The following is a 72089-nucleotide window of genomic DNA, read 5'->3' as shown; positions in this document are numbered from 1 at the left end:
GTATTAAATGTGTGTCATACCCATTGCTCCTAGTTATTTGCATGATTGCAATCATGTTTTTTTCGTAGTTTCTCTTGTTGAGTCGAATCCTGTTTATTATATATATATGTCTCAGTGCCGCAGGATGATTAGATGTGCAATGTATTATTGAGTCTGTAGCCGTTGGTTTTCTGAAAATGTTAAAAGGATGTTTGCCAATTTCTCTTATAACTGTTAGTCAAGAAAATTTATTTGATCTTCCTTTTTGTTTTTCATGTGTTAATTTTATGTTGTGATGTTGTTTGGTGATTTTAGAGAGAAGTTCATCTATATCTTTCACTTGGTTCATGTACCAGACAAATATGTCATCCACGGCACCAAGCGAAACATAACATCAAAACAAGTGTTGAGTTTCCATTGCTGTGAAGTCTGGAAAACAATATTTTGAAGTTCATTTATTATAAGAAGGAGAACAGCTCCAAAAATGGAACAAAAACACAACATGTAGAAGAACATCCACGAAACCGGTAAGAAGAGCTTTAAATTACACTCATGGAAATTGAAATAAGAACACCGTGAATTAATTGTCCCAGGAAGGGGAAACTTTATTGACACATTCCTGGGGTCAGATACATCACATGATCACACTGACAGAACCACAGGCACATAGACACAGGCAACAGAGCATGCACAATGTCGGCACTAGTACAGTGTATATCCACCTTTCGCAGCAATGCAGGCTGCTATTCTCCCATGGAGACGATCGTAGAGATGCTGGATGTAGTCCTGTGGAACGGCTTGCCATGCCATTTCCACCTGGCGCCTCAGTTGGACCAGCGTTCGTGCTGGACGTGCAGACCGCGTCAGACGACGCTTCATCCAGTCCCAAACATGCTCAATGGGGGACAGATCCGGAGATCTTGCTGGCCAGGGTAGTTGACTTACACCTTCTAGAGCACGTTGGGTGGCACGGGATACATGCGGACGTGCATTGTCCTGTTGGAACAGCAAGTTCCCTTGCCGGTCTAGAAATGGTAGAACGATGGGTTCGATGACGGTTTGGATGTACCGTGCACTATTCAGTGTCCCCTCGACGATCACCAGTGGTGTACGGCCAGTGTAGGAGATCGCTCCCCACACCATGATGCCGGGTGTTGGCCCTGTGTGCCTCGGTCGTATGCAGTCCTGATTGTGGCGCTCACCTGCACGGCGCCAAACACGCATACGACCATCATTGGCACCAAGGCAGAAGCGACTCTCATCGCTGAAGACGACACGTCTCCATTCGTCCCTCCATTCACGCCTGTCGCGACACCACTGGAGGCGGGCTGCGCGATGTTGGGGCGTGAGCGGAAGACGGCCTAACGGTGTGCGGGACCGTAGCCCAGCTTCATGGAGACGGTTGCGAATGGTTCTCACCGATACCCCAGGAGCAACAGTGTCCCTAATTTGCTGGGAAGTGGCGGTGCGGTCCCCTACGGCACTGCGTAGGATCCTACGGTCTTGGCGTGCATCCGTGCGTCGCTGCGGTCCGGTCCCAGGACGACGGGCACGTGCACCTTCCGCCGACCACTGGCGACAACATCGATGTACTGTGGAGACCTCACGCCCCACGTGTTGAGCAATTTGGCGGTACGTCCACCCGGCCTCCCGCATGCCCACTATACGCCCTCGCTCAAAGTCCGTCAGCTGCACATACGGTTCACGTCCACGCTGTCGCGGCATGCTACCAGTGTTAAAGACTGCGATGGAGCTCCGTATGCCACGGCAAACTGGCTGACACTGACGGCGGCGGTGCACAAATGCTGCGCAGCTAGCGCCATTCGACGGCCAACACCGCGGTTCCTGGTGTGTCCGCTGTGCCGTGCGTGTGATCATTGCTTGTACAGCCCTCTCGCAGTGTCCGGAGCAAGTATGGTGGGTCTGACACACCGGTGTCAATGTGTTCTTTTTTCCATTTCCAGGAGTGTATTACTAAATCACAGAAAAGTAAACTGCCAGAACTGTTTATAGTCTATATATACATTGTCCCAAAATTTAAACTAAACCATATGAACAAAAATACGTACATATTCGAAGCCATTGAAGATGCCTTGGAGAGAATAAAGGCGAAACGTGTATGGCACCAAAATAATGTTTCATTCAGTTGTAATTAGACTGTCCAAGAGTAAAAGTTTTCAGTATGACGTAACATTATACGCAGCTGAGTACGACATGACTACAAAAATTGAAGAATTTTTTGAAAGAGCCAGCACATTGACGCGTTGAATTCCTTGAATACGATTTAAGTTCCTAGAGCTCTTTGATATTAAGGCGCCTGTTTCTGCACCTCTGATTTGGAACTATCCTCAAACAGTTCGTTCATGTCCTTCGACAGTTTAACTTCCATTTCGTCGCTTTCTGTGAAGGGAAGTGGAGTAAGCTGTGAAGTATGGTTCAACTCTAGAAGTCGGGTATTGTTGCTTGTTATTGCTGCTTCCTGATAAGAATCCATTATTTATAATACCTTCCCAGTGTCTTGATGCTGCATGGTTACAGTTGTTAAATCGTTGGCATAAGCGTTAACGGCGAACCTTTGTACACCAACATGTAGTCCAGAGGTTTCGTTGGCGACTGACGGATCACTGGTTCCAAGGAAACTATAAATAATATCATGAATTACGGGCCGCACTGAGGGCTGGACTGAGAATTCTCCCGTTAAGTTATCGTTTATTTGTCTTTTGGAGCCATTGTATTCTGATCTAGTGGTAGTAGATGTATTGTTGCCTGTGGGACGTTATAGTGTTCCAGTACACTGATATTGGCGACTGACTTTGTTAAAGCCATTTTCTAGGACAATGTTCAACAAACAGTCAGTCCCGTTTTGATACATGCATGAGAAGAAGGTAGTGTCTTTCAGAGAGCACAGTCAGTCAACGATCAACCTGTTGCGAACACTTCACGTCTGACCAGGCTCGATTATTTCTGGAAGAGTCTCTTTTAGTCTAGGGCTATTACGTGCGCCATTACTTTTGAGTTGGTACGTAATAAATTTGTCGGTTTACAATCAGTTATTCTTCTAGGTTTCGAAGGTTTGGACACAAGGACTATAATTCTTGGTTCATTTGCTGCATATATTTGACCCATTCTATGTTTCTCATTCATGAGCTCCGTGAATTCCGCTTTGGTAACAGACCAGACAGGTTTTAAATTGTAAGGCATTTCCAGGGGCAGATGTGGACTCTGACCACAATCTATTGGTTATGACCTGTAGATTAAAACTGAAGAAACTGCAAAAAGGTGGGAATTTAAGGAGATGGGACCTGGATAACCTGAAAGAACCAGAGGTTGTACAGAGTTTCAGGGAGAACATAAGGGAACAATTGACAGGAATGGGGGAAAGAAATACAGTAGAAGATGAATGGTTAGCTTTGAGGGATGAAGTAGTAAAGGCAGCAGAGGATCAAGTAGGTAAAAAGACGAGGGCTACTAGAAATCCTTGGGTAACAGGAGAAATATTGAATTTAATTGATGAAAGGAGAAAATATAAAAATGCAGTAAATGAAGCAGGCAAAAAGGAATACAAACATCTCAAAAATGAGATCGACAGGAAGTGCAAAATGGCTAAGCAGGGATGGCTAGAGGACAAATGTAAGGATGTAGAGGCTTATCTCACTCGGGGTAAGATAGATACTGCCTACAGGAAAATTAAAGAGACCTTTGGAGATAAGAGAACCACTTGTATGAACATCAAGAGCTCAGATGGAAACCCAATTCTAAGCAATGAAGGGAAAGCAGAAAGGTGGAAGGAGTGTATAGAGGGTCTATACAAGGGCGATGTACTTGAAGACAATATTATGGAAATGGATGTAGATGAAGAAGAAATGGGAGATACGATACTGCGTGAAGAGTTTAACAGAGCACTGAAAGACTTGAGTCGAAACAAGGCCCCCGGAGCAGACAACATTCCATTGGAACTACTGACGGCCTTGGGAGAGCCAGTCCTGACAAGACTCTACCATCTGGTGAGCAAGATGTATGAAACAGGCGAAATACCCTCAGACTTCAAGAAGAATATAATAATTCCAATCCCAAAGAAAGCAGGTGTTGACAGATGTGAAAATTACCGAACTATCAGTTTAATAAGTCACAGCTGCTAAATACTAACACGAATTCTTTACAGACGAATGGAAAAGCTAGTAGAAGCCGACCTCGGGGAAGATCAGTTTGGATTCCGTAGAAATGCTGGAACACGTGAGGCAATACTGACCCTACGATTTATCATAGAAGCTAGATTAAGGAAGGGCAAACCTATGTTTCTAGCATTTGTAGACTTAGAGAAAGCCTTTGACAATGTTGACTGGAATACTCTCTTTCAAATTCTGAAGGTGGCAGGGGTAAAATACAGGGAGCGAAAGGCTATTTACAATTTGTACAGAAACCAGATGGCAGTTATAAGAGTCGAGGGACATGAAAGGGAAGCAGTGGTTGGCAAGGGAGTGAGACAGGGTTGTAGTCTCTCCCCGATGTTATTGAATCTGTATATGGAGCAAGCAGTGAAGGAAACAAAAGAAAAATTCGGAGTAGGTATCAAAATCCATGGAGAAGAAATAAAAACTTTGAGGTTCGCCGATGACATTGTAATTGTGTCAGAGACAGCAAAGGACTTGGAAGAGCAGTTGAACGGAATGGATAGTGTTTTGAAAGGAGGATATAAGATGAACATCAACAAAAGCAAAATAAGGATAATGGAATGTAGTCGAGTTAAGTCGGGTGATGCTGAGGGAATTAGATTAGGAAATGAGACACTTAAAGCAGTAAAGGAGTTTTGCTATTTGGGGAGCAAAATAACTGATGATGGTCGAAGTAGAGAGGACACAAAATGTAGACTGGCAATGGCAAGGGAAGCATTTCTGAAGAAGAGAAATTTGTTATCATCGAGTATAGAGTTCAGTGTCAGGAAGTCATTTCTGAAAGTATTTGTATGGAGTGTAGCCATGTATGGAAGTGAAACATGGACGATAAATAGTTTGGACAAGAAGAGAATAGAAGCTTTCAAAATGTGGTGCTACAGAAGAATGCTGAAGATTAGATGGGTAGATCACATAACTAATGAGGAAGTATTGAATAGGATTGGGGAGAAGAGAAGTTTGTGGCACAACTTGACCAGAAGAAGGGATCGGTTGGTAGGACATGTTCTGGGGCATCAAGGGATCACCAATTTAGCATTGGAGGGCAGCGTGGTGGGTAAAAATCGTAGAGGGGGACCAAGGGATGAATACACTAAGCAGATTCAGAAGGATGTAAGTTGCAGTAGGTAGTGGGAGATGAAGAAGCTTGCACAGGATAGAGTAGCATGGAGAGCTGCATCAAACCAGTCTCAGGACTGAAGACCACAACAACAGTGTGCTCCCTGCCGCCGTTCGATAAGCAGCTACAGCAGCAAGTCGTATACTCCTAGCTCACTCATTTGTTACATAGTTTAATTCTTAATTTCTTTGCGTGTTTTTGGTACTTGCATTGTTTAATTCATAAATTTCGGGCGTATTATAGTATTTGAGAGTTGTAGCATCGCGTTTTAGTACCTGAATAGTGTAAATTCGCGTAGTCGTCTGTCTTCTGTTTTTGTTTTTAACGGCCAGTGTCGGTTGGTCACAGTCAGTGTGCTCCCTGCCACCGTTGGATAAGCAGCTACAGCAGCAAGTCGTATACTCCTAGCTCACTCATTTGTTACATAGTTTAATTCTTAATTTCTTTGCGTGTTTTTGGTACTTGCATTGTTTAATTCATAAATTTCGGGCGTATTATAGTATTTTAGAGTTGTAGCATCGCGTTTTAGTACCTGAATAGTGTAAATTCGCGTAGTCTCCTTCCGCCGCCGAGCAGTGTGTCAGCAGTGCACAAGTGGCAGCATTACTGCATTTACTAGGCAATATCGTATTTTAATAACCGTTTAAATTTTGTGTCGATTTGTTTGCGCTCTCTGTAGATTAGTTCAGACGTTCTTTGCACAACAGTTTTTAGCATGGATAGGGACTGCAACTGCTGTGTTCGGATGCAGGCTGAGTTGGCATCCCTTCGCTCCCAGCTTCAGGCAGTGTTGGCTTCGGTCACACAGCTTGAGGCTGTTGCCAATGGGCATCACTGTGGTGGTCCGGATGGGGGTTTGTCGGGGACGGCCAGCTAGCCCCACGCATCCCCCGATCGGGCTACAGCTGTGGTTGCCCGGGATACTGCCCGCATTGAGGCTGATCCCTCACCTGTGGTAGAGTGGGAGGTCGTCTCAAGGTGTGGCAGGGGACGGAAGACATTCCGGAGGGCTGAACGGAAGGCCTCTCCAGTTTGTCTGACGAACCGGTTTCAGGCTTTGTCTCAGGCTGATACTGATCTTCGGCCTGACATGGCTGCTTGTCCTGTTCCAGAGGTTGCCCCTCAGTCTGCAAGATCCGGGTGGTCGCAGAGGGTGGGTTTACTGGTAGTTGGGAGCTCCAACGTCAGGCGCGTAATGGGGCCCCTTAGGGATATGGCAGCAAGGGAGGGGAAGAAAACCAAAGTGCACTCAGTGTGCATACCGGGGGGAGTCATTCCAGATGTGGAAAGGGTCCTTCCGGATGCCATGAAGGGTACAGGGTGCACCCATCTGCAGGTGGTCGCTCATGTCGGCACCAATGATGTGTGTCGCTATGGATTGGAGGAAATCCTCTCTGGCTTCCGGCGGCTATCTGATTTGGTGAAGACTGCCAGTCTCGCTAGCGGGATGAAAGCAGAGCTCACCAACTGCAGCATCGTCGACAGGACTGACTGCGGACCTTTGGTACAGAGCCGAGTGGAGGGTCTGAATCAGAGGCTGAGACGGTTCTGCGACCGTGTGGGATGCAGATTCCTCGACTTGCGCCATAGGGTGGTGGGGTTTCGGGTTCCGCTGGATAGGTCAGGAGTCCACTACACGCAACAAGCGGCTACACAGATAGCAGAGGTTGTGTGGCGTGGGCTGGGCGGTTTTTTAGGTTAGATGGCCTCGGGCAAGTGCAGAAAGGGCAACAGCCTCAACGGGTGCGGGGCAAAGTCAGGACATGCGGGGACCAAGCAGCAATCGGTATTGTAATTGTAAACTGTCGAAGCTGCGTTGGTAAAGTACCGGAACTTCAAGCGCTGATAGAAAGCACCGAAGCTGAAATCGTCATAGGTACAGAAAGCTGGCTGAAGCCAGAGATAAATTCTGCCGAAATTTTTACAAAGATACAGACGGTGTTTAGAAAGGATAGATTGCATGCAACCGGTGGTGGAGTGTTCGTCGCTGTTAGTAGTAGTTTATCCTGTAGTGAAGTAGAAGTGGATAGTTCCTGTGAATTATTATGGGTGGAGGTTACACTCAACAACCGAGCTAGGTTAATAATTGGCTCCTTTTACCGACCCCCCGACTCAGCAGCATTAGTGGCAGAACAACTGAGAGAAAATTTGGAATACATTTCACATAAATTTTCTCTGCATGTTATAGTCTTAGGTGGAGATTTCAATTTACCAGATATAGACTGGGACACTCAGATGTTTAGGACGAATGGTAGGGACAAAGCATCGAGTGACATTATACTGAGTGCACTATCCGAAAATTACCTCGAGCAATTAAACAGAGAACCGACTCGTGGAGATAACATCTTGGACCTACTGATAACAAACAGACCTGAACTTTTCGACTCTGTAAGTGCAGAACAGGGAATCAGTGATCATAAGGCCGTTGCAGCATCCCTGGATATGGAAGTTAATAGGAATATAAAAAAAGGGAGGAAGGTTTATCTGTTTAGCAAGAGTAATAGAAGGCGGATTTTAGACTACCTAACAGATCAAAACGAAAATTTCTGTTCCGACACTGACAATGTTGAGTGTTTATGGAAAAAGTTCAAGGCAATCGTAAAATGCGTTTTAGACAAGTACGTGCCGAGTAAAACTGTGAGGGACGGGAAAAACCTACCGTGGTACAACAACGAAGTTAGGAAACTACTGCGAAAGCAAAGAGAGCTTCACTCCAAGTTTAAACGCAGCCAAAACCTCTCAGACAAACAGAAGCTAAACGATGTCAAAGTTAGCGTAAGGAGGGCTATGCGTGAAGCGTTCAGTGAATTCGAAAGTAAAATACTAGGTACCGACTTGACAGAAAATCCTAGGAAGTTCTGGTCTTACGTTAAATGTGTAAGTGGCTCGAAACAGCATGTCCAGACACTCCGGGATGATGATGGCATTGAAACAGAGGATGACAAGCGTAAAGCTGAAATACTAAACACCTTTTTCCAAAGCTGTTTCACAGAGGAAGACCGCACTGCAGTTCCTTCTCTAAATCCTCGCACAAAAGAAAAAATGGCTGACATCGAAATAAGTGTCCAAGGAATAGAAAAGCAACTGGAATCACTCAACAGAGGAAAGTCCACTGGACCTGACGGGGTACCAATTCGATTCTACACAGAGTACGCGAAAGAACTTGCCCCCCTTCTAACAGCCGTGTACCGCAAGTCTCTAGAGGAACGGAAGGTTCCAAATGATTGGAAAAGAGCACAGGTAGTCCCAGTCTTCAAGAAGGGTCGTCGAGCAGATGCGCAAAACTATAGACCTATATCTCTGACGTCGATCTGTTGTAGAATTTTAGAACATGTTTTTTGCTCGAATATCATGTCGTTTTTGGAAACTCAGAATCTACTATGTAGGAATCAACATGGATTCCGGAAACAGCGATCGTGTGAGGGCCAACTCGTTTTATTTGTTCATGAGACCCAGAAAATATTAGATACAGGCTCCCAGGTAGATTCTATTTTTCTTGACTTCCGGAAGGCGTTCGATACAGTTCCGCACTGTCGCCTGATAAACAAAGTAAGAGCCTACGGAATATCAGACCAGCTGTGTGGCTGGATTGAAGAGTTTTTAGCAAACAGAACACAGCATGTTGTTATCAACGGAGAGACGTCTACAGACGTTAAAGTAACCTCTGGCGTGCCACAGGGGAGTGTTATGGGACCATTGCTTTTCACAATATATATAAATGACCTAGTAGATAGTGTCGGAAGTTCCATGCGGCTTTTCGCGGATGATGCTGTAGTATACAGAGAAGTTGCAGCATTAGAAAATTGTAGCGAAATGCAGGAAGATCTGCAGCGGATAGGCACTTGGTGCAGGGAGTGGCAACTGACCCTTAACATAGACAAATGTAATGTATTGAGAATACATAGAAAGAAGGATCCTTTATTGTATGATTATATCATAGCAGAACAAACACTGGTAGCAGTTACTTCTGTAAAATATCTGGGAGTATGCGTGCGGAACGATTTGAAGTGGAATGATCATATAAAATTAATTGTTGGTAAGGCGGGTACCAGGTTGAGATTCATTGGGAGAGTCCTTAGAAAATGTAGTCCATCAACAAAGGAGGTCGCTTACAAAACACTCGTTCGACCTATACTTGAGTATTGCTCATCAGTGTGGGATCCGTACCAGGTCGGGTTGACAGAGGAGATAGAGAAGATCCAAAGAAGAGCGGCGTGTTTCGTCACAGGGTTATTTGGTAAGCGTGATAGCGTTACGGAGATGTTTAGCAAACTCAAGTAGCAGACTCTGCAAGAGAGGCGCTCTGCATCGCGGTGTAGCTTGCTCGCCAGATTTCGAGAGGGTGCGTTTCTGGATGAGTTATCGAATATATTGCTTCCCCCTACTTATACCTCCCGAGGAGATCACGAATGTAAAATTAGAGAGATTAGAGCGCGCACAGAGGCTTTCAGACAGTCGTTCTTCCCGCGAACCATACGCGACTGGAACAGGAAAGGGAGGTAATGACAGTGGCACGTAAAGTGCCCTCCGCCACACACCGTTGGGTGGCTTGCGGAGTATAAATGTAGATGTAGATGTAGATGAACAACAGACCAGAAAACTTTGTAAAATTCATACGGCACCGGTATGCCGCCAATGCCGAACTCCTATTTGGTGGTAAGTGATCTGTAATGTCTTCAATTTCTTCTGAGTATATATAGGCGCCGTCAACATTGTGGCATTTTCGTTGGTGAGGGAAGTCGTGCAGTTTTCTGGTGGGCTGGGCTAAACCTTTTATTTTAACAACAGATGCATGGTGGACCGAGAAGCTAGCGGGTATTACTTCATAGCCCTGTACATCCATTCCTGTTGTGGTACAAAATCTATATGGTCTCTAAACTGGTAGTGGATTTGTGTACGTGTAGTCGAGCTCCATAGCCCAAATGACTTATTACATTTCGTCGCCCATCAGAGGACGTCACCGTTACACCAACAGATGACACAAGTACAGTTATCCATCATGGCGGCAAACAGTGTGTTCTCCACGAGGTCTAGTACTCAGTACCACCAGCACTGTTGTCCCTTTCCTGACGTAAACCAAGATGGTTAGGGAAAACGACTCAGCCTGCTATGGGCTGCTGGGGAGAGTAAGGAATGACTCCACTCTATTTATTTTGGAACATTTTATTTAGGCATGGATTATATTTATCACACTATCACAAAACACCCACCCAGATGGGGTCATGTTGCACAGCCCACAGATGCGCAAACAACTCATAATTTCAGTACACAACAGCAAACTGCTCCTAAATAATGCAGTACACGTATCTGAAAACACGCTCAGTACTCGTAAACTGTGCAAATAACGAATGGCACAGCCTACAGGGCAGCTCGCAAAATAAAGAAAAAGATGCGTGCAAGAACCGACCACCACACCCTGCCCAGCACATGATAACCGGTCTCCACTGATGAATACGATTTTTGAAAATGTGAACGATCTGCACGTTTGCCCCTTAGTGGATACCCTCCCTAGCTCCAGAAATATACAGTTAACTATTGCAATACCGACAAGAAAAAATTGCAACACAAAAAAAAATTACCGCAGGTTAGTGACATTTTGGAAATACCTTTGTCCAGGTAGCACTGATTGACATTGCAACATCACAGGCTAATGTAAGCCCGAGATAAGCCATAGCAAATTTGTAATGTCGGTACATTAATAACCAGTGTAACCGCCAGGATGTTGGATGCAAGCTTGCAAACATGCATGCTTTGTGTCATACAGGCGCATTATGTCAGTTTCTGGGATGGAGTTCCATGTCTGTTGCACTTGGTCGATCAATACTACAACAGTTTAGGGTGGTTGCGTATGATGCTGGAGTTGTCTTTCTATGATGTCCCATATGTGCTCGACTAGAGATAGATCCGGTGATTGAGCAGGCTAAGGCCACATGTCAACTCTCTGTAGAGCAAGCTGGGTTACAGCAGCGCTATGCGGGTGAACTTTATCCTGTTGGAAAACACCCCTGGAATGCTGTTCGTGATGGCAACACAACAGGTCGAATCAACACATTGACGTACACATTTGCAGTCATGGTGAGTGGTATACCCACGAGAGTGCTCCTGCTGCCACACGAAATTGCATTTCCGACTATAACTCCAGGTGTAGGTCCAGTGTGTCTAGGACACAGAAAGGTTGTTTTCAGACCCTCAAATGACTTCCTTCTAATACCCAGCCATCAATGGCACCGAGACAGAAACGGCTTTAATCAGAAAACGCAATAGACTTCTACCTCGCCCTCCAGTGACTCTCTCTTGACACCACAGAAGTCGCAAATGGCGGTGGTTTGGGATCAGTGGTATGCACGATACAAGGCGTCCGGCTCAGAGCTGTCGTTGAAGTAACCGATTTGTAACAGTTCGTTGCGTCGCTGTGGTGCCAACGGCTGCTCAAATGGCTGCTATAGATGCAGTTCGATGCGCCGGAGCCATATGCCTGACGCAACAGTCCTCCCTCATGGTACTGCCACGTGGCCATCTGGAGTTCGATCTTCTTGTGACCGTACATTCTCGTTTCCACCGCTGCCAGTAGTACTGTACAATGGCTACACTCCTGTCAAGCCTTTCTGCAGTATCACAGAAGAAAAATCGAACGCCTCATGGCCCTATTACACGACCTCGTACAAACTCAGTGAGGTACCTTTGTCGCCTTGTCCAATCTCAAAGATAACTAGCGCTCTTGACTATAATGGCGTGTATTTAAAGCAATTAACGCCACTCTTATGCGACTAGCATAATTTGAATAGACAATCTTTCAGATTAAGAACACACATATCAAGCTTCATTTATGTCACACAACTCCTTCTCGGTGTTGTAAATTTTTTGTGTCATTGCAGATTGGAACCAAATGCTTTCCCATAATCACACAGATACCATATCTGCCTTTGTAGCCGAGTGGTCAGAGTGGCAGACTCTCATGTGGGGACCAATGTTCGGTTCCCAGTAGTGTCAGGGATTTTTCCTTTGCGACAGGACTGAACCGGGGTACACTCAAATAGAGCGATAATGGGGCTCTGACACCAATTTTGATATCAAATTGTACTGAAAATGATGTAAATCGATCAGTCAATTTTCCCCATCCCTAATCCTCCACACCCAAACCACCCCCCACACCCAATCCCAGATGATGCCATGTTTTTCCCCAGTCAGCACATAGGTCCCTGCACCCTCCACGTACCTACCTACCTCCCCCTCTCCCATTCCCCCTCCCCCACCTATGCTGTTGGTGGGAATTTCAAAAATGGCGGGAATTTGTTTGTCCCCGGGACTGTGCTGATGTCCCACCCTAACCCTCAACTGCGAACTGGCAGTAAATGAAAAATGGGAGGTGCCCTTTCCAGTACTCGCAACATGGTCCTTTTTGACAGAAAGCCGAAGTACCCCCCTCCCCCAAAACATGGAAGCTATCCAGATGCAGAACACGAAGATTAAATTGGTGTACCTCATTTACTTTGGTTGGGATCAGTCCCAATTACATAATTAATCATAAAGGTCTGTCCTAATTACACAACTATATGCACAGCGCTACACAAGGAGTGCCTAAAATCACAGTTCAGCTCAAAAATTGACGATTCCATACAACTGATGTTACCCTGTTGCCAAGAAAAATTTCACAATACCACTCGAAACTAATGGCAGACGTACCTAAACTATACCCTTCACCAAAAAGCTGGAAGGAAAAAGGCTGGAGTGGAAGGTACCATCTTCATTTTTGGCGGGAAATATATTCAAATGACGAGATGCTGGTGGTGGACATAGAGGAGCTTAATAGGTTTATTACCCATAAGCATACAGTTGAGGACTGTATCTACCATTGTTTGACGTCAGAGTTCGCTATATATGCCTCCCGCTGCCTTGCTCGACAAACACCCTACAGCACAGGTAATCGAAACTCAGGAAAGCCATTGCACGTTATCACAACTGATGGAAAACGTTTCATTGTTCTAAATACACACAGAAATTGTTGTGAAAAAAAAAACCAGCGCTCATAATCAGTGGATCATAACGCAACACATGTACTCGAGATTGTGGAAAATCGTCGTGCCAAAGATTGCACCAGGAGACAGGGGTGGGAACTGCACATATGTTCCCATCGATGTATGGTCACGAACTACCCAACTTAGAGCCACTCTTGCCACCCCTCATCCCTTTATCTCCCTCCCTCTCTGCATGGTAGATGGGGTTACAGGCTTTTTGAAATGGCTAGCTGCTACTGCTTCCATGCATTGCCTATGCTCACCACAGACTCCCGCCGTACCTGGTGGCAGAGTCTTCAGTCCACTGTGTCAGCAGCGAGCACATGTCTTCATGGTGCAGGTGGTCGGTCTCAGCTAAAGATGTCGAAACACACAATGGACTGAACAAAATGAGATAAATGATGGCCACCCCAAGTGGACGTCTAAAATGTAACTATGCCATCCCCCCCTACCCCCACCCACGCCGCTTCAGGTCGAACTTTACTGCCGCCTGGGGCTAAAACCCACACTGGACCCCTCTCCCACCCACAACCTCATACCGTTCTGCAATGGAGATTTCCCTCCTATAATCGAGTCTTTAGTACAAAAAAGAAAACAGAATCATGGTGATAATAATTGTCTTGGTTCCACGAAAATAGGAGCAGTCCATTTTCTTTTAGTTTTAGGAACAAAATCGGTATAGCTTTAACGTTCGACTGCAGAATACAATTCGCATTTGTCTATTTCCCCTTTACGACATCCAATGAATGAAAAAAAAACTACAACACTGGCGCCAGTTACAGATGAGCAAACTGCAGAGGTCGGCTGCACATCTCACAGATGTATTAACTTATCTCACTTCTCCTATACATTTCCACCCAATATAAAATCGAAAGAAACTTCCACTATTTTGCTACAAAAAGTACCGATCACTGCAGAATTCCCTCGTTATTTAGAAGCCATAATCAGAGTAAATATTGCATAGGATAAGTTAGTTTAAGTTACTTTAAGTGGTGTGTAAGTTTAGGGACCGATGACCTCAGCAGTTTGGTCCTTTAGGAATTCACACACATTTGCAAACTTCAGAGTAAAGATAAAGTAATAATTTAAACTCTGAAGGAAAAAAGTATTTGTTAAGCAATTTGTTTCGGCTTGATGGACAAAATTACATGGATTGACAGAGTGCCTCAGATTCAAATCAGTGTCTGTAAATGAATAATTATGGCTATGTGTATTACAGATATTTCAGACACGTGAAATTACATTACAGACGCCGGCCGATGTGACCTAGCAGGCCTAGGCGATTCAGTCTGGAACCGCGCTGCTGCACCGGTCGCAGTTTCGAATCCTGCCTCGGACATGGTTGTGTGTGATGTCCTTAGTTCTAAGTCTAGGGGACTGATGGTCTCAGATATTAAGTCCCATAGAGCTTAGAGCCATTTGAACACTACAGAGTACAGCCTGACACGCCATGTTGGAAAAAAAACACAACTATTTAGCGTTCGACAACAACAAGCTGTAATTCAAGAGGATGTTGTTGTTTTGTACACTATGACAAGTCCCATTTTAGGAGTGCACTGCTATATAGCACTGGTGTTAACGAAACAAATAGTGAGAGCATGTCTTGCAAAGAACCTCCTAACGCCACCTAGTAGTGAACTCTGTAAGATTCCTCAGATACATTTACCTGTGCGTAAGGTTTCTGTCATCCAGCAGACAATCATTCGCAATAGCTGCAGGTTCTTGCATTCTAGTCTGCTAAGCTTTTTTATCATCACAGAACAGCTGGCTTCAAGCAATCTACTCACAAGCGGGGAAAAACACGATCATTTTGAAACACCCCCATTTAATTCCTTCATTGGGTTTTATGTAATTTATCGAAGCCGCCAAACAGTTAATTATTATGATTATATGACTGTGTGCTTAATGGATGAAGGCTATCGGTTTTCCTGCTGTGGTTTCGGGGGTATTTCAACCGAATGCGGCTGTTCTGAGACTGAATAGTGGAATGATTGAAAGTTTGTCTATTATTAAGGACCACAAAGGTTACGATGTACAAACTGTATATTTTCTACTAACACACAAATTCTGACTCAGTGCTACCTTCGCCTTACACATCTAATTACGGTTATATCTTTTTATTGGTTGCTGATTTTTCAGTACTTCGTCACATGCAATGATGATGATTAACACTCACAACAATCCTCACTGCAATCCATGGTTGTAGCTGGCCGACGCGGCTGATGCGAAACACGTAATTCGGCACTTGTCACTTTAGGTTTCATATCACTCGCGAATCGGTATCGATGAGGGTCCACCCCACGACGATCAGGGGGACACGCTCATGTATCATACTCCGGTGAATTTACTCGACCACCATTCTTGCATGTCTCTCGAGCACCACTTCTCGCTCGACACATTCCATTACCACTACTCACTCAACACTAGGTTCACTGCCTCCTGCAGCGCTTGACAACCGACTCCTGTCTGCTATCGACCCGGGCATCAGATACTAGCATCTATGTTCGTGGGATCACGGATCCCTTACATCCCCGCCCTAAAAACCTTCTTTGTAGCCGCAGGCGAAAAAGAATAATAGGAAAAAATTATCACATAGCATATAAGTGAAAATGCGGAACATAAGTTCTGGTTCACATAGTGCAAAGTTACATAGTATCACAAATAATACCCTATTGGCTCCAGTAGCAAACTGCCCCTACAGAAGCATAATACAAAATCAAGAAAATCAATCTATCTTAATTAACATAGCATGGTAAATATTTTTGCAAACATTGTCTTACATTCAATTACCAAAAATCTTCACTTTCAAGGTTTGTATGGGCTGTTAACTACATATCTGTTACTGGTTAATCTTCTACAACTACCTTCAGCAAAGACAAGAAAACAAACTAGTTGAATGCCATCTACCCCTCTGGTATGCCGTCCTTTCAGCGGGGTTCCTGCCGTCATTACTACTATCACTCTAACTATAAGTCACTTGGCCAACACACATCAAACTTAAGGAAGGAATTCACAACTTATTCATTTGAGTCCTTAACACAAGCAAAATTGAAAATGAGAACAATATAAACCATTTATATCTTGACTTGTGCAATTATTTTACAATCCCTTATACCTCTACAGATTCAATAATATTAAATGCTCCATTATACCACTAAATATGTCTTACATAACTATTTGCATTGCCATAACTAATGTGGTCACCCAATAAAAATTTTAAATTACTGATCATTTCATTTTGCCAAACATTTACTGCCATCACTAATGCTCAGATGAAAAATATAATATTTCCTATTATACTGACATTAATCCAAATCTGCTGTATGGATATTTATTATTCATTACACAGTGCCAGAATTCTGCTTCTAAAGCTTGATGTTAAGTACAGCCATACTTGACTTTTATAGCTAATTGGGTACATGAATTACTCATTATTCATGAGTTACACTTTCTGTTTTATTCAGCATACTTCAGATAAACATGTATACCTACAAATAACTTGCAAACAGATGTTGCCCATGTGCTAAATGACATAGTTCAATACTTCAAACATCTCATACTCCTTACATTTCATTACATATAACTCCCGCAACTTAACAGCAATTTCAACTGCAAATAAATATATATCTTCAACCTGCATCAATCCTCCATATACTTCAAACATCTCATACTCAATACACTTAATTACACATAACTACCTCAACTTAACAGCAACTTCAACAGCAAATAAATATACTTCAGCCTATATCAACCGTCCATATACACTGTAATAACCTCATAAAAATACTACTCCAGGCTCCTTGGCCTCTCCGTTCATCATATTTCACATCATTTATTCGAATAACTATCTCCTCATGTATCTGTTTCTTTATATGTTCATCTACTTACAAGCTGATACATTACTTCAATTCTTTTACAATTGCTTGATCTTTTTATGCCTCATAAAACAACTCTGTAAGATTACACAAACTCTTGTTTGACCAATTAGTTTCCAACCACATTTTATAAGCATTAAATTTCTGATCTGGTTCTCCTTTTATTACTTCTGGCACTATTAATTTTGTAATGTACTGACACTAAACTATTCTTTAACTTTTGATTATCTGACATTTCACACTCTACATCAACAGTAATTACTTACCACAGGGTTTCCGGCTGTATTATTTGGACGACCACTACCTATTATAACTACTACACATCAACTTCTTAACCTAAGGATAGGGAAAGATGGTAGAGGAGTGAAACTTGAAATGAGAAATTAAGTCTCACCCAGCTGGGAGTGTACCAGTCGCCACTTGGTATACCAGCAAAAGAGTTGCCGGCTCCTTACACCTCTCTTATTTCATCAAGTTGTACCTCATGATCCCTTCGTCTATCTTCTCCCCTCTCATAATTCCCGACATTATCATCATCATCTCTCCCATAATTGTGGTGAAACAGTCGACCATTGCCATGGTTTCTATGTCCATTACCCCCACCTCTACCTCTGTAATTTGGTGGGCCATTAAAATGACTTTGATGGTAATTATTTCCATCTTGGTTCTGATCACGCATCTGATTGTTTTCCTGTGCACGAATAGTTTCTAATTGCTCCAATACTTCCATTAAAGTATCTTTATCTTTAATCAGGTTTCCAGGTAAGTTTTCTTGCATTCTACGACTTAACCTCCTTTTAACTGCTGATATCATGATGTCGTCATTCAATGGCTGCTCCAATCTTTCATTCAACTCCCATAGATGCTCAGCAAATTCTCTCAAGGTACCTCTCCAGGTATTAAGGGACTTGAGATGCAGTAAATCTTCAAGTGTTGCACACTGGTGACTTTTGGACCAGTATTTCTTTTAAAACTCTTCCTCAAATTGACTGTAGCTGGTAACTTCTTCTTTCTTCCTAACTCCCCAGGTGAAAGCTTCACCTTCCATTCTGTCTATTGCAAACTGAATTTTATCTGCATCTCGTAAGTGTGCTGGGGAAACTCCTCGTAACCACTTAGTAAATATCATTGGATGCAATGCCCCCTTGGGTTTATATTTTTGCCCCATGTGTGTCTGGGTATACCTATTATCAGCATTTACTAATGTAATGAAGTTGCCCTCCCCTACTGTTAAGGTGGCACTATTCATCTGCCTATCAATCTCTTCAGTTTTAGTTTCTAGCTATTGGACTCCCTCCTGCAGCTGTTTGATCTCATTTGTGACTATATGTTCCACAGCCTCCTCGAATTTTACTTGCCTATTCCCCTATTTACCAGTATTAACATGGCACTGCTGCTGTATTTGTATCACGTCTTTAATCTGTTGGTTCTGGTGTGCTTTCATTTCTTGCATTCTCCCTTCTAGTTCAGTTTTGACACCCTCAACATCTCCCTCAGCTTTTCCAATTATCTCTGCCTTCATATCGTGCATCTCTTCTCAGAGTTGATCTACCTTTACCTGAGGCTTATCATCTCTCTCCTCAAGAGCTATTCTCATCTATTCGTGGAATTCCTGCAGTCCTTTCCTTAAGCTTTCTTGGTTTTCTTGGGACATCTCTGCTATACGTTTTTTGATTTCTTTGTTTTTTTTTCTTGATTTCTTCATTTCCTTGGGAGATCTAACTGATTGTTGATTCCTTGGAGCATCTTAATTATTACTGACTACAATTCTCCATCCTCTAGACTCAGTTCCTTTCTAATTGGTTTTATCGGTGTCTCAGGGTAAACGGTTGAGTAATCCAATGAGCTGTCCATTGACATTCCGCTACTACCAATTCCTGACTCATCCTTGTCTTCCTGCCCTATCTCCATTTTTCTAACTACCTCCTCCACAACCTTTTCTTTCAATTCAGGATTCATTCTCAATTATTCACTATGCACTGACAAGAAAAATAATCTCCTAGTAAGCCAAACACTCACTAATTAGCTAAGAACGAAATAATCCTTCACTGTATTCAGTTAACCCAGACTGGCAAAATAGACCTCTCCGTTGACCACCATAAATTACAGAAGCCTATCCACACCAAACATCAATGACTGCATTTATACACAAAATCTCGAAGTAACATACACACAACTTAGAAAACATATAAACATGTAGTTTACAATAAATATGCAAATGAGACACTATTCTGTGCTGTACAGCATGAAAACACATGCATACGAGCATACCATGCTTCAGAGCAAATTTGCAAAGTAATGTTAAAAAATATTGTTTTTATAATTTCTGCAACTGTCAAATTTAATTTGAAGTTCCTTCCACGCTTTGAAGATAGTGCAATATTAATTAGTCTCGTGCCAGCAAATCGCCCTCACTCACCACTCGACGCTCGTCGAAGTCACGATGTTTTGACGTTTGAAGTCACACTACTATAAATAGTCGTGCTGGCGCTGGCTCCTCCTGCGTGGCAGCTGTCAGGCGAAGTGTCGTTGTAGCTGGTGTGGACGAATTGCGCTGACGCAGTCTCGTAGTCCGTAGTTGGCGACGGGATGGAACTGCTGTCACGTATTTCGTTGATCGGCGGGTAGGTGGCGCAGACGTCGTATACTTCGGGGGTTCGCCACTAGATGTCGAACTCCGCATCGTCGTTGTTTCTACTTCAACCACTTGGCTCCGCTGTAGTCACCGGTCGGTGTGGTACATCTCCACTGTTCAAATCCTTGCTGTCGCGGCGTGTGGAACTACTTCACTGCTTCAGATGCTTTGGTTAGCCGCTCACGGAGTCTGGGTGACGTCATCCAACAATTACGCCAGTCAACTCAACACTCGCAAATGCGTTAACAGTTTATGGGGTCCACATCAAATTGAGCGATTTACACCGTTCAGAAGACAATTTCGGATACAAAGTCACTTGAAAACATGTTCCTGATACTTTCGTAACTGAATTTTGGCTGGTTCACTCGCGATTTTGCACAAACGCGCCTTTTCTTATAATATGAATTCTGCAGCAATACACGCAGGTTCTCGTGTCCATACTTTAGTATATTGTTTATTAACACTGCTTTTGTTACTTGAACTCATAGAAACAAATTATTTACTGTTTCTCAGTCACTTTTGCACTTAATTGTCAAAATAATGTGCTTCTTTCCCGCGACTTCTAATTTCACCATACATGTTATATTACACTGTTTCTAGTTGGAATATTGTAATTTTAGTCACGGTAACGACAATGCCGGATTATTCTTGCACTAAAATTGTCCGATAATTGCAAAAGTCATTCCACTAAAACCAAAAATGGTGGTTGATAAATCATTGTTCGGACCCGAAGATTGCAACTATCCTTTTCACAGGAGCCAAGATGAAACACCCCCGTTTAATTCCTTCATTGGGTTTTATGTAATTTATCGAAGCCGCCAAACAGTTAATTATTATGATTATATGACCGTGTGCTTAATGGATGAAGGCTATCGGTTTTCCTGCTGTGGTTTCGGGGGTATTTCAACCGAATGCGGCTGTTCTGAGACTGAATAGTGGAATGATTGAAAGTTTGTCTATTATTAAGGACCACAAAGGTTACGATGTACAAACTGTATATTTTCTACTAACACACAAATTCTGACTCAGTGCTACCTTCGCCTTACACATCTAATTACGGTTATATCTTTTTATTGGTTGCTGATTTTTCAGTACTTCGTCACATGCAATGATGATGATTAACACTCACAACAATCCTCACTGCAATCCATGGTTGTAGCTGGCCGACGCGGCTGATGCGAAACACGTAATTCGGCACTTGTCACTTTAGGTTTCATATCACTCGCGAATCGGTATCGATGAGGGTCCACCCCACGACGATCAGGGGGACACGCTCATGTATCATACTCCGGTGAATTTACTCGACCACCATTCTTGCATGTCTCTCGAGCACCACTTCTCGCTCGACACATTCCATTACCACTACTCACTCAACACTAGGTTCACTGCCTCCTGCAGCGCTTGACAACCGACTCCTGTCTGCTATCGACCCGGGCATCAGATACTAGCATCTATGTTCGTGGGATCACGGATCCCTTACAATTTCTAAAATCCACAACAAACTACAATTCAAGTCGTGTGACTTTATAACTGGAGGTTACGAAGTATGAAATAACACAGAATTTGCGGTAACACCTATTTATAACCACGTAATCGTGACGATAAAAATAAAGACAGTCATGATTCCATGAGAATACATACAGCCGATTTCTATTAGTTTTATGAGCAACATCGGTGAAGTCTGAGAGCATTCTGCATGTTCCAATTACAATCACAAGACCATTTTATTCATTTCAGACATATGAAATACCAATACTGATAAACATCTATTCGGTTATTTCGTATGTTCCAGAGCACTCCTCGTCGTTATTTTGTAACATCCAGAGATGGTATAGAACTATGAACTATCTGCATCCAGTCTTTAACCAGTCATACCAACCCTTGTAATAGAACCTCTTATAAAATTTTACAGCATCTCTCTACTCTGATACATCAAAAAACAAATACTGTCTGCATGTTGACAATGAGAATATTAAATGTAAACGTATTGCTCCATTGGAGCAGGTGGCCAGTGGTTGAAGTCACTTGCACTGACCTGTGTAAAGTTTTGTCGCCTGTACTGGAAGAAGACGATATCCAACAGACTATCAATCACAAGAGTGGGTTCTGTGTAGTTCTTTCATAAGCAGTTTAACTTATTTCTTTCAGCTATAACACATCCAAGCAGTGTATGACTGTCTCACACCTTTCATTGGACGTCTAGCAAACAAAGTAGTGGATGTACAATGATCATGTGCTGCCATCGCGGATGTTTAAGGGTATAAAAGGAGGTGTGATAGATGCAGCTAGATGCCTTGGTTTGTTGTTATTAGTGGAGAATCTACACAATCGGTAATATAACATGCATCGAAAGTGTTATGCTCTTTAGTAGGATGAATTTAAATGTCCTTAAATCCCGCACAGAATCGTTTTTCGAAGAGTTTTTCGCTATTTGCAGGGCTGTAGCACTGTCGAAAATAACATACAAGTGGTTGAAATCGAGGCTTTGCGATTGGTAATGTGCATGCATGGTATATATATATATATATATATATATATATATATATATATATATATATATATATATATATAATGTGTGTGTGTGTGTGTGTGTGTGTGTGTAGGGCTGTCAATGGCACACGGTTGTGGTTCGAATTTGTAACTTGCTAACTGTTCATCTATGAATTATGCTGCTGGGGATTTGCACTCTGTAGATACGGAGAAGCGAAACTCTCACATTCCTTGATGGGAAGTGCAGTCGACAGACTGTCAATTAACGAATAACTTATTTCTAGAATGAAAAGGAATATGCGAAATCTACAGCTTTGAGATGTTCAGGCAGGGTTGGAAGGAGTAAACAAAAGTGGGAAAGCTCATTTGGTAAGCAATAAGAGCATATACTTACGGGAAAAGTAACAGAGCGGCAGCAGAAATCAACTCTGTACACATGTCAACTCCCTGCTGCAGATCCCTACACGGTAGAGTGGACGTCTAACAAACATGTAGAATTGTGCCAGACTTTCAATTTCCATCAAGTGTATCGCTACACGAGTCCACAGACAAGGTCTCTCATGTGGTATAGCAGTACATGCAATTGTTTCCAGAATACGAGTTTCCAGTCCACACCATTCGTTGAGCTTCATCTAGGAATGAGGTGGGTGTTACTATACTTTTCATGATCTTTCTATCCAAAATGCTTGCATAGAGATCTTCGTGAAGAGGGGAATACTTAGGACTTTTTTAGTAGGCTGATGTATAGGACATACAAATATCCTTGTATAAAATCAAACAACGCAACGGTATGGAAAAGTATCGAAAAAATATAGAAAAATGACATAAAATCGGTAAAAACCGAGGAAAACCTGGTGTAATATCTACAAATTGGTGGGGAATACGTAAAATTGAGGAAAAAAGGATAAAATATGTAAAATTGGAAAAACTTGCAATATTACCTTAATTGACTGAGAATATATGTATTAGAGACAAAGTACCATGAAATGTGGGCAATTGAGGTGGGTTGGGGGGTACCTGGTCATTCAAGACTGAGAAAAGCTTAAAAATTGTGTTCTGTCTGCAATCAATTTTAATACAACCATCTAGCTGGAAACTATATGGGTTTTCGTCACACATACTTCAACAGAGGCGATATAAGTATTACACAGAAGCGTTATATTAAAGCAGGCAAACAGTTTATTCTCCGAAGCAATGTTCTTAGTTAAATATTAAGGAGAGGAACCAATGCATTTATCAGACTTAAGGCAGTTCCCAGCGTGTTCTGTAGGAGAGTAGACTGATGCCATATATGTCAGCTTTAACAGTATGTGGAGGGTGTACTCTAGAGACATGGTGCAAGGACAAATTTGAAATATTATCTTACTTATGAGCATACCAGGAGTTCTGTGCGCAAGAGGAATGCTACGAGAGCTGTGCTGATACCACTGTAAACAGCAATAAGACTGTTACATCTTCTTCTGCTACTGATCGTGATGCTTACTTCTTCATATGAACTTGCTGCTTTTTCGTGCCGGCCGCGGTGGCCGAGCGGTTCTAGGCGCTTCAGTCCGGAACCGCGCGACAGCTACGGTCACAGGTTCGAATCCTGTCTTGGACATGGATGTGCGCGATGTCCTTAGGTTAGTTACGTTTAAGTAGTTCTAAGTTCTAGGGGACTGATGACCTCAAATGTTAAGTACCACAGTGCTCAGAGCCATTTGAACCATACTCGTGCAGCAGTGTGTGAATGATAATTCAATGTATCACCAATCGAAAATATTCATGTCGTTTTTTCCTCGCTCTATTTCGTAGTGAGGTATAGCCACATCTGCAAACCCGCTACTACCAATAATAATAATAATAAACACGACTGATGTTTGAAGTGAGATGGAGGATATATACGTTTCCGACAGAAAAGGCTTATAAATTCCATCAAGTTCCTAAGAGACAGAACAACAGTCTCCTGACGTTGTTCTAGTGGTTTACAAGCAGCTCGAGTGGCAGTTATGCACCAAGGACGTCTTCGCAGGAAGGAACAGCTCAGTCACTTCTTAGGACACCAGGGAAGTGTAGAAGGAAGTAGTTTCATCATTTGGAAGTTTTTCAGCATAGTGATTGTGGTAGGAAACTTGCAAGGGGGCTGTATGTCTAATGCTGGACAAATATATGCTACATTAGAGTATTAAGATCGTTGCATTCTGCATGACTAATACTTCGTGAACCTTATGACTTTAGCAATATATAATTTTTAGGTGCAGAACCGTGTAGCCATAGGAGTGTGTATTATGCTCTACAATCATTTCTCTCGTGCTGGAACCTTCTTTGCACTTACTGCAGACAGTAGAATAATACTCCAGAATTTATAGAACAATTGATTTATGTGAAACGTTTCAAACTCCATCCATTTAGAGCTCGATCATGTATTAGGTACATGTTTCTTCTTAACCATCTGTTATAGTACAGCAACGCTCTCATGTCTACTGTATACCTGATAAGGGGTGCTAACCTCCTTGACATGCTCGCATCTGGAGAGATCTTGTGCACTTGCGTGGGTGCTGTGGGTAAGATTGGTGTGGAACAGTCTTCGCTGAACAGCAGTTACGGACATAGCTCGCTCAGTTCCTTCAAGAGAAGTGGAATGTAGTGGGTATAATACCCTGATACTTATGGTCAGTTGCAGATTAAATTGGCGGCTATATTGCGGGGAGGATTGGTGAAGGACAATGCAGGAGGATCTGTCAATCTCCGACTTTATCCTACAAATGCGAGACTACTCTGTGACTCCCATCCATACAGGGAAGATATACTATGATTGATGTGCTAGAAATACGTAGATAAGGTAAGTGCATCGGTACAGGGCGCTGTCTGGCATTCTTTGGTGTATATGATGGAATGGACATGTTATACAGTCATCTATCTGCTTTCACAATTTAGTATATCGTACTTGCAAAGTAGTGGAGGGGCGGATTAGCATTAGCAACTGGGAAGCATTCTGCTGTGTCACTGGCTGGTATTCAAATTACAGAACAACCAATAAAATTGCTAGAATCGATCGTACTATCAATTGCAAGTGCTCCAGAATGAGATTTTCACTCTGCAGCGGAGTGTGCGCTGATATGAAACTTCCTGGCAGATTAAAACTGTGTGCCCGACCGAGACTCGAACTCGGGACCTTTGCCTTTCGCGGGCAAGTGCTCTACCATCTGAGCTACCCAAGCACGACTCACGGCCGGTACCTACAGCTTTACTTCTGCCAGTGAGTCGTGCTTGGGTAGCTCAGATGGTAGAGCACTTGCCAGCGAAAGGCAAAGGTCCCGAATTCGAGTCTCGGTCGGGCACACAGATTTAATCTGCCAGGAAGTTTCAATTGCAAGTGCTTATTACAGTACATCATTACATATCGATGGTGTCTTTCCCATCCCATCCATCCACTGGTACACTGTTGATCGCCACATGATTGACTAACACCACTTGTTTGAAATGGAGAGCGCATTTGCAGAACACTCTGCTACTTGCCACTGTGGAGCGTGGGATTAAACATAGAAGTCATCACCTTCAGAGAACTGTTCAGAAGCATTCCTCAATGCTGCAGTCTCGTCCTATTTCCATATGCTGCGATGCCCCCACATTTTTTTTTTCACCAGAAAGGCAACAGTACTTTTTTCCCTAACATGCCGCACATGTTGTGAACAGCATCTTCTGGCCATGGTCAACACAGGAACAGTAATCATGTACATGATTGCAAAATAAGGAAACAATGCTCCTCGAAAAGAAACACAGTGATATCTGCTACCCCATTACTGTGGAAGATGAGATTGACTGTGAAGCCGTTTCGAAATGCTCTGCGATAACGCAAACTCTTCACTTCCATATTTTTGTCAGTGAGAAAGATAGCCTCTGTGGTTTACTTCTACCATCCAGTGCGTTGTCAGAGCAGCAGAGTTTACACCATGCAATGTTCAGATTTCTGTGAGATCCAATGGATCAAAATACGTTATGTCGATTTAGCACCTGACATGGACCTCGAAGTCATGGCAGAAAGACAAAGTGTAAGCCGGCGTACAAAGCTGTAGTCATACACTGCTTGGATGTGTTACAGCTGAAAGAAATGTTAAACTGCTTTGAAAGAACAACACAGGAACCTTGTCTTGTGATTTTGTGATTGATAGTCTGTTGTATATGATTATCCTATCGTACTGGGGACAAAACTTTACACAGGTCTGTGCAAGCGACTTTGACCAATGACCATCTGCTCCAATGGAGCAGTAAATGTAGATGTAATATGTTCAACGACAACAGGCCAGATAATATTTGTTTTTCGGTATATCGGAGGAGGGAGATGACGTAAAATCTTACAAGAAATTATATTACAAGGGTTTTTATGACTGGTTAAAGTCTGGATGCAGATAGTTCATAGTTTTATACCTACTCTGGATGAGGAGTGCTCTCGAGTTTACTAAATGACTTTATAGATGCTGATCTGTATGAGCATTTCATACATCTGAAATGAATTACTGTAACCACTGTGTTTTTAAAAATGAGTTTTAATGCAAGTGCTGTGTTATTTCATACTTTATAAACTCTAGTTGTAAAGAAGACAACACTTGAATTATAGCTTGTTCTGGAACTTAGAAATAATAGTGTTTTCCTGACATGTGAGTCAATTGCACGAAACCAGCTGTTGATAAAAAAGCTTAGGAAACTAGAATGCAAGAATCTGCAGCTAGTGCGATTGATTGTCTGCTGGATGACAGAAACTTTACACGCAGGTCGGTAGAGGGGATGTTATGGCGCTAAAATTTCAAATGTAAGCCTGCAGATGGTATTTGTTTCCGATATATTAGGGGAATCTTATAGGGTTGTCTATTAGGTGGCACTATGAGGTTTTATTACAATACATGCTCCCACGATTTGTTTCATAAACTCCAGTGCGATACGGCATTGCATTGGTAAAACCGAACGCTCCCACGATTTGTTTCATAAACTGCAGTGCGATACAGCATTGCACTGGTAAAACCTAACCTGTCATAAAGTATAAAACAACATCCTCTTGAATTGTAGTTTGTTGCTGTCTAACGTAAAATGATTGTGTCTTTTCTGATATGTGAGCAAATGGTGTGAAAGGCTGTATTCTGTAACATTATTTCACACGTCCGAAATGTTTGTAACACACATATGTATGACAATTTATTTACATACACTGATTTGAACATAAGTTGTGCGCTCAAGCCATGTAGTTTTGTCCATTAATCTGAATGGAATTGCTTAATATAGATGTTTTTTCTTCAGAGTTTAAATTCTAGCAGTTTCATTGCTCTAATGATGGTTCCAATATAGCGAGGACATCCAGCCGCTATTGGTAGTTTTAGCAGAAACATAGTTTGTTTTTGATTTTACGCAGGATGGTCGTGGTTAGGAAATGTTACATACGCTGATACATCTGTCAGACGTGCAGCCTGACCTCTGTACTTTGCTCATCTGTAATCGGCGGTAGTGCTGTAGGTTTTTTTTTTTTTTCGCTTCGTTGGAAGTCGCAAAATAATGGGAGGTGGGAAAGAGTGAGAGACGGATTGTATCCTGCAGTCAAACGCAAGAACTAGACCGATTTTACTGATAAAACTAAAAGAAAATGTCGACATAAAAGTTTTCTGGGTTTGGTACCGCGTCATAATGTAAAAACTACTGCTGCTATAGAAAAGCCAACGTTTCGGCCACGATTGCAGCGGCCTCCTTCTGGGTCTAATGGTGCGTTCCAGCTATGCAGTATCCTTTATATTTTGTTGTTAGTGTTCACTGCGCATGCCATTACGTCATAATTTTAAAAAGGTTGTTAGTTTATTGGTCACTTAAGGAAGAAGGAGAGGGAACTTTATTTTAATAGGTTATTGCGGTGGAGGGAGAACGTGACCTCTGTTGTCCATTGGGTCTTGTGTTATGTGCCATGATTGGTGGCCACCGTCGAATGAGAAGTTTGCTGCTGTTTACCAACTGCTGGACGTAGGCCGCGGGGCGGCAGTTACTCGCCGGTAGTGCTCGTGCCTCGTGTTGACAGTGCTGTCTGTTGGGCTCTGATTGCTGGCAGCCAAGATGGGGCAAGCCTGAGTCCATTCTCCCTACTCATGTTGTTAGGTTGTTTAAGTATTTCGATGGCCTCTCTGACTTTGCGTTTCGTCATAATTGGCTGCTTGGCCAACACACAGGCTTAGCTGAATTTTATTTCTTTTCCGCAGTCATGGTGATGTTCTGCCACCACGGATTTGTTGTGTTGCCCTAGACGTATATAACGCTCGTGCTCCCGAATGCGCGTTGCTATTGGCCTACCAGTCTCACCGATGTATGCCTCTCCACATTCGCATTCCACCTTGTAAACGCCTGCAGTGTGTAATGCATACACCTTGTCCTTGGTGAAGCCTAGCACGTCCTGGATCCTACGACCACTATAGAAGACAGGCTGCACCCCAACACGGCGAAAGTGTTTGTCTATTCGGTCAGTGACGTTTTTCACATAGGGTAAGCCTACTGTTGGCTGCAGTTTGTCTATTTCCTGCTTATCTTTCTTGCTTGTGTTCGTTGACAAGGCTGTGTTTATCGACTTATGGCTGTAGCCATTGGCTAAAAACGTTGTGCGTAACCTTTTAAGCTCAGGTGTGATGTTTTGAGCACGGATTGCCAAAGAGCGGATGACAGAGTTCTTCTGCGCTGGGTGGTGGTAGGATTGGGCGTGCAGATACCTGTCAGTATGTGTAGGCTTACGATATACTCTGTGCCCCAGTGTGCCCTCCGTTCTCCTGTACACTTCGACGTCTAGAAATTGGATAGTACCATTCTTTTCTACTTCCAGCGTGAACTGTATCTTCCCGTGAATACTGATCAAATATTCAAATGGTTCAAATGGCTCTGAGCACTATGCGACTTAACTTCTGAGGTCATCAGTCGCCTAGAACTTAGAACTAATTGAACCTAACTAACCTAAGGACACCACACACATCCATGCCCGAGGCAGGATTCGAACCTGCGGCCGTAGCGGTCGTTCGGCTCCAGACTGTAGCGCCTAGAACCGCACGGCCACTCCGGCCGGCGATCAAATATTCGTAGAACTTGTGTAGCTCCGTTTCACCATGACGCCATATAGCGAACGTGTCGTCCACGTATCTAAACCAGCAACGTGGTCGTAAAGGAGCTGAACCGAGGGCCGTTGCTTCAAAGGCTTCCATGAATATGAATATATCCTTTCTTTCAGGAGTGCTAATGCTGCAAGGTTCGCAGGAGAGCTTCTGTAAAGTTTGGAAGGTAGGAGACGAGGTACTGGCAGAAATAAAGCTATGAGGACGGGGCGTGAGTCGTGCTTGGGTAGCTCAGTTGGTAGAGCACTTGCCCGCGAAAGGCAAAGGTCCCGAGTTCGAGTCTCGGTTCGGCACACAGTTTTAATCTGACAGGAAGTTTCATATCAGCGCAAGCTCTGCTGCAGAGTGAAAATCTCATTCTGGAAACATCCCTCGGGCTGTGGCTAAGCCATGTCCCCGCAATATCCCTTCTTTCAGGAGTGCTAGTTCTGCAAGGTTCGCAGGAGATCTTCTGTAAAGTTTGGAAGGTAGGAGACGAGGTACTGGCAGAAGTAAAGCTGTGATGACGGGGCGTGAGTCGTGCTTGGGTAGCTCAGTTGGTAGAGCATTTGCCCACGAAAGGCAAAGGTCCCGAGTTCGAGTCTCAGTTCGGCACACAGTTTTAATCTGCCTGGAAGTTTCATCATGCTGATTTGATGGCCAGTTATTTGAAAATCACAGCCATCACTCCCACGGACCTCAAATTTATCGAAACCGGCTCTCCCACTTTCCCCCTTTCTTGTTGTTCTCATGGCACTGTCTTTGGGAACTGCTTCCCGCAACGAACTGACGGAACAGTTTTTTCGTTCTGCGTTTACCAGTGACAGGGCTCTTACTAGGGCTAGGAATCACTCTCATGAGAAACCCAGATATCAGAGGCCCAACGCCAGTCAGTGGCAGAAGGAACAGCGACCTGCCCACTTTCCATCTGTTGTCATTGCAAAAATGCCAGCCACTGAAAACTGAAGCAGAGAAGAAGAATAATCTGGACAAGACTACTCTGGTGAACCTGGGAGTAACAAATCCTCCCATGCCGTTGTATTCTGAGCCAATGCTCATTGATGTGGTGCCAGCCGCACTGGTGACTGACAGTGATCTTGGGGCATTAGCAGCCCTCCTGACCCTTCACACCATAAGTGGACAACCATAATGTGATTATTTAGTGGTACTGTACCTGCCGGAAATATTTTCTCATCTGCAATTTGCACTGCTTTACAAGAAATGCACTTCACTGATGATAATTTCCCAGTGATCCATGGTTATTGTGCATTCTGTCGGAACGATGGTGGTCCTGAGAGGGCATCTAGAGAAGTCTGAACATTGGTTCACACAGATGAGGTCAGAGAGTGGGTTCCCCTTTCTGCATCATTGGAAGCATTAGCAGTATGAGTGCAAGCGACTTCAGCGATTACCATTTTCAATGTTTACATATCTCCAGGCAGGCCACTTACTTACCTTGAGTCGACCACTATAATCCAGCAAGTCCCCACCCTCCTTTTTTCCCACTTCGGGATTTCACTGTGCAACACTATTTGTGGGGGAGTAACAGTTTGTCTGTTTGTACTTGATCAGTTTCTTATCAACTATTATCTGTGTCTGCTCAATGACCTTGTAATCCTATCTGTGGACAAAGGCTCCACCACTGTAGTTCTGAACCACCAGTATTACCTGGCAGAAGGACTCCGCCAGTTGTCAGATACACCTACAAATCTTGCCACAGTGACCCCCTTCCAGAAATCCAGAAGCTCTCCAGTCACTCCTCAAATCCTCAGACCCATCCGGAAACCTCTCCCCAGAGTCCATCTCTCTGCTCACCGCTACCACTCCCTGCACCTCCTACCTTCTACATGCTTCCTAAAGTCCTTAAATCCAGCCACCCAGGACACCCCATTGTGGCTTGTTACTGTGCCCCCATTGAGAGAATCTCTGCATGTAGTGCTGGCCGGTGCGGCTGGGCGGTTCTAGGCGCTTCAGTCTGGAACCAGCCGACCGCTATGGTCGCATGTTCGAATCCTGCCTCGGGCATGGATGTGTGTGATGTCCTTCGGTTGGTTAGGTTTAAGTAGTTCTAAGTTCTAGGGGACTGATGACCTTAGCAGTTAAGTCCCACTGTGCTCAGAGTCATTTGAACCATTTTTTTGGTGCACGTAGTGTCAGTGAGATTGATGTTCGTTTGTAGAATGGGGAAGGCGCTCGATCTATCTGAGTTCGATCGAGAGCAGATTGTGGTGGCCCAGAGGCTGGGCACGAGCATTTCGGAAACTGCATGACCAGTAGTGTGTTCGAGGAGTGCTGTAGTGAGCGTCTTCAACACATGGTATCAAGCTGAACGATATCGAACCGCCGTTGGAGACTGGGCAGACTGGTAAAACAGGACAGGTGGCGAACTGAAGCGGAACTAACATCATCCTTTAATCCAGAATGAGATTTTCACTCTGCAGCGGAGTGTGCGCTGATATGAAACTTCCTGGCAAATTAAAACTGTGTGCCGGACCGAGACTCGAACTCGGGACCTTTGCCTTTCGCGGGCAAGTGCACTTTCCCGCGAGAGGCAAAGGTCCCGAGTTCGAGTCTCGGTCCGGCACACCGTTTTAATCTGCCAGGAAGTTTCATCAGACTTCAATGTTAGGCAGCGTACAAGTGTGTCTGAACACACAGTGCACTGAACACACTGAACTCCTCTAACGACGGGCCTCTGCAGCCGTCGACCAGTGCAAATACCAATGTTACCACTATCACATCAGCAACAACGACTTAAATGGGCACATGACTATCGATACTAGACGTGGCGCAGTGGCAGAGTGTTGCACGGTCCGATGCATCCCGATACCCTCTTCGCCGATGGGAGGGCGCGAATCCGCCATCTTCCAGGGGAACATCTCCTTGACACCTGTATTGCGGGACAGAAAGAAGCTGGTGGCGGGCTGGCGGCTCCATTAGGCTCTGGGGAACATTCACGTAGGCGTCCATGGGTCCACTGGAGCTCTTGAAAGACACTGTGACGGGCAAGGACTATCGTACATTGCTTGCAGACTGTGTACACCCCTTCATGACGATCATGTTTCCCGACGGAGGTGGTATTTTCCAACAAGATAAAGCGCCATATCACAGGGCCAGAAGCGTGATCGAGTGCTTCAAGGTACGCAGTGGCGAGTTCCATTTGGTGTGCTGGCCCCCTAACTCGCCAGATCTGACCCTTATCGAACTCATCTGTCATGTGATTGAACGTGGCGTCAGAGTTCATTATCCCCTGCCCGGACTTTATGGGAACTAGGTGATTCGTGTGTGTGTGTAGATGTGGATCCAACTCCCTCCAGCGACCTACCAAGACCTCACTGCTTCCATGCCACGCCGCGCCGCCGCTGGTATTCGTGCCAAAGGTGAATGAATATACATGCTATTAAGTAGCTGGTCATAATGTTCTGGTTGATCAGTGTATCTATTCGATTCCCCTTAATAAAATATTTCTTTAGGTACCGAGTTGGCAACCTACTGACAGATAACTTTGAGCAGGAGAATGGCGTTCCTCAGGGAAGTGTTTTACGTGTCATCCTCTTTGCCGTAGCCATTAACAATTTAACATCTATGATAAGGAGTCCTGTCTAACGCTTCTTATTTGGGGACGACTTTGTAGTTCTATCTTCTTCTTCCAACATTGCAACGGCGATTCGACAGCTGTAAGTACGGTGAAGATGTTCGGATAGTGGGCTGCAAAGGAAGGTTTTACATTTTTTGGAGGTAATTGTGCGTTTGTTAGTTAATTTTAATTTAAATCATTGTCACCGTAGTTTACATTTACCTCACTTACGTGCGAGGGACACCATTTTCCATTTAAAGGAGTCGGTGAGATTTCTGGGCCACTTTTTTTTTATTGCAGATAGTCGTGGTTACCACACCTATGGGATCTGATGGCAAGAAATCAGACAGCACAGAATATCGTAAAAAGCCTTAGCCACAGGACCTGGGCAGCACGTGAAGATGTTTGATGATATCCATAATGAGGGTATCAGTGCTTATAGTATTAGCGCCACACCCAGTCTCTGTGCAGAGGCTAGGGAACTACCTCTCACCATCTGGTGATAATTCCTCTTTATGCATCAGGCATAAAAGGTTTACGCTGGTCCCATTTCGCCAGCATACATACTGTTGTTCGTCAAGGAATGGAAGACCTTTTCTTCAATCGACGGTGAGCAACAAGGCCGTTTTGTAACAGCGCGAGGCATGTGCTGTAGTCTCTTGGTAACAGGCAAGTACAAACCCCGATCAAAGGCTGGAATCACAGTCCACCCTTGTTGCTGCAGAGGCCAGAGAAATTTTAGATTTGGTGCAGTACAAGAGAGGTTGCACTCCTGCATATGGTTGTCGTACAATATTTTAGAACATTTTAACCGAGCACCATAGCTATGTAGCTGCTGTATTCGCGGATTGGTCTAAACAGAAGGTCTCCGTTGGCTCGGCTGTTGCTATCGCTGATACTATTCTCAGGATCTGGTTACTTCAAGAATTCGCTGTGTTCTATATCGAATCGTGTGTGATCTTGAGAGAACTGGCGTAGAAGACATGTAACTCCTAAATTTCTCGTCTGCGTGGATTCTCTGACTTTCTTCACTCTCTCAGATGCTTGTGCCCAGCAGATAAAATATTCCAGAATATCCAGGACTCTCGTCGCATCTACAAAGACGGGGAAGGAGTTTCTTTTATGCTGAGTAACAGGGCACAGGGACATTAAGGGCAACGAAATGGCAGATGTAGCAGCCAAGGAGACGAGTCGCGATAGTCAGACAGTTGTGTGTGCCATGCCCCTACATGGTATGACAATAACTGTTGAGCTAATGAGTCATGGCTAGGTGAGAAGGCGAGTGACTGGAAGTGAGAGACAATAATATGCGTCTAGTTAAGTCGATACGGCGGCCGTAGCGTACCTCTGTCCAGGGACTCTGACGGGATGAGGTCCTTCTCACACGTACATGCATGCGACGCAGCTCTCTGACGCATGGCTAGGGAGAGGACTCTTAATATGTGGCGCAGGTATCACAGTGAGATACATTTTAGTAGGCTGCTTTTTATTTTCAAACAGTCGGACAACAGCTAGTTTACGGACAGATTTGCCCTCTACTTTAGCTGACAATCAAACGAGTATGGCACGTATTTGAAGATGTTGTGTAATGTTCAACAAAAAAAAAATGGCTCTAAGCACTATGGGACTCAACATCTTAGGTCATAAGTCCCCTAGAACTTAGAACTACTTAAACCTAACTAACCTAAGGACATCACACACACCCATGCCCGAGGCAGGATTCGAACCTGCGACCGTAGCAGTCCCGCGGTTCCGGACTGCAGCGCCAGATAATGTCCAACATGTTCCCTGAAATCATAGAGAGAAATTCTCAATGTGTTATCAGGGTGGCTGGCTCATATGAGTTTTTTTTATCAGTGTTCACTCAGCCATATATACCTGTGTGTCTATTTTAGTTTTCCTCTCGCTTATTTGTGTTTTACTTGCCACTTTTAGAACATCTGACCCGTTTAATGCCATCTTACAAGGCGAGAATTAGTGTGTAGTCCATTATGGGTGAGATTGGGGAAAGTGTATGCAATATTATGTCAGACTAATGAACCGGGCAATGCTTCACAGTTGCTGATTGTACATGGAAATTTCCCTCTACTCTGAGGTGACAAGAGTCATGGGATAGAGATATTCACATGCGTTGGCGGAGCTATCACTTGTTCTCAGGTGATTCATGTGAGAAAGTCGCCATCGATATTATGGCAGGACGACAGGCTTTGAATGCGGGAAGCGAGTAGGAGCTAGAGGGATGAAACATACTGTAGCGTCGCAGCGATTACGCGACTGCAGATTTTTGCAGCAAGTTTTGTTACGTTACGGCAAGCTGTTTTGGAAGCCTGCAGTGTAGTAGCATTCGCCAACGGCCGACTTGTGGCCTGCCGTATGCACCATAGCCATAGCCATAGCTATAGCTAAAGCGGACCGTGAGAATGCTGAATGTGGCGTCTACTAAAATCACTTATTCACCCCACCTAAGAAACTAAGTAACATGTTAAATACTATCTGTTTTATTCCAAATTTGGTACATGACCTTTTGTTATTCACACGAACTTTTTGTCAAAATTTGATTCCGCTACCTATAATACTTTCAGAGATATAAGAAACCCATTAAAAAGAACTTAAGAAAGTAAATTCAGATAGGAACAATAACAGTTTATCTTTCTTTTGTTATTTGAAAACAGTAATAGCACTCTCAGTGTGCCGATTTTTTTCATCAGGATTTTCAATTCTAAACTTTCGATAATTTTTCTTTCGTAATGAAAAGTAAAGTAAATATTTATGTCTTGTATTAGGCTGAGAGTAAATGAGATTGAATGTGAGTGTGTATGTGGGTCATACATCAAATTTAAATTCAATATTCTATTACACCTTACGTAACTAGCAAGTGTTACGCCACCAAGGTGTCCTGAAAACTGTAAATCCCCCTAACTGGCGGTTGACGTTTGTCTACGAGTGTTTGATTTTCTAATAAGGCTGCCAGAATGGTCATAAGAGGATAATCAGTTCTAAAGTATGTTTCAAGCATAGTTTTTGTGGTGTCACCGCCAGACACCACACTTGCTAGGTGGTAGCTTTTAAATCGGCCGCGGTCCGCTAGTATACGACGGACCCGCGTGTCGCCACTGTCAGTAATTGCAGACCGAGCGCCGCCACACGGCAGATCTAGAGAGACATACTAGCACTCGCCCCAGTTGTACAGCCGACGTTGCTAGCCATGGTTCACTGAGAATTACGCTCTCATTTGCCGAGACGATAGTTAGCATAGCCTTCAGCTACATTTGCTACGACCTAGCAAGGCACCATTACCAGTATAGATATTGAGATTCTATTAATGTATCATCAGGAGCGATGTCCTACAAATGTGGATTAAAGTTAGGTATTCCAGAAGCTACGTACTTTTCTTTATAGCATTCATTACGTATCCTGTTTCAGACCTCACGCCAGCCTGCGTGAGTTTAAGCGCGTGCCTTTCGGCTTCCTCGCATTGTGCCTAGGCTGTCTTGTCTAGACACAACAGTTTTCTCTTAGTTTTGGTTCCCTTTGGTTTGGTGGAAAATTTTGTTAATATTTGCAGCATGAAATGACGTAAATGCATCTGCGAATGTTGTTTGGAGTAAACAGTTTAAGTGCGAACATGATCTTGAATGGTGGATCTGATTGGCTGTTCGTTTTGATCAACCAATCAGAGTAAAGTCTTTCCCGCACATTGCAATTAGTTATATGCCCTGAAAGCAACGTCATTCAGTCAGTCGTGGACTAACTGCCGCACGAGAAGGTCATGTTAGACGTGACCGAAAAACTTATTTGTAAAATGAAGAAGTGACTGTTATTTCGCGTCCGCAGCTCGTGGTCGTGCGGTAGCGTTCTCGCTTCCCACGCCCTGGTTCCCGGGTTCGATTCCCGGCGGGGTCAGGGATTTTCTCTGCCTCGTGATGACTGGGTGTTGTGTGACGTAGTTAGGTTTAAGTAGTTCTAAGTTCTAGGGGACTGATGACCATAGATGTTAAGTCCCATAGTGCTCAGAGCCATTTGAACCATTTTGTTATTTCGCGTTCGGTTTACATCGCCGCGCAATCAGATGTATTGGCGGACAGTTCTGTGAAGTTTGGGAGATTTTGGAGTGTTTATTGTAGAGAAAATCGCGTGTGAAAATATCGGCCTCTGTGAAGAATTCTGCGTGCCGTGTTCAGTATGCATTTACTGGACATTTTTTGGCGAGCATCTTCCTTTGAAGAATCCACTGAAAAGGACTGAGTGTGAAACTCGTTTCGTAGCAGAGTTTTGACTGTATTAATCTCATAATATTTCGAGTTGGACTTAGTACATTTCTGGCTGTCTTGCGTGTGATATAAGCTGCATGAACTAGTACTAGATGTGCTATCGACGTAAATGTGGGCTTGTTGACACCATAACTAAAAGACAATAAAAAACATTAGTATGGAGAAGCGGAAATTTTCAGTGAAGGAAGGAAGCATCCAATTTTGCCCGTTACTACTAGAGATTTACTATTTTGTTACCTCAGTTACGCGGACTTTGCAATCGTAAGTATGGACGATGGTTTTCTTCAACGCTGCTTTTAACATCGTCTACTTAGTACCTACGATTGCAGAGCAAAGGATGGTGAACAAACGCAGTACTGAGGTAGGTGTACATTAATTTGCAGCTTGCTTCACTCAGTGCTAGCGAACTTTTCAAACCGCTCTGCCGCAATTGGTGCAGTGCCTGGGAATAGTACAATATAGAGTCCCGAAGAGTAGGAACTGTGTATGAAAAAGCAGCAGTGTTAATTGGAATCGCAAAGTGTTCACACACGTGTGAAAAGAGGAACTGGAATGTAGGTCCAAAGACACGTGTGATAATGGACGTATATCAAGAATCGGAAGCCAGTGTAACGAGGTGGCAGATTACGTCGGCGGCCGCTAGACAACGAGCGGCGGCATTCCCACCGCAGCAACCAGCATCAGGGGCGGCTGGCGGCCGTGTACGTAGCGGTGGCCCCGGAAACTGTACTCGGTGGAAATAGAGCGTGGCAGACGGATACGCAGTTTCACCTCGGCGTGCAGTCGACTGGACGAGGCAGAAGATAAGTAGTGTTCTTCTTTGTTGTGAGTGTGCATGTGCGAAGAAACTTTACAACATGGCAGAAAGTAATCAGAAAATAGTAGATGCAAAACTAAAAGGTAGATGTAGGCAATGTACACTACGTAGATGATCCGTGATAGGTAACTACAGTTTTGATGTATCACAAGCAAATGACAGTGGTTTGCCTGAGTCAACGCCTTCTAAATATAGTCTAGAAAATGAATTGAACATGGTGGAAGCCGATGTTAAATATCTACATGTTGCTATTCCTAAAACAAAACAGGAATCAATGTCAGTTACTGAAAAACCATAAAACAGTGTTTCAGATATGTTTGCGAATATTCTCCAGCATATTGTGAGCTCATTTGTCAGTCGCTGTCATAGAAGACCGCAAACCGTATTTCCTTCCCGCCTGGGCAAGCTGTGCAGTGACTAGCGTACATGTAAAGCTTACTCGGACAGGGTAAATGTCAGCTACAATGAAGTCAATAATTCGATTGTAATATTGGCATTTTAATTTGATATCCTCCACAACTGACAAAATTTTAAAAAAATGTTAATTTCTTTGTCCACCCACACACTCCTGAGAATGGCACATTAACAACTTCCAATTACGAGCCCCTATTACCGGCAGCTGCGTTGATAAATACTCGGCACCTCGCAAGGATAACTAGCAGATCAAGAATATTAGGTAAGTTGTTGGAAGTGGTTAAGCGTTGGTGAAAATCTCGCTTATGAGCACCCAAAGAGTTCTAACCGCAGAACTCTCCACGGAACACGCGTTGGTGCAGTGCTGCGATACCGACCGTATATCTCCCTTCGAAGACGATGGCCAAGGCGCCGTCTCCGAGTCCGTACCGCTCGATGGCTGAGGGCGAAGTCCTCATTCTCCACAATTCTCCCGTCTCCCACGCGTACGAAAACGCGGCGGAAGAATACTGTGTTTCGGCCAATGTCGAACGCTGTATCATCGCCGAAATCTCTTCAACAACATTTCTGAGATCTACCCAATGATCGAGTAAGTCATAACGCCCCTAGGCAAACGAAATACCCGTCATCGCCGCGTGTTGCCCAGCACAGGTGGCTCCGGATGCCGGGCTACCCCCAAAAGCGCCGTATTGTCCCGCGTTTCCGGTGACCGCTACCTGCCGCCCACAGCTGCCCAGCGAGCTGCGGCCATTTGCAGACTTTACTTTCCACAATTCTCAACTTCCGACGCTTTTCACCAACGCTTTAAGATAGTGGCTGAGTCCTGCAGACATGCAGGGAGTACTGCTCGAGAGTGCCTCATATTTATCATAATTCAATATAGTCATGACCTAATTCCCTTGTCATTCCCTTTATTATTAATACTAATGTTGGTAAGCTAACGTGTAAGTGCCTATGTTCTGGCACCTTACAATACGAAAGAAATGGGATCAGATTTGAATAGTAAAATGGATAGATTGGGAGTTGAGATGGATTACAAAACGACCAAAATGGGGTCTGTGGTGTCACCGCCAGACACCACACTTGCTAGGTGGTAGCTTTAAATCGGCCGCGGTCCATTAGTACATGTCGGACCCGCGTGTCGCCACTGTCAGTATTTGCAGACCGAGCGCCACCACACGGCAGGTCTAGAGAGACGTACGAGCACTCGCCCCAGTTGTACGACGACATTGCTAGCGACTACACTGACGAAGCCTTTCTCTCATTTGCCGAGAGACAGTTAGAATAGCCTTCAGCTAAGTCCATGGCTACGACCTAGCAAGGCGCCATTAACCATTTCTGGAGAGAGTCTCACTTGTATAACCAAGAGCGATGTACCACAATGATGGAATAAAGTTAAGTATTAACGCAGCTACGTACTTTTCTTTATAGCATTCATCACGTATCCTGTTTCAGACCTCACGCCAGCCGGCGTGAATGACGCGTGCCCTTTCGGTTACCTCGCCTTGTGTCTAGACTGTCTTGTCTAGATACAACAGGGTCAGACATAAAAACTTCACTAAGCTGCAAAAATAACTGAATTACACAGTGAAGTTGTTGATATGGAATCCAAAATGGAAAATAAAATTTCGAATTTGAGGGATTTGTGGAGAAATGACCTGACTTTGTTTGGTAATAATATTAAAAGTGACATTAATTAGGTCAGACAAGAATGTAATGTTACTATTGTAGCAGTGAAAAAGGAATTAAATTCGCGAATTGAGCAAGTTGGCCGGCCGCGATCGCCGAGCGGTTCTAGGCGCTACAGTCTGCAACCGCGCGACCGCCACGGTCGCAGGTTCGAACCCTGCATCGGGCATGGATGTGTCTGATGTCCTTAGGTTCGTCAGGTACTTAAGTAGTTCTAACTTCTAGGGGACTGATGACCTCAGAAGTTAAGTCCCAATGTGCTCAGAGCCATTTGAACCATTTTTTGAGCAAGTTGCTGACGATAAAGTTCAGCTAGAAGAAAGGGTAAATTCTGAGTTAGACAAAGTAAATGAACAGGTTCACAGAGAAGAAAGACACTGTGACGATAAAGGAAGGAAGTGTGTGCAAAGTTTAGTGCGCAAGTTGCTAATAAAATTACTAACATTGAAACTAACATTCAGCAGTTTAGTACAGAGATGATGAGCAGCTGTATAACCATGAAACAGACTAACGAAAATTGAACAGAAAGCTAACAACAATAATATTTGTGTAGTGTCTAATGGTGTTGTGGAATCTTCTGAAATTGCCTATGTTATGCATCACCAATACATAAAATTTTATCCAAATAAGAATGTTCATTCAAAAGAATTTTGGATTGACTTTAAGACGTTTTACCTAAAATGTGGATGACAAACAGAATATTGGATTCATAACCTCGAATCTAATGGGTGAAGCTAGAATCTAGGGTAATTTAGCTTCAGAAAAATACGATAGACTAGTAGATTTCAAACAGGCCTTTTTCGAAGAATTCTGGGGAAAGAGGAAGCAGATGGACGTTTTGAACAAATTTTGGTCAGGGGAAAAATATGACCCAAAGAAAGATAACATTAGGAGATTTGTACAAAAGTGGATTACCACTTTGTCACATTTAAATGCAAAAGTAGAAACAGAGCAGATCATTATGAGGATTGCGAACAAGCTGTCCTTATACTGACGAAATAAAATCACTTCTCCTCCCAGGGATGACATTGACCGTTTTGTTCATTATTTCGAAAGAGTTGAGAACGTTTTGAAAGTAGAAGAGAGCGCTAGGAAAGAATATAGGCCTCCCGCTAGATCCAGTGAAAACCGAGCGGACGTCAATATAAACATGGGTTCAGTGCCGCGGGCGAACAGTTATAAAAGAAGGGGAAGAAGGAGAAGTGCCGGTAGGGGTAGGTTCATTAACCCGGACCAGCATGCAAACTGCAGTCAGCTGAGAGACAATGACGTAATGGATACGTGACATCTGTCAGGGGGTAGCTATGTCGGAGGCAGTAATATCACACGTCAAGGAAACGCTTAGTGGTGTGCAAGGAGGCCAACGTTTACAGACTGCAACCGTATAGACTAAACTCGCTAGCAACGCCCTTTGTAAAGAAGGCATCTACTAAACAGTATTTTGAAAATAATACTAACGAAAATAGGAGGGCTAAGGGAAGTGACAGTGCTAAACAATTCGTTTCTTTAGAAGAGAAAGTAGCATTTTGTGAGAGTGAAGGTTCAGACAGATATCAGCAGTGCCATTTTAAAGAGGAACTTATTTCAGAAAGTGAATATGTAGATCTGGAGGTGGGGGTGGATAAGCACCGCAGAACAGATAGGCTACCTGGACACTGTGGAATTAATATTATGGAATCGCAGGAGGAAGAGGATGACAGTGTTGAGGAGTTTTTGAATAAAGAAAGTGAAGTTCTTTCAGAAAGTGAAGACGAGGAACCAGTAGAGGAAGAAGAAGGGGGTAACATAGATGATTATGTCAACACCTTGGAAAGGGTCGCAGAAAAAGAATATGTTCCAGATGGAGAGGAGGGAAAAGAGATGGTTTTTTCATTATGAGTAATTTAGTGAAACAGGCTAGTAGTTGTAGAAATAAGGTGAAAGAGGATCCTGTAACTGTACAGGTAATTTCCACAGGAGGGGTAGGTTTCGACAGACGAGATGTGGTGCATGATTTACTAGACGAACCTGAAACTCAATGTCTAAAAATTAATCCTAGAAAACCTATTATTGTAGCCATTGTATTTAATAATAAAGTTACTTGTTTACAGTGATTCTGATATTTGTGCAGTGTCACAGGAATTTGTGGAAGCTCTTCCAGAAAGTAGAGCAGTAAGTGGATGCCAGTAAGTGAATTAAACATTATTGTGGCCACTGGTAGAAGCAAAAAAGTAGTGAAGCAAGAATTAATGATACTCATTATCATAGGTGGGGTTCAGTTGGAACACAACTTTTTGATTATTAAAGGACTCAGTGTTGAGATGCTGGTCGGTGCTGACTTTTTATAGAAATACAAAGGAAGATTAGATTTTGGAGACACTGAGGCGGTAATAAATGTATGAGGGGAAACTATATCCATTCCTTTTGTTGGAGAAAAAGGGTCCGTTGCCAAAGACTTGGCCATGCACTTTTGCGGAACACACAGTAAACACTGAAGACATTGATGAAGACAGAGAAGGGGAAGAAGTTGGTCCCATTGAAATACAATCATTTAAGCTATTGGGAATCAAAAACATACTTGATTTAAAGAAATATTTAATGGAGCAGCAAATAAATAGCAGTAACTAAGAAGCCTCAAGGGACACACATTCTTTGCGTTATCAGGTGGTTGACGATCACCAGGCACCCGAGTTGTTGACAATACTATTTTCCCTTTATTTTCATGTTGTCAACCTTCTTCTTCTTCATTCAGAACGTTAGCTATCTTCTTTCCTTCTTCCCTATCAGTAAATAGTGTACTAGAGTACTACAAAGTATACAAAGAGTTGGGTCCCAGTAGAAACTAAAAGGAATAAACGGAGTGAGGCATGAAAAATATGGTTTAATGTGACGATACGGTAATATGGCAAGAGCTTTTTAGAAGCCTTTGTGACGTGTAAAGCTGTTGTAAGAGTAATGTGTGAGAGGCAAGAGAGGATTGCCTACCTAACGAGAGAAAGGAAATTTGTGCTTGATGTCTTTTGAGAACCAGAGTGGTGGACTTAAGCGTATTTAATGTTTTTAGTGATGTGTGTTTTTCTTGAATGTAGTGTATGATATGTGTTTAAGAGCCACAGAAGTTGGCTGGAGTTAGTTGCAGTAATGAGTAATGAAGAGCCACAGTAATCGGCTAGGAGGTTCAGTAACGTTCCATATGGAACTTTGTATTTTTTTCTGGAATATTGTGTATGAGATGTACAGAGCCACAGAGGTGGCGTGAGTTATGTTAAAATTTTTCTACAAGGACTTTTGGTATTCTGAATGCCAATAATGATGAGTATTCCTTATGTAATATGTGTCTAATGTAGGGTTTTGCTTAAGCCACAGGAGCTGCCAAGGATAATTTGCAGTAATTTTATGAGGACTTTTCTGTAGAATGGGTATTCTTTGTATTCTTTGTATATAGTAGTATGTAAGATGTGCCTGAAAAGCTACTGAAGCCGACATAAGTAATTTTAGTGTTTTCTCAAATTGTTTTCTCTTTTTGTATGACTGTAGAAGGTGTTGAGGTACAGCAGGTGGTGGACTGAATGGTTTTCAGTGCTTAATGATTTTGTGCCTGTTTGTGTAATGTGCAATGATGTTTCTCAGAGATATAGACGGTGGCAAAAGTAGTTTTTCAGTATATTTAATGATGTTGTATTTTTTCTTTGTGTACAATAGTTTAATAGTGTAAAGTCACGTAGTAAATTTTGTATTCTGAAAGAAAGTTAGGAAAGAGTAAAATTTAGAATTAGCAATATTTGTAACAGTAACTTGCTTAATTGCACACAGATTTTGAAAATAAGATTTGAGTAGTAGTGCCAATTTTGGGTGCACTGTTAAAGTTTTTAAAAGCAGTTAATTCATTTTTCACTGAATTAATTAATACTAAATGTAAAGAAATGTTGGATTGAAAATGAATATGAATTTGCCTGAAAAAGAATTTTGATAACATTAAAAAAATTCTAAGAAATGTTTTGCTTATCACTTTTGAATTTGAGAGGCTAGCTTTGAGAAATATTATCTATTAGGATTATCTGTTAGGATTAGGATGTAGAGATTAAGAATGGACGCTGAGACATACTGTATATTACAGGTGCTGAGAGACAGCGCGAGGTTGAGACAGAGCTGGATGCTAAATACCAGTGATGAGCCATTCTGTGATTCAAGTGTAAGTGCTTATGACCCATACTCATTTTACTTTGTTAGTGAAAACATTTGAATACCCCCCTCCAAAAGTGTCAAAAGCTAGTATGAGAGTTATAGATGACATAATGCTTCAACTAGATTTTCAATAAGTTTTTGACATCATTAAGAGACGAAACAGTTAGAGTTTCTTTTAAAAAATAAAAGAAATGGACTTGAAAAAGAGTTTTTGTTTCTAAAACTTCTGTAAAAACAAATCGTCTTCATGAATGTTTTGAAAATTTAAATAATTTTGAAAAAAATATTGAATACGTAAATTTTGAACAAGAAAGTATTAAATTGTAAAGAACCCTGTAAGAGCATTAAAAGTGTCATTTCTTTTCAGCTGATGAAAAATTATTTTTTTAATGAAATTAATTGCTTGTACATCAGAAAGCCTTTAACAGTTAATGTAAATAGATATGTTGTGATGTTATGTAATTTAAATAATTTGATCAAATAATTTTTTTTTGGTAAAAACAGTATAATGATAAGTGTCGGTGTTGTTAAGGAAAAACATTATAGCAAAAATTGTAAGAACATAGAAATATGATCAGGAAAATTTTTATTTTCTTAGGGGGTGAGTAGCGTCGCAGATATTATGTGAATGCAGATTTTTGCAGGAAGTTTTGTTACGTTACGGCAAGCTGTTTTGGAAGCCTGCAGTGTAGTAGCATTCGCCAACGGCCGACTTGTGGCCTGCCGTATGCACCATAGACACGCCTGTCGCTAAAGCGGACCGTGAGAATGCTCAATGTGGCGTCTACTAAAACACTTATTCACCTCACCTAAGAAACTAAATAACTATGTTAAATACTATCTGTTTTATTACAAATTTGGTACATGACCTTTTGTTATTCAGACGAACTTTTTGTTAAAATTTGATTCTGCTACCTATAATACTTCCTGAGATATAAAAAAACCCATTAATAAAGAACTTAACCGATACTTAAGAAAGTAAATTCAGATAGGAACAATAACACTTTATCTTTCTTTTGTTATTTGAAAACAGTAATAGCACTCTCAGTGTGCCGATTTTTGTCATCAGAATTTTCAATTCTAAACTTTCGATAATTTTTCTTTCGTAATGAAAATAACATTTTAAAACTAAATATTTATGTTTTGTATTAGGGTGAGAGTAAATGAGAGTGAATGTGAGTGTGTATGTGGGTCATACGTCAAATTTAAATTCAGTATTGTATTACACCTTACGTAACTAGCAAGTGTTACACTACCAGTATGTAATGAAAACAGTAAATCCCCCTAATAGGCGGATGACGTATGTCTACGAGTGTCTGCTTTTGTAATAAGGCAGCCAGAAAAGTCATAAGAGGATAATCAGTTCTAAAGTATATTCCAAGCATAGTTTTCTCTTAGTTATCGTTTAATTTGGTTCAAATGGCTCTGAGCACTATGCGACTTAACTTCTGAGGTCATCAGTCGCCTAGAACTTAGAACTAATTAAACCTAACTAACCTAAGGACATCACACACATCCATGCCCGAGGCAGGATTCGAACCTTCGACCGTAGCGGTCGCTCGGTTCCAGACTGGAGCGCCTAGAACCGCACGGCCACTACGACCGGCGTTTACTTTGGTTTGGTGGAAAATTTTGTTAATATTTGCAGCATTAAATGACGTAAATGCATCTGCGAATGTTGATTGGAATAAAACAGTTAAAGCGCGAACATGATCTTGAAAGATTGATCTGATTGGCTCTTCGATTTGATCAACCTGTCAGAGTGAAGTCTTACCCGCGCATTGGAATGAGTTATATGCCCTGAAAGCAACGGCATTCAGTCAGTCGTGGACTAGCAGCCGGACGAGAAGGTCATGTTAGACGTGTCCGAAAAACGTATTTGTAAAATGATGAAGTGACTGTCATTTCGTGTTCGCCATGCAATGAGATGCATTTACGGACAGTTCTGTAAAGTTTGGGATATTTTGGAGTGTTTGTTGTAGAGAAAACCGCGTGTGAAACTATTGGCTTTTGTGAAGAATTCTGTGTGGGGTGTTCAGTATGCATTTACAGGACATTTTTTGGTGAGCATTTCCTTTGAAGAATCCACTGAAAAGGACCGAGTGTGAAACTCATTTCGTAGAAGAGTATTGACTATATTAATCTCGTAATATTTCGGGTTGGACTTAGTACATTTCTGGCTGTCTTGAGTGTGGTATAAGCTGCATGAACTAGTATTAGATATGCTATCGACTTAAATGTGGGCTTGTTGACACCATAACTAAAAGACAATAAAGAAAACATTAGTATCGAGAAGTGGACATTTTCAATAAACGAAGGAAGCATCCACTTTTACCCGCTATTACTAGAGATTTACAGGTTTATTTTGTTACCTGAGTTACGCGGACTTTGCAATCTAAGAATGGACGATGGTTTTCTTTAACGCTGCTTTTAGCATCGTCTACATAGTACCTACGAATGCAGAGCTACGGATGGTGAATGAACTCTGTACTGAGGTAGGTGTTCATTAATTTGCAGCTTGCTTCACTCAGAGCTAGGGACCTTTTTAACACCGCTCCGTCGCAATACCGTTTCGGAAATCGTTAGGGAATTCAGTATTCCGAGATCCGCAGTATCAAGTGCAGCGGGAACACCATATAACAGACATTACCTCTCACGATGGACAGTGCAGTGGCCGACGACCTTCACTGAACGGCCGGCGATAGTATCCGAGCGGTTCTAGGCGCTACAGTCTGGAACCGCGCGACCGCTACGGTCGCAGGTTCGAATCCTGCTTCGGGCATGGATGTGTGTGATGTCCTTAGGTTAGTTAGGTTTAAGTAGTTCTAAGTTCTTGGGGACTGATGACCTCAGCAGTTAAGTCCCATAGTGCTCAGAGCCTTTTGAACAATTTTTCACTGAACGACTGAGATGAGCGGCGTTTCAGTAGAGTTGTGAGTACTAATAGAGAAGCAACACTGGCTGAAACAACCGCAGACATCAATGTGGGTCGTACGACGAACGTATCCGTTTGCATAGCAGTTGGATTTGTCTTTAATTGGCTGTTCATGCACTTCAAGTCCCCAAACAACAATTGAATTTTTATGGATGGCATGCGCCTTGTAATTGGGCCACATTTGTCCGCGACTGATTTGCAGAACATTCTGTACAATACGAGCGAATGATTTGGCCATCCAGGCCGCTCGACTTGAATCCCATTGGACATTTGCGGGACATAATCTAGAGGTCAATTCCTGTACAAAATCCTGCAACGGCAACGCTTTCGCAATTATGAATGTCTGTAGAGACAGCAGGGCTCAGTATTTCTGCAAGGGATTTCCAACTACTTGTTGAGTCCATGCTACATCAAGTTGCCGCATCGTGCTGGGTGAAAGGTCCGACGCGATATTAGGAGCTGTGACATAATTTTTGTTACCTCAGTGCATTTCAGTTAACATTCAGTGACCTTTGTTCAGCATGTACTTGAAAGACAAACATAAATTTTAGAATAAGGTACTTTGAACGCCTGAAGAACTGAAAAGTGGAAACACGTGAGTCACTTTTGCCAAACTACCTCATATAGCAAAACTGTCCCCGTACTAGCATACAGATGTCAGTAGGCCTTAAGCAGCTGACACCCACGTGCCACAGTCCACAGAAGGTTGCCTATGGTAACTTTGAGCATCAGAAGTGACGTACGTCACCTTTCTTACTTGATCATATTAGTTTTTCAGGTTATAAAACTAGGCCCTAAAATTTCCGATATATGTTTTGCCTGTATTACAGACGGCATGCTGGATTACGTATAGACATGAGGCTGAAAGGGCCAGACAGCCACAGAACATGCAAAACGTAATACAGGGTAACGTTCAATTACTTATTATTAAATTTTTAAATTGTTCGAAACTTGTGGTCTCAAATTAAGTAGCGATATTAGAACATAGATTCCGAGACGTGTCCCTGTTATGATATTTCTCATCACCGAGACTCCATAAAGTTTACTTTTCCGGACTAAACTTGTAAGTTCCTCAAAATCCACATTTAGTGTGTGTGAACATCACCAGATGCCACCGAAGAAAACAAACTGATCTGGATTCTGGCGATTGTTGTCCGAAGTCCGTAGGTTCTGTCATTGAGATTGGTTGCACTGATCTCGCTAAGTAAAGGTGTTCTAATCTCGAAAGATCGGCGGTCTTCGGTCAATATTGATTGTTGTCGGAATGCCTCGATGTCGGTTCCGCTGCGACCGCAGTCGTAGGAAGATCCGACTAATGTCTGAAGTAGTGCTGGAGGGAACTGACACCATGAATCTTGCAAGTTTGTGTATAAATCCGTAAGAGTACGAGGGGATGTAGATCTCTTCGGAACAGCACGTTGCAGGACATCCCAGATGTACTCAATAATGTTCATGTCTAGGTAGTTTGGTGGGAAGCGGAAGTGTTTAAACTCAGAAGAGTTTTTGTGGAGCCACTCTGTAGCAATTCTGGGCGTGTGGGGTGTAGCATTGTCGTGCTGGAATTGCCAAAGTCCGTCGGAAGGCACAATGGACATGAATGGATGCAGGTGATGCTCAGGTACGTGTCACCTGGCAGAGTCGTATCTACACATATCAGTGGTCCCATATAATGTCAACAGCAGACGCCCTACACAATTGCAGAGCCTTCAGCAGCTTGAACAGTCCCCTGCTATCATGCAGGATCCATGGATTCATGAGTTTGTCTCCATACTCGTACATGTCCATCCGCTCGATACAATTTGAAACGAGACTCGTCCGAACAGACAACATGTTTCCAGTCATTAACAGTTTACGTGAGACGTAAAGCTTTGTGTCGTGCAGTCATCAAGGGTACACGAGTGGACCTTCGAAATCCCATATCGATGATGTTTCGTTGAATGGTTCACATTCTGACACTTGTTGACGAGTATTCAAGTATAAACAACAGCCATCACAAACAGATATTTGCCGGCCGGAGTGGCCGAGCGGTTCTAGGCGCTACACTCTAGAACCGCGCGACCGCTACGGTCGCAAATTCGAAGCCTGCCTCGGGTATGGATGTGTGTCATGTGCTTAGGTTAGTTAGGTTTAAGTGATTCTACGATCTAGGGGACAGATGACCTCAGAAGCCAGGTCCCACAGTGCTCAGAGCCATTTGGACCATTTTTGAACAGATATTTGAAGGCGTTAGCAAAATGGATTCAGACCATAACATGTAAACTCGTCAGTGAAAGTTTACAACATTCGGCATTCTGGATTCGGAATTTCTGTTGCACGTAAAGGTAGCAGCGGTGATGGTTACGGACTCGGCTGTTTCGCGCAATTCCACACAGACTCAAACTACTTATTGTTTGACAGGTATCAGCGGTAGTTCTGTTTTCGTCAGGAGTTTTTGATAGATCTGGATATAAAAAATGTTCATTAGTTATTGTATTTCTGGGCACGCCAGCAATATCAAAAATACAAAGACGACGATAATTTTTTCAAAATCTACTCCCGTCTGCTGAATGTGTGGGATTAAGTCATCCAAGTTAATAGTAATAGGATGTGTAGGATACAAGCAGATTTCGTTTTCTAAGAGGATGGAGAATTATTTAATAAAAATGGAAAAGAATGCTATAAGCCAAACTTTTGGAATATCTGTTTGGGTTCTGTACAATTGTAGGAACATTTGAGGCTACTATGACCCTTCGACTTATTTTAGAAGAAGAATGAAGGAAGGCAAACGCTTCGTTCAGAAAATTACTCGATTTAGACAAAGTCTCTTGTTTCATGAAGTTACGATGGGTGGCGGCGTGTGCGTAGCCTTCAAAATGGCGTCTGTAATGGAGGTGTGATCTAAGCAGACAGCTGTCATTGAGTTTCTTTTGGCGGAAACCCGGAGCACAGCAGATATTCACAGGCGTTTTCATAATGCCTACGGAGACCTGGCAGTGAGTTCAAATGGTTTAAATGGCTCTAAGCACTATGGGACTTAACATCTGAGGTCATCAGTCCCCTAGAATTAGTACTACATAAACCTAACTAACCTAAGGACATCACACACATCCATGCCCGAGGCAGCATTCGAACCTGCGGCTGTAGCAGCACCGCGATTCCGGACTGAAGCGCCTAGAACCGTTCGGTTGCAGCGGCCGGCTGGCAGTGAGTAAAAGCGCGTTGAGTCGTTGGGCGAGGCGTCTGTCATCGTCGAAACAAGGACGTGCACAAATGTTCGATTTCCCGCGGGCCCGCCAGCTGCACACAGCTGTGACTCCTGCAATGTTGGAACGTGCGGACACTCTCACTAGTGGTGATCCACGGATCCCAGCCGAAAACCTCGCTGCACAACTGGGTGTCTCTGCTGGTAGTGCTGACTCATCCATACACCAGTTTGGGTACTGAAAGATGTGTACCCCATGTGTGTTCAAAAAATAGTTCAAATGGCTCTGAGCGCTATGGGACTTGACATCTGAGGTCATCTTGTTGTTGTTGTTGTTCTGGTCTTCAGTCCTGAGACTGGTTTGATGCAGCTCTCCATGCTACTCTATCCTGTGCAAGCTTCTTCATCTCCCAGTACCTACTGCAACCTACATCCTTCAGAATCTGCTTAGTGTATTCATCTCTTAGTCTCCCCCTACGATTTTTACCCTCCACGCTGCCCTCCAATACTAAATTGGTGATCCCTTGATGCCTCATAACATGTCCTACCAACCGATCCCTTCTTCTAGTCAAGTTGTGCCATAAACTCCTCTTCTCCCCAATTCTATTCAATACCTCCTCATTAGTTATGTGACCTACCCATCTAATCTTCAGCATTCTTCTGTAGCACCACATTTCGAAAACTTCTATTCTCTTCTTGTCCAAACTATTTACCGTCGATGTTTCACTCTGCCCTCCAGTACCAAATTGGTGATCCCTTGATGCCTCAGAACATGTCCTACCAACCGATCCCTTCTTCTGGTCAAGTTGTGCCACAAACTTCTCTTCTCCCCAATCCTATTCAATACTTCTCCATTAGTTACGTGATCTACCCACCTAATCTTCAGCATTCTTCTGTAGCACCAAATTTCAAAAGCTTCTATTCTCTTCTTGTCCAAACTATTTACCGTCGATGTTTCACTTCCATACATGGCTACACTCCATACAAATACTTTCAGAAATGACTTCCTGACACTTAAATCTATACTCGATGTTAACAAATTTCTCTTCTTCAGAAACGCTTTCCTTGCCATTGCCAGTCTACATTTTATATCCTCTCTACTTCCACCATCACCAGTTATTTTGCTCCCCAAATAGCAAAACTCCTTTACTACTTTAAGTGTCTCATTTCCTAATCTAATTCCCTCAGCATCAGCCGACTTAATTCGACTACATTCCATTATCCTCGTTTTCCTTTTGTTGATGTTCATCTTATATCCTCCCTTCAAGACACCATCCATTCCGTTCAACTGCTCTTCCAAGTCCTTTGCTGTCTCTGACAGAATTACAATGTCATCGGCGAACCTCAAAGTTTTTATTTCTTCTCCATGGATTTTAATACCTACTCCAAATTTTTCTTTTGTTTCCTTTACTGCTTGCAGAATATACAGATTGAATAACATCGGGGAGAGGCTACAACCCTGTCTTACTCCCTTCCCAACCACTGCTTCCCTTTCATGTCCCTCGACTCTTATAACTGCCATCTGGTTTCTGTACAAATTGTATATAGCCTTTCGCTCCCTGTATTTTACCCCTGCCACCTAAGGTCATCTTAGAACAACTTAAACGTAACTAACCTAAGGACATCACACACCCCCATGCCCGAGGCAGGATTCGAAGCTGCGACTGTAGCGGTAGCGCAGTTCCAGACTGTAGCGCCTAGAACCGCTCGGCCACCCCGGCCAGCCCATGTGTGTTCTTCACCGCCGAACAGAAGGACATAAAAAGAGACGAACGACCATCTGACCGGAATTGCTTGCACGTCACGAAGCTCATCACATAAGGTTTTGTCTAACATCATCACAGCCGATGAAACAAGGTCCATCAGAATTGGAAACAAAACGGAAATCAGTGGCGTGGCGCCAAACCACGTGGCTCCGAATATAAAGCTCATAGCCACCCTCTGAGCCTCTTAAGTCATGGTGACGGTCTTTTGTGACTCTGAAGGAGTCATTCTGTTTGATGTCCTTCCTCACGGAGCATCAGTCAATTCTGCAGTGTATTGTGCTACCGTTAGGAAATTGAAGAAACAACTTCAGTGCATCTTCGTACCCGTCAGACTTCACAGGTCTTCGTACCCGAGAAGAGCTCACAAAACTTCATTGGACTTTTTTCCCTCGTCCACCCTACAGCGCGGATCTCGCACCTGTCGTCTTCCACCTGTTCGCCCAATGCAGCATGCACTCGGCAGGAAGCTGTACGTGGATGATGGGGAGGTTGCTGACACAGCAACGTGTTTGTCCCGACCTCGACCAGTGGAGTGGTACCATGCAGGCATGCGAGCCCTTCCAGTAAGATAGTATAAGGCCTTCGCACTGAACGTAGATTATGTTGAAAAATACAGTTTTGTAGCCAAAAGAGTGACGAATTGTAGTGGACTGACAAGACAGCCAGTCCACAGTGACGGGTAACCGAAAGGCACGCTTTTACACACGCCGGCTGGCGTTAGGTCTGAAACAGGATACGTAATGAATGCTATAAAGAAAAGTACGTAGCTTCTGGAATACTTAACTTTAATCCATCATTTGTATACAGCATTCTTGATGATACAAGTGAGACTCTCTCTAGAAATGGTTAATGGCGCCTTGCTAGGTCGTAGCCATGGACTTAGCTGAAGGCTATTCTAACAATCTCTCGGCAAATGAGAGAAAGGCTTCGTCAGTGTAGTCGCTAGCAAAGTCGTCGTACAACTGGGGCGAGTGCTAGTACGCCTCTCAAGACCTGCCGTGCGGTGGCGCTCGGTCTGCGATTACTGACAGTGGCGACACGCGGGTCCGACATGTACTAATGGACCGCGGAAGATTTAAAGCTACCACCTAGCAAGTGTGGTGTCTGGCGGTGACACCACACGAATAATACAGTGTGCTGGAATCCTAAATAAAATCAACGTGCTTCCAGGAAAAAATATGTTGGATTACTTGTTGAATGTCCTTCGTAGATACATGCACATTTATAATATGTATAAATTTTCCAGGTCTCGAAATTTTTTGGGCTAACAGGGCAGATATTGGACAATAGAGAAATGCGTGTAGCTATTGCTTTTCCTTCCAATTAGAGTGTCGATGCTGGAAGATGACAAAGTTGTTGCAAAACAATAAATCAATTATCAACATTTAGCAAAATAAGAAGAACTTTGACTATAGCCAAATGATTTTATTAATATTGAAAAATTCGTTCCAACTTTAAGCTTGCATTTTAGGTAGTTTTCAGTTTGCATATTATTCACAAAATTTTGATTGGCTCTTGTGTTAGTGATGTTGCTGTGGTGGTGTACCGGGAAACAATCTGTAGATATATGAATTTGAATGATCACATAGGCTCCAATGAAGGTAAGGGAGATGGTAGCCTTGGGATCATCGGCAGCATACTGGAAAAATGCAGTCGTCCTGCAAAGGAGACTGCTTAAAAATCACTTGTGTGTTCCACCTTACAATAATTCTCAAAGGCGTATCATCTATACAAAAAAAGTAATAGTTATTGAACGTATACTGAGAAGGACTGCACGAATGGTCACAGGTGTGTTTGACTTACAGGTGAGGACACGGAAATGCTGAAAAACCTGAGTTTCCAGAGGACTGAAATAGAAGCCGATTATACAGCGAAAGCCTATTTAGTAAGTTTCAAGATGCATTATTAACTGAAGAATCAAAAGATATTCTTCATCCTCTTATGTATCGCTTCTGTAGGGACCCCAAAGGCAAGATTAAATTAATTAAAACACACCCAGGGGTGTTTACGCTCTCCACAGGAAGGGAATAAGTGGTACCATACTAAGATCCCTGCGCCACGCGTGCACTTCACTGGTATGCAGAGCATGGAGGTGGCTGTTGTTGTATCTGGGATTCCTGCCTACTCGGTTCGCTAGACAAACAATCAAACAAATTGTATTGATGAGTTTTATTACGGTCAGACATTTACAAATCCGGCAGAACACCCGACAACCCAAGATGTCATTAGATCGCCGGGAAAGCCTGAAGAGTTACATCAAAAGTCTCTACGGGGAGGAGATGTATCAGAATATCAAGAAGCTGGACAAGCTACGGCAGAAGAAAGGGAAGATGTTGAATTCTCTCAGTTTTTTGCTGAGGTGTCGAGATGGAGAAGTGGTACCAGTATTTGCCAGAATTAAACATCACATCAACTCCAGAGCGGCGAACAAGATAAAACGCAGAGCCAGCATGGCACTGGTGAGAGAGAGGATTCGAGATATGCGCCACAGGTTAGATGTTGTGGCCAGGGAGCTGTTACACATTCATCTGTACATGGCAGCCTCCTTAACAAGAGAAGATTGGGATTGGGTAGACCGTGCCTCCTGGTCTTTAGCTCAGTGTGCTAGAAGGAATGCCTCATCTAGCCAATCTGCAAAGTTTGACCGCATGAGTAAGAAAGCACAGCAGATGGAAGAGACACGCACTGTGACGAATCTGAGTGGCATACAGTTTGATGATACAACCTTAAAGGTACTCAGCAAGGGGCTCAACTTTGCTACGACCCCTAGAAACGTACCCATTTCAGGTTTCGTCAGTGCAGTAGAGCAAGTTGCAGCCACACTTCCACCTAATGTGGCAGAGGAAGTCCGCCGAGAGACCTGCAGGGCCCTCACCAAGGCCAGGCCGCCGAAATCGAACATCACAACCGAGGAGAGGCTTGCACTCAAGAAACTACGGGAAGACAACAGCATTGTGGTACTGCCAGCAGGCAAAGGGAACTCCACTGTCATCTTGCAGCGGCTGGATTATGATGAGAAAGTACGCCAACTTCTGGAGGACCCTGCATACAGAATTCTGGAGTGTGACCCCACGCACAAGGTAGCCAAGAAGACTAGTGCTCTCTTGAAGGAAACAGGGATGCCCGATAAGATCATCAGACAACTACGGGGAAAAGCGCCAGTGCCACCTAGACTGTATGGTCTGCCTAAAATACACAAGGAGGGCGTGCCCCTAAGTCCTATTGTCAGTAATATTGGGGCACCTACGTACACAACAGTCAAGTACTTGAAAGGTCTCCTGTCTCCATATGTGGGGAAATGTATTCACCACATCCGCAACTCAGAAGATTTCCTGCAACGCCTCAAGCAACTGCACATCACAGATTCGGACATCATGGTTAGTTTTGATGTGGTATCGCTGTTCACCAGGGTCCCACTGAAGGACTCACTAGAACTGATTGCAGAGAAATTTGACGGTGCTCTGTTGGACCTGTTCAGTCATACACTGACATCCATGTATTTCCTGTGCAGAAACCAATATTACGAGCAAACTGAAGGTGTAGCTATGGGCAGCCCACTGTCCCCTGTGGTTGCCAACATGTTTATGGAGAGTTTTGAGGAGAGGGCATTGGAGACAGCCACATTTAAACCCACATGCTTCTTTAGGTATGTGGATGACACCTTCGTGATCTGGCCACATGGGATGGACAGGCTCAATGAGTTTCTTGAACATCTTAACTCATGCCACCCTAATATCAAGTTCACCATGGAACTGGAGAAGAATGGCCAGCTGCCATTTCTGGATGTACTAGTCCAGAGGAAAGCAGATGGATCAATTGGCCACAGTGTGTACCGAAAACCAACACACACTGATTTATATCTGCAGGCCAGCAGCTGTCACCACCCTGCACAAAAGAATGGGGTTCTGAAGACTTTGGTCCACAGAGCATGTGCCCTGTCAGACCAAGAGAATCTAGAGATAGAACGTCTCCAAACAGTTTTCTCCAAGAATGGATACGCGGACAGACAAATTGAGAGGGCACTCCAACCAGCCACTATACCACAGGTTCCTGAAGAAGACCAAGATGAAGCAAAGAAGGTGGCATATCTGCCCTATGCTGGCTCTATTTCTGCCAGAATCAGTAGGATCCTCCGTAAACACAATATCAAGTGTTTTCTGTCCGTCCAACAAGATCTGGGGACTGCTGGGGAGTGTCAAAGACGACCTGGGGTTACGAAAACCAGGGATTTACAATATACCTTGTCAATGTGGCTGCCCTACATTGGCCAGACGACAAGAACTGTGGAGATCAGGTGCAAAGAACATCAGAGGCACACTAGATTAAGACAGGTGACTAAGTCAGCTATTGCTGAACACTGTCTAGAACTAGATCATGCCATGAAGTATGAGGATACCAAGATTCTAGCACAAACATCCAGATTTTGGGACAGTGTTATAAGAGAATCGATAGAAATTAAAATGGCTGACGATCTTATGAACCGTGACACAGGGTACCAGCTAAGCAGAGCCTGGGATCCGGCTCTGGAATTGTTAAAGGAGCAACGAGGCCAGCTGGAACACTACACAAACAGAAGAACCAGAGACATGGAGATGGAAAACGAGCCCCTGACGGACTGCCAGGCGCACCAGACTGAAGATGGAACACCCAGAAGTGGGACTGGTGGGCGCGGACCGCAGAGGGAACATCCAGAGCGGCAGCGGACGAAAAACGGAGCGGCAACGCTCCAACAGGTCGTGGTGAGCGGGCGCGGACCGCAGGGGGAACTCCTGGTACCCCAGACCGTAGATGAAACCCCCAGGAGCGGGTTTGGTGGGCGCGGACCGCAGAGGGAACACCTAGAACCGCAGCGGACTGAAAACGGAGCAGCAACGCTCCAGCAGGTCGCAGGGAATGGGAGCGGACCACAGAGGAAGCGCCTGCAGCCGTTGGTGGAAGGGGAAGGCCATAGGCATAAATACTGGACCAGGTCCACTCGAGGAGCAGTCTCAGGTCGCACCTAATGAAGGTCACGAGCTACGTGACCGAAATATCGTGCAAGTACGACGCTGATATCCGGCAGAACACCCGACAACCCAAGATGTAATTTTACAAATACTTGTATTTGGCAACCACACAGATGTGTCGCAAGCAAAGGGCGACATACGAAATAATCAGTGTTTGCAGTGACTGCTGATCTCTGGCTGATGAAAGTGTTTCCTGAACTGCTATCGAAGTGGCTAACGTTGGCGCTGCTATCCAAGTCTCTAACATAGAAGCTGCTATCCAGGTGGGCTCCACCAGTCGCGCGCGCCGCTTATGTCCTCTCCACACAGGGGCCGCTGTTGTCGCGTTGTCGTCCTGGAGAGGTGTCGGTCAGCATACGATTGGCTGACTTCTTCTCACAACCATCTCTTCCCTGTCGTTCCCGACTGGCGAACCGGAGCTCATCTTTACACCGGAACAGCTGTTGAGGTAGAAATCTTGTAGTTACCTAAAGTGCGTGAGAGTCTCACTAAACATGTTGCAATTACAGCAACACTGCTATTGTATCTTACACACACTGCGAACTTTCAGCACGTCATGACATAATGTGGCTGCAAATAAAATATAATATTAGAACTACCTGGAGATGACAGTTAATGTGGAGAAATCTGCAGTACTCTATTAATTATATCATTTGCCCATTGTTACAGAGATCAGTGTGTTTTCGATGTTATCACCACTGTAGAGGTAACATAAAAATATCGGCCTTCAGAAACGGGAAGTTTAGTCTGAACTGCACAGAGTTTCGTTAGGCATGTTAGAAATGGGTTTGGTACTCCCCTCCCTTCCTCCATTTTATAGAAGTGGTTCACCTCTCTGTAGAAGGGACTCCAGACTTTAGTATGGAGTCCGAGTGTGTCGCATCTTTTTACGTAACCTTTATAAAACTGTGCAGTAGTGAAAGTTATGTTAACCGCCAGACGTAATCCTAGGGCGAAACCAATGTCAACACCTGAGCGTTTGGATACGTAATCTAAATTTTGTCCTCAGAATCGTCATAAAATATTGGTAGCTACTTGCTTGGCTTGTCGCTTAATATGCTTGTGTTGAGATCCGAATATTACATTGAAGTCGATCCATTGTCTGTTCTATAAACACATGGATCCGCCAAATGTAAAGCAAGAAGGCTGTACGAAAATTCCTGGGACTCTACCTATAAGGATGTCTTGAAATGTTAGCACACTAATACTCATTTTCATCATTAACGTCTTCAAACAAGTCTTGACGAAAAGTGAAAACTCAATAAATAAGCAACTACGCCACGACTAAGAGCTTATTTACTACTACTAACCGCACCCAAGATTCCTTAAAGAATCGATGTCACATGTATAAAACAACTCCATCCTACTGAATACTTTAAAAATCAAATATGTGTTAATTATATGATGTTAAGCACGTAAAACCTTTATTGTTGTAAAACAGTAGATCTGGTGTTTTTATTAGTTTTGGTTTATCCTCGTATAAGCTAATGAAAAAATCACCACAAAAAATATTATCATTATCAAACTCTGGGTAAATTGAATTCCGTTGTTAAGAAAAACTACTTATCAACCCATCTCAATGTTTATGATACCGTACCTCCCGAACTATGTGTCGAAAAACGTATAATTTTGTGAGTACGTTCAATGGTATATGTGGATAATATCTGCAAAATGTTCTGCGGTTGGAGTTATGGTTAGTTAGTCGTAAAGAAGTAATCAATTAAAACCCCTGCCTGATTTTGTAATTTTACTACACGAGCAGCGAAAGTGAGGGGTAACACCGAGAAAGGGTAAGCCATGGGTAAAATTTTTTGGATGTCGCTATGTGCTCACATTCTCAGACACGCTGGGTAATTTGCGAGCCATGAGGTACTCTGACTTATGACATATAAATCGTGTTTATAATGATACTTCCCCTACTTGAGAGGGCCAATATGAAAAATAAGTGATTCGAACCGATTACTTACCAGTCGAGAGCCGTGGGTTATCGACCTCGGATACAGAGGCATTTTGATACTATTGTCTCGAAACATAGCATTCAAATTTTGATGAAAACAGTGTGTTAGTGCAAGTATATTCTAAAAATTTCTAATTGTAGAATATTATTGGATGATGGAGGTAGGGTGACTATTAAGCTTTCAAAACGGCTCCAATCTTTACATTAGCCTGGGGGCCTATACGATCCCATTTAGAAACCACAGACAAGTTAAAACTAACGTTTAACATACTATAGGCTTAATGACTGTTTTACTGTTTGAAATCATAACTCATATATCATCATGTAATCAGTAATTTAAACTACATGATCACTCGTAACTTCATCAGATCATTCTAATTTTGAATATAGTAGCGTATAATGAAAGTTTAACGCTTCCTATTAAAATTACCCGCTGTTTAAACTCATTTTTCCTCTCACAAGATATGCCAAGTTTAACACTGATACGACGGCTTCAAAAGCAATTGTTCAGAATGTAGTCTGCAACTTTAGTCACATATCCACGCACAGGGATGCCAAGTGTAGCGCTATCACAGCAGATAGCGGAATTAATGTTCGAAATATCGTGTGCCACCATATATACACAGGGACGCACAACGATGCTAAGTGTGATTTGCAGATGAAAGCGTAATGTGTTCGCCCTCTACTTCTCGAAACCAACTTGTAGACAGCTTGCGTACCTCGCGTTTCGTCGATGTCGCTTAAATTAGTTTCTTTTCCAACGTTCGCGAGCTGTAACGCTTATGCCATAAACCGTACACAATAATACGACAAGTGGGTAGCTTTAAATGCTAAGCACGAATCATAAAATGTTAGGATGCCAACTAATTTTGTTTTATTTCACCAACTGTAAAATTAGTAAAACGATTGCTAGAGCCAGTCTATAGTTAATATTCATTAGTTCCCGAGCGGCGCAGAAGTCACAAAAATGCTTCATACGATCTTAGAATCAACATGAGGCCACACAAATGTTTTCCGATGATGATGATGATTATGATGTTTGGTTTGTTGGGCGCTCAAATGCGCGGTTATCAGCGCCCTTACCAATTCCCAACCTTTGCTCAGTCAAATTTCGCCACTTTCATGAATGATGATGAAATGATGAGGACAACTCAAGCACCGTCATCTCAAGGCAGGTGAAAATCCCCGACCCCGCCGGGAATCGACCACGGGACCCCGTTATCGGGAAGCGAGAACGCAACCGGAATGTTTTCCGAGGCAACTTTAACGATTAATTCCGTCTTTACATGGAGTTTCACATCACACGCCAGGTCGCAAATTGCCACTTCTAAAACCGATCGTAGATTGGCCTCGATTAACACAACATCCCATACGTACGCCATTCTAGGCAATTTTTCAACAAACTTTTCCGTCGTTCCGTGAGACCAGATTTCACATACATATTGATGTATTATCTCCTCGGAAAGCGACAGTAGACGAGTACTGAGCTATCATAGCAGCTTGGTGCCTACCCTTACAGGCGTACTTGTGATTCGTCCGTCCTTTTCATCAATACGCACTGCGGGTAACTAAAATTTGTAATTACCGTTTCCTGATGAATTGAGTGATATTGGAATTGTTATTAACAAGTTCTCCGTGCAAGTAATGTCATCAACATGCTTGGAGATGTATATTAAGATTTAAATAGTAAATACAAATAATAAAAGATTCGCAACTTGGCGCGCAGCGTTGTGGGTGAATCCCCACTCTCTCTCTCTCTCTCTCTCTCTCTCTCTCTTTTTCTGTTCGAGTAAGGTACAGCTCTTGCTCTCCCCGCCCTTCTCACGCTATGTGACCATCTGGCGCATCGTACGATGAGTCTGCCTTGTGATCCTATCCACTTGCTAGTTTCCCGTCACCAAATCCTTCTATACTGTGCATTAACCCTTAACGCGAAACAGAAGTCCCTCAGACACATCGTTCATTTTAAATATAGAGTGTTGTAGCACTACAGGAAACAACAGTCTCTCTTTCTCAATATCTAATCCACTGAAGAGCGAAAGAAACTGGTACACCTTCCTAACATCGTGAAGCGCCCCCGCCAGCACGAAATGCCACAACACGACATGGCAAGGACTCGACTAATGTCTGAGGTAGTGCTGGAGGGAATTGACACCATGAATCCTGCAAGGTTGTCCACAAATCCGTAAGAGCACGAGGGGTTAGAGAGATCTCTTCTGAACAGCACGTTGCAAGACATCCCAGATGTGCTCAATAATATTCATGTCTAGGTAGTTTGGTGGTCAGCGGAAGTGCTTAAACTCAGAAGAGTTTTCCTGCATCCACTCTGTAGTAATTCTGAACACGTGGGGTGTAGCATTGTCGTGTTGGAGTTGCCAAAGTCCGTCGGAATGCACAATGGACATGAATGGATACAGGTGATGCTCAGGTACGTGTCAGCTGGCAGAGTCGTATCTAGACGTATCAGGGGTTCCATATCATTCCAATAGCACACGCCCCACACCATTACAGAGCTTCCATCAGCTTGAACAGTCCCCTGCTGACATGCAGGGTCCATCGATTCACGAGGTTGTCTCCATACCCATACACGTCCATCCGCTAGAGACAATTTGAAACGAGACACTTACGACCAGGCAAAATGTTTCTAGTCATCAACAGTCCAATGTTGGTGCTGACAGTCGCAGGCGAGGAGTAAAGCCTTGTGTCGTACAGTCATCAAGCTTACACGAGTGGGCATTCTGCACCGAAAGCCCCCATCGAAGATGTTTCGTTGAATAGTTATCACACTGACGCTTGTTGATGGCCTAGCACTGAAATCTGCAGCAATTTGCAGGAGGGTTACACTTCTGTCACATTGAACGATTCTCTTCAGTCGTCGTTGGTCACGTCCTTCCAGGATCTTATTCCGGCAGCAGTGATGTCGGAGATTTTATGTTTTACCGGATTCCTGAAATTCATGGTAGACCTACACTCGTGAAACGGTCGTACAGGGAAATCCCCACTTCATCGCTACCTCGGAGACGCTGTGTCCCATCGCTCGTGCGCCGACTATAACACCAAGTGCAGACTCACTTAATTCTTGATAACCTGCCATTGTAGCAGCAGTAAGTGATCTAACAACTGCACCAGACACTTGTTGTCTTATATAGGCGCTGCCGACGCAGCGCAGTTTTCTGCGTGTTTACATACCACTGTATTTGAATACGCTTCAATGTACATGCCGCTTGTAAAGCAGCATTCAGAAATCAGATTGACATTGTCAGTCTAGCGACAAAGTACGTTACTTAGAAGTGAGCGCGGAATTGGACATCTGCCTGTCTGGATATTTCGCATTACTTGTAATAATTAGGTAAGTCCAATACACTACATGATTCCAATTGCTACATATTTTGCTTCTAACTGCTCTTTCGGATTTTCTTGTTTCATATGATTTTGTTATGTGATTAAATTTATGTTATTTTTAACTATAGCATGTAGCGACTTTCTGAGAGGAATAAAATGTCTGCAGTTGATCCAAATTTTGAAGCTTGGATGCAAGAGCAGTTATGTGATACAGGAGAAGAGGAAAATCGGAACGGTGACAACATTTCTGATAATTTTGATGCTGATCCTGATTTCGTGGCAGCTGCTGAAACGGAAAGTGAATAAAATGCTTTATTGGAAGGACCTGTACCACAGATAATTTCTCACAGCAAACACCCCCTAATTTCAAGTGGGAACGTTCAGAGTCTATTAGGGCAATATAAACACCGCAGCATAATATTTTGAAAGGAGGACTGCTTCGGCTAAAAGAAAAATTCGAATTTTGGTCAAATGCCTACTAAATCTCAAATACAGGAGAATTTATTTCATAATGACATGTTTGAGGCCTGCAGACTGATAGAATGGAAAAGAGGATGACGTATTCGAAGTATCTTTCATAAAAAAGAGGGAAAATAGCATATGAGTGCACCAAATGTTCTTCGAATTAATATTTTCATTTTGAGTTGATTGTTAGTTTCGTTTACACATGCTGCAATCTTCCATTTATACTCATGTATGTCGAAGTACTTATCAGTTCTGAATAGTATTGCATCTACTTACATTATGAAATAGTTGAGTAGCCGGCCGGTGTGGCCGAGCGGTTCTAGGCGCTTCAGTCTGGAACCGCGCGACCGCTACGGCCGCAGGTTCGAATCCTGCCTCGGGCATGGATGTGTGTGATGTCCTTAGGTTAGTTAGGTTTAAGTAGTTCTAAGTTCTAGGGGACTGATGACCTCAGATGTTAAGTCCCATAGTGCTCAGAGCCATTTGAACCATAGTTTAGTATCCACTTAATTGTTGGAGCTAATGTGGAGGTAAATGATAAAAATATTGCGAGGCGTAGGAGATCCCATGTTTCTAACTACGCTCTTTGAAGTAACTACGCTCTTTGAAGATATTTTTGGGAGGGATGGATGAAACATAGAAAAAATGTAATAAATGTGGTCATGAAAGTGGCATAAACGCCACAGTAGCGGTAGTAATAGTAATTCCAGTACTAATAGATCATAATAGTTTTATTCATCTGTGGATCACTATTTCAAGGATGTTGGATGTGTCAGGAAAATACAGTTTCACAACACACAAAAAATAATTAATATAGGCATTTTCATACTGACAGTTTTAGTTTCCGACAGGATGGGACAAGTAGTCGGCCGCGACCTTATAGTAAGAACTAGCAGCTCGCCCCAGCTTCACACGGATGGCACTAAGGAACTGCGGCAGGCGTAGCGGTAATAAATTGTATAGATAAGCCTTGCTCCTGAATGTTTATATCTGTTAGTGAAAACCGCATCAGAATCCCTACAGTAATTACTGAGAGTAGCCTTCACGTACATACAGAAAAACACGACGAGGGAGTTTAACACACCATAGTTTAGCCAATTAGTACAAAATATTTATAAGCTGCACACGCAAACCTTTCTCGTGAATCAGTCTATCTGTCAATGAAAACTGTGTCAAAATTCTGAGAGTGACTGGTAAGGACTGGGATTGATAAGCAAGGCACATGGGCTGCTGGAGTGCAATCCTGACCCCATTTGAGGATACAAAAAATTATTTTCACCACCTTAATTAAAACAGAGCACTGATAACAGCACATTGATTACTTAGTATCTGGATTATTCAGAATATTCAACGAGAATAATTCAAAAAATTTTAAAAGAAAAACAGCCTTATGGCCTCAACTTTAGATTAATAAAGAAATTACTTTACACAAATATAACCTTAACATAACTACAGATCTGAGCTCAGTAGTCAATTATCAGGTTTTGTGTATATGAAATATAACAATTTGTAAAAGCTATTACGTTTCAAAGCCGGCCTAGGTGGCCGTACGGTTCTAGGCGCTGCAGTCCGGAACCGCAGGACTGCTACGGTCGCAGGTTCGAATCCTGCCTCGGGCATGGATGTGTGTGATGTCCTTAGGTTAGTTAGGTTTAAGTAGTTCTAAGTTCTAGGGGACTCATGACCTTAGATGTTAAGTCCCATAGTGCTCAGAGCCTATTAGGTTTAAAAAGAATACTCGGATAGCAAGATCTCATAAATACGTGAACTAACTATTATGGAAAAGCATTCGGCAATATGATGTTATGATAGCCTGAAAGATCGACACAGCAATCATCACACTCTCGACGTTTGGCGATCACATCGGCCGCGCGTCCGAATTCAGTGCTCGAGAGCTCGAGTGACAACAACAGGCTGGAGGGACTGCGCACATCAATAAAGGCTTCTAGAAGACACAAACACAGTATTAATACACAGTTCACTAAAATACTAAAACCAACAGTCAAGCACTGGGTAGCGCCAAATGAAGTAAGATATGTTAAATGTTATAGTGTGACATCCGCAGTGACAATTAAAGCAGTATTTCATTACACAATCTCCAATGACGCGAAATTTCACTTGATAGATTTATAAACCACAACTAGTTCAAGGTGATAATGACCAGACAATCCGCACACAACCTTAAATACCAAAACATCGTTTGACGGCGCACAATTGTTACTGTTATAGTTGCCAACCAAAAGGAAGTTGGCAATTCCTACTTAGATTGGTGTCTGAAGTTTTATACAGAGAATAAACTTTGATTGATACAATTGACCACTTAACATATTAACAGTAATAATAAAAAAAGGAATAGCCGAATATCGGCTACACTTGTAATGCAACAGAACCAGGGCACGCCGCAGTTGCGTGGACTTGCAATACCAAGTATCGCGGACCCACATCCAAGTGATTTAAGGAATGACTAACGAAAATCAGAGCGGCTACTCGGAGCAATGACATCCAAAAATTCCGAGACAAAATGGCTCACCATTTAAAGTTAGTCCGGGAGCTCGCCGTTAGCATGCACACCAGGGTAAACTCCCTCGCTGTCCTCAGGATTCGAGAAAGACACGACTCTTAAAAAACAGAGCCTATGCTGACCGGTGACTGCTTGCGCACTCCAGTTCCGCTCGCCACAAACCCAGGCGCCGGAATGCCAACACGGTACGCCCTCGCAGTACACCAAGCGGCGACTGGCTACTCGCGATGCTCCGCGCGCTGTCCTCCCTGTGTCGCTGCCGTCAACCGAGTCTCGGCCACTGGCCCGACCGAGTCCCCTCTCACAAACGGACAGGAAAACGTGGCGGGAGTAGAGATCATCATGGTGGTGCTGTAAGTAATTTAGGGAAGCCACGGAAAACACAGATCAGGGTGGCCAAAATGGAGGCTAGAGCCTTAGTCCTCACGAATACAAGGCCAGTTGGTTTAGAAACAGCGCAACCGCATTCTGTTCATCACTAATGTGCAATTCGTTTCGTTATAAATTCAGGTTACAAATTAATTTTTAATGCAAAAAGCTAGTGCAAAATTATTGATTTCTCAACACCAGTCGTCGTCCATATTACACACGTTATACAAAAGTCATGGGATAACTCCTAACATCGAGTCGGACCTTCTTTTTCCTGGCGTAATGGAGGAAATGGACGAGGCATGGGCACGAAAAGTCGTTGGAACCCAGCTCCAGGAGTTCTGACCCACGCGGCCTCTGTAACCGTCCATACTTGCGAATGTGTTATCGGTGCGGGTTTTGTACACGAACTGATTTCCTGATTATGTCTCATAAATATTCGATGGGATTCATGTTGGGCGATCTGGGTTCCAACAATTCGCTCGAACTGTCCATTACGCTCTTCAAATCAGTAGCGAATCATTGCGACTCGGTGATATGGTGCATCCTTGTTCGGGAACATGAAGTCCATGAATGGCTGCAAATGGTCTCCAAGTAGTCGAACATAAGCATTTCCAGTCAATGATGGGTTCAGTTGGACCGGAGGACCCAATCCATTATGAAGCCATCACAGGCTTGCACAGTGCCTTGCTGACAAATTGGATCTACATCTACATCTACATATACATGATTACTCTGCAATTCACATTTAAGTGCTTGGCAGAGGGTTCATCGAACCACAATCATACTATCTCCCTGCCATCCCACACCCGAACAGCGCGCGGGAAAAACTAATATCTAAACCTTTCTGTTCGAGCTCTGATTTCTCTTATTTTATTTTGATGATCATTTCTACCTATGTAGGTTGGGCTCAACAAAATATTTTCGCATTCGGAAGAGAAAGTTGGTGACTGAAATTTCGTAAATAGATCTCGCCGCGACGAAAAACGTCTTTGCTTTAATGATTTCCATCCCAACTCGCGCAACATATCTGCCACACTCTCTCCCCTATTACGTAATAATACAAAACAAGCTGCCCTTTTTTTGCACCCTTTCGACGTCCTCCGTCAATCCCACCTGGTAAGGATCCCACGCCGCGCAGCAATATTCTAACAGAGGACGAACGAGCGTAGTGTAGGCTGTCTCTTTAGTGGACTTGTTGCATCTTCTAAGTGTCCTGCCAATGAAACGCAACATTTGGCTCGCCTTCCCCACAATACTACCTATGTGGTCTTTCCAACTCAAGTTGTTCGTAATTTTTACACCCAGGTACTTAGTTGAATTGACAGTCTTGAGAATTGTACTATTTATCAAGTAATCGAATTCCAACGGATTTCTTTTGAAACTCATGTGGATCACCTCACACTTTTCGTTATTTAGCGCCAACTGACGCCTGCCACACCATACAGCAATCTTTTCTAAATCACTTTGCAACTGATACTGGTCTTCGGATGACCTTACTAGACGGTAAAATACAGCAACATCTGCGAACAACCTAAGAGAACTGCTCAGATTGTCACCCAGGTCATTTATATAGATCAGGAACAGCAGGGGTCCCAGGACGCTTCCCTGGGTAACACCTGATATTACTTCAGTTTTACTTGATGATTTGCCGTCTATTACTACGAACTGCGACCTTCCACACAGGAAATCACGAATCCAGTCGCACAACTGAGACGATACTCCATAGGCCCGCAGCTTGATTAGAAGTCGCTTGTGAAGAACGGTGTCAAAAGCATTCCGGAAATCTAGAAATACGGAATCAACTTGAGATCCCCTGTCGATAGCGGCCATTGCTTCGTGCGAATAAAGATCTAGCTGCGCTGCACAAGAACGATGTTTTCTGAAACCATGCTGATTATGTATCAATAGATCGCTCCCTTCGAGGTAATTCATAATGTTTGAATACAGTATATGCTCCAAAAGCCTACTACAAACCGATGTCAATGATATAGGTCTGTAGTTCGATGGATTACTGCTACTACCCTTCTTAAACACTGGTGCGACCTGCGCAATTTTCCAATCTGTAGGTACAGATCTATCGGTGAGCGAGCGGTTGTATATGATTGCTAAGTAGGGAGCTATTGTATCAGCGTAATCTGAAAGGAACCTAATCGGTATACAATCTGGACCTGAAGACTTGCCCGTATCAAGCGATTTGAGTTGCTTCGCAACCCCTAAGGTATCTACTTCTAAGAAACTCATGCTAGCAGCTGTTCGTATTTCAAATTCTGGAATATTCCATTCGTCTTCCCTGGTGAAGGAATTTCGGAAAACTGCGTTCAATAACTCGGCTTTAGCGGCACAGTCGTCGGTAACAGTACCATCGGCACTGCGCAGCGAAGGTATTGACTGCGTCTTGCCGCTTGTGTACTTTACATACGACCAGAATTTCTTCGGATTTTCTACCAAATTTCGAGACAATGTTTCGGTGTGTAACCTATTAAAGGCATCTCGCATTGAAGTCCGTGCCAAATTTCGCGCATCTGTAAATTGTATCCAATCTTCGGGATTTCGCGTTCTTCTGAACTTCGCATGCTTTTTCCGTTGCCTCTGCAACAGCGTTCGGATCTGTTTCGTGTACCATGGGGGATCAGTTCCATCTCTTGGCAATTTATGAGGTATGAATCTCTCAATTGCTGTTGCTACTATATCTTTGAATTTGAGCCACATCTCGTCTACATTTGCATAGTCAGTTCGGAAGGAATGGAGATTGTCTCTTAGGAAGGCTTCTAGTGACACTTTATCCGGTTTTTTAAATAAAATTATTTTGCGTTTGTTTCTGGTGGATTTGGAAGAAACGGTATTGAGCCTAGCTACAACGACCTTGTAATCACTAATCCCTGTATCAGTCATGCTGCTCTCTATTAGCTCTGGATTGTTTGTGGCTAAGAAGTCAAGTGCGTTTTCGCAACCATTTACAATCCATGCTTCTTGTCGTCTCCGCCACACTGGCTCTACCATCAGCTCTCACCAACTGAAACCGGGACCCATGTGACCAGACCACGGTTTTGCAGTCGTCTAGAGTCCAACCGATATGGTCACGAGTCCAGAAGAGTCGCTGCCGGAACTGTTGTGTTCTTAGCAAAGGCACTTAAGTCGGTCGTCTGATGCCATGGTCATTAACTAGAATTTTGCAGCACTGTCCTAACGGATAAGTCCGTCGTACGTCCCACATCGATTTCTGCGGTTATTTCACCTACTCTTGCTTGTATGTTAGCACTGACAACTCTCCGCAAACGCCGCTGCTCTCGGTGGTTAAATGAAGGCCATGGTGAGAGATAACGCCAGAAACCTGGTATTCCTGGCACACTGTCGGCACTGTGGTCTCGGAGTACTGAATTCCCTTCAAATTTCCGGAATGGAACGTCCTTTGCATCTAGCTCCAACTACCATTCCGTGTTCAAAGTCTGCTAATTCCTACTGTGCGGCCATAGTCGCGCCGGACACCTTTTCACGTGATGTGCAAATGACAGCTCACCAATGCACTGGTATTTTGTGGTGTAGGTAATAATACTGCCTCTGTATATGTGCATATTGGTGTGTTGGCAGAAGAGCCAACACCGTGTTGCTAGAAGAGGCCGAAATGCACGCGTTAAGCTCACGCAGACTGGCGTGAGGTCTGGAACAGTTAAGGTTTTTTTTATAGTAGCAAATAAAGTACGTAGTTGATGTAATACTTAACTTTAATCCATATTTGGTGAACATAGGTCTGACGGTACAGGCTTTATTAGATAACCAGCAAAAGATAAATGGCGCCTTGCTAGGTCGTAGCAAATGACGTAGCTGAAGGCTATGCTAACTATCGTCTCGGCAAATGAGAGCGTATTTGTCAGTGTAGCATCGCTAGCAAAATCGGCTGTACAACTGGGGCGAGTGCTAGGAAGTGTCTCTAGACCTGCCGTGTGGCGGCGCTCGGTCTGCAATCACTGACAGTGGCGATACGCGGGTCCGTCGTATACTAACGGACCGCGGGCGATTTAAAGGCTGCCACCTATCAAGTGTGGTGTCTGGCGGTGACACCACACATATCCCATGAATTTTGTCACCTCACTGTATAATAATGAACAAAACTGGTGCTACACTGTTCAACCATTTCCAACACTAATCGCTGCACACTCCCCACACGCTGCGCTCTATGTACTCAGTCAGGTGCCAGCAGGGTCATGACTTGACCTCTGGTTTCAATTTCGTGTACCGAAACATAATCGTTTGCTTGCCTCAAAAACTGAAAATCCATCCATAACGCGTGAGCTCAGAACAATTGATAAGGCGGCGGAAAGAAATGGTTACAACGTTGTTTCGGGATTCGTACCTAGTGTTGCTCCTACGAAAATGGACACTGCAGTAAATGTCCGGCAGCACAGAGGCATAAATCGCTCCACAAGCGACGGAATTACAGACCTGACTACGTGATATTTGCCAGACGCTCGGGAAACACGAGATGTACGCTGCGGCACTGCTCGTTCACATCCGACGGCTCGCCACCAAATATTAGGTAGCTGCGTCAGCCTGCGATGTCACAGGACGGTTCAACATGCCAACCACACTCATTAGCAAAGTGTAATGGATATGGAGAGAGCAGTAATGATTAGAAATGCGGTGAGCAGCAGGCGACCGTGACTGCGTTATGCGATGACGTCCACGTTATTACGTCATATAGGTGGTGTAACATTCACAGCGGAGAGCAGATGAAATATATGCTCTCTGCAGTCTGCATTGACGAAACGCCATCACCATTGTTGTTGCTGTTGTAGTAGCTCGATTCTGTTTCTTTCCGCAGTATCTGTGATGAGTCTTCATATGTTTGGAGAAATAATGGTTAAGTAAATCTTCTGCTTGCTGAGGCACTTGTTCGCTAATCGTTTCTGCTCCTGTCCAGCTTTCCTACGACGGCACTTTCCGCATCACTCTGTAGCCCACCTCTCCTTACTGTTGTTGCGCAAAATTGTGCACAGCATTATGTGTACAACCTTGTAAACAAAGGCTGTCTTTGAATACGGCGCTGTGCACAGCAGAGTCGTTATGTAGATGTGAAGGAAAGTGCACCAGATGGGTTCCAGAGAAATGTAGGAACACGAGAAGCAATAATGACCCTTCGACATCTCGAGGACATAGGTTAACGAAAGGAAAACATGTTATTCAAAAATGGTTCAAATGGCTCTGAGCACTATGGGACTTAACATCTGAGGTCATCAGTACCCTAGAACTTAGAACTACTCAAACCCAAGTAACCTAAGGACATCGCACACATCCATGCCCGAGGCAGGGTTCGAACCTGCGACCGTAGCGGTCGCGGGGTTACAGACAAGCGCCTAGCCGGCCGGAGTGGCCGAGCGGTTAAAGGCGCTACAGTCTGGAACCGCACGACCGCTACGGTCGCAGGTTCGAATCCTGCCTCGGGCATGGATGTGTGTGATGTCCTTAGGTTAGTTAGGTTTAAGTAGTTCTAAGTTCTAGGGGGCTTATGACCACAGTAGTTGAGTCCCATAGTGCTCAGAGCCATTTGAACCATTTTTTTAAGCGCCTAGAACCGCTCGGCCACAGCGGCCGGTAAAACCTGTTATTCAATCTGTATATTGAGCAAGCAATAAAGGAAGCAAAAGAAGCGTTTGGAGTAGGAATTAAGGTCCAGGGAGAAGAAATAAAAACTTTTAGGTTTGCCGATGACATTGCAATTTTGGCAGAGGCAGCAAAAAACTCGGAAGAGCAGTAGAATGGAATGGACAGTATCTTGAAAGAAGAGAAATTTATTAACATCGAGTATAGATTTAACCGTCATGAAGTCCTTTCTGAAAGTATTTGTATGGAATGTAGCCATGAATGGAAGTTAAACATGGACGATAAATAGTTTTGAGAAGAAGAGAATAGAAGCTTTTGAAATATGGTTTACGTAAGAATGCTGAAGATTAGATGGGTCAATCACATAACTAATGAAGAGGTACTGAACAGAAATGGGGAGAAGAGGGATTTGTGGTACAAACTGACTAGAAGAAGAAATCGGTTGGTAGGACACATTGTAATGTATCAAGGGATCACCAGTTTAGTACTGTAGGGAAGCGTGGAGGGTATGAATACAGTAAGGGGATTCAGAGGGATGTAGGTTGCAATAGTTACTCAGAGATGAAGAGGCTTGCACAGCATAGAGTAGCATGGAGCGCTGCATCAAACAAGTATTCTTACTGAGACCACAACAACAACAACAACA

The sequence above is a fragment of the Schistocerca cancellata genome, chromosome 8 (assembly GCF_023864275.1).
Source record: "Schistocerca cancellata isolate TAMUIC-IGC-003103 chromosome 8, iqSchCanc2.1, whole genome shotgun sequence".
In the NCBI taxonomy this organism is placed as follows: Eukaryota; Metazoa; Arthropoda; class Insecta; order Orthoptera; family Acrididae; genus Schistocerca; species Schistocerca cancellata.
This window is presented reverse-complemented; position numbering follows the sequence as displayed.